Genomic DNA, 72,089 nt, shown 5'->3' on the forward strand with positions numbered 1-72,089 from the left:
TTGCTGACATTCAAAGCAAGTAGAAGCAAACAAAGCAGAATTGAAGTTTCTATATCCTACATCACTTTAACATACCCAAATAATAGATAAAATAATCAGAAAAAATGTAATTTATGACTTGGATTTCTTGATCATTTTCTTCTGTCTGGCTACTTAAACATAATTTTAAAGAATTCCATAAAAGAGTCTATTTATCATTCAACTCCCAAAGCAAAATTTTCCTGACTGTGACATTATTCCATTACTGCTGTCCTGGTCCAAAGTAATTTGCTTTTGTTTAAATAAAAACATAAATATAATAGTGTCATTAGTGCATGAGGTAAATTACCTGCCAAATGATTTAACCTTGTTTTCCATTAGGTCTGAGAGGCCTGAGAAATACAAAAGCTTTGCACTCTTAAGGGCCAACCACTACATGGGATTAGCCTTTATAGGATGTGCAGTCTGTAACTGGTGGGAGAATGCCACCAGTGTGATGTAAAATGAGTGGATTTGAATTGAAGAGCTGATCTAAGAATCAAGTTTCACTTTAAAAATCCTAGTTCTGAAAAGGTTTTAAGTGTCTACTTAGTGTTGAGCGAATTGATTTGTTCCCATTAGTTCAATGTATGGTCTTATATATAGATTATCTGAATTGATAATGATATCCTCAGAACTGACTGGTGATGTGTATCACATTTGTTAGGAAGAGAAAAGAATAAAGCAAGTCTTTTCATTGGATGAGTTGTTCTTTGCTGCTAGAGTTTGAAGAGCCTAGTTTTGGATAAGATTTGTTGGTACAGTTAGACTGGGATAAAAAGATCCTTTACAAATGGAAAAGTGGCACTTAGTGTTTTTGTGTGCACAGTTCTATTAAGAAAATATGCTGGTTACAGCTGTATTTAAGGATTTTTAATTATTAAACACATGCAATTGCTGCTAAGAACTTCATATTTATTTTATCACTGGTGTTTTCTCAGTGCTGTTCTATCCCCTTTCATCTAGCATATAACAGAGTGTCATGTAATTGTAAAAATAAAAACTAAAAAATGTACATGGAAATCCGTTTGCAATTATCTGGGTAGGAAAGACATTGGCAGCCACTATGAATTGAACTCTGGATTTTTTAACAGAAGTGAGGCAGAAATTCCAAAGACTACTTGCTAAAATCTTTGGGGTTAAAAACAACTTTTCTGAAATCTATGTAGAGGGAGTTTACTTAGTTGTAAAAATCTTTATTTTATTGCCGATACAATTTACCATTTAGTGCATTCCCAGTGAATAAAAGTGCCTTGCCTTGTTTTCAGCCACAATCTCTTTGGTTCAGATATAACACTAGGCCAGATTATCTTCTCAGGTTTGTTGGTAAAATTTATTAAGTACTCTATCTCATTAATGTCATCAATTTGCTACATATAAAGATATGTTGAAAAGTAGATGCAGGGAGCAATCCTAATTAATTAAATTAAAACTTGTAGTTTAAGAACACAGTCACTCTGGTGGGTTTCCAAACTACCCCAGTGCATCAATGGTTTTACAGCATCTCTAGAATGCACACCCTTTCTTGCAGTTGCCACACATTAGTTTATATGAAGCATGGTGGAAAATCCCCAGAGGGGCTGAGCTAGCTGTTGGTAGCTCTTTAATGCAGTCAGAGATACTGTATCAGTGGAACTGGAAGACAGCCATATCTCATATTTTACCTGTATTCTAAAGACAACAGGAAGGACAAAGAGATCACTTTTGTTTTAAATTAACGCCTTTGTTCCTGCTCTCAAATGTAGCTTTATATTACTGTTTGCTTTGTTCTACTTCAAAGAGCTGTATTTTGGATAAGTATTTGGTTCCCCATTGCTTTCAGGGTTGAAATGTTAGGATGTATTTCCTGTGAATGACAGAACTCTTGGGCTAAGTAAGAGCTGGGTGCAGTATTGAAGCTGCATCTGTGGACAGCATTTCAGGCAATATGAACAATGTCTCACATGCTGAGATACAGAGTGGAAAACATGAGCATGATAATGAATAGTTCAATAAGAATCTGAACATTTGTTAGAGTTATTGCCCGATCCGAGAAATGTTGAACAAAACATCTACCCAAAATAATTTGTGTGAGGCACTTTCAGGCTTTCTTACAAAAAACCCAATTACTTTTTTAGACCAAGGAGGAGGACATTGGTTTGAGGGCAATTAAGACCAAAATTGGACAATAGAATGAAAAAGTTTCCCATCTCAAAAGCAAGTTAAAAAATCTTCCATGTAAGGGAACCTTCATTCTGCCTGCAAATAAAAGAAAATTCAAGCAAAAATTTAAAAACAAAATCACCAAAAGAAGCACTTTTTTCTTCACTGTGAATTTTACTAGGATGACAATGACCAGAATTCCTTCCCATATGAGTACAAGAAAAAATGGCACAAGGACATGATTGTTCTGGCTTCCCCTGAAATTTCTAATAGTAGTGTGGTTGTAAAACTTTATTTATAAAATCCAGACTTCATTTTTACCTCCTCTAAACTTGGAGATTCAATCAGAAGGTTGGAATAAGTTTCATTTCAAATTACATCCTCTGCTATTATTTGTAATAATGTACTGTAGAAAGGAATAGAAACTTTGCTATAGGGCAAATCTTTTTTTCAGTGAGCAAAGTATTGTCTTTGATACCTAAAGTCTTTTTTTTTTTTTACACTATGCAAGTTATAATTTTCTATGAGAAAATATCACAGAATCATTTTAAAAAGATCTTGCCCAGGCTCTACATACTGCTACTGGTCAGTTGAAATTCAACTTGCAAGAGGGGTGTGGGGAAAACTAGAAAGACCCATACTTCTTTCATGCACTTCACTGTTTCTTTCCTTCTGTCAAACAAAAGCACTTTATTTTAAGCCATTTAATTTGTCCTCTTGTGTTATTCTAAATCAGGTCTGCATTAATTTAGTGTTAAAAAGCAGAAGGTAAATACTTGTAGAGTGAAGTACAGGTCCTGTCTGAATGATCTTTGCTGGTGAGTACCACTGTGTGCTGCTGTGTTAAAACCAGTTTCCTTCTTTGGCCTCTTCATATGCCACTTATATTGTCTTGTCATCTATAATAGGATTGCCTTGCCTTTGAAATTGTCACTGTATGAATGGAGATTCTGGTCTAGATCTGCCTGTATGCTTTGACTAATTTTGATGATCTCACATGCATAAAATGGTCACAGACAAGTCTTAACTACTTGGTTAAATTAGTAGCTTTATGGCAGGTTTGCTTTACTAAGGTGGTTCTAGTTGTGTAAAACAGAGAATTTAGTCCAGTGAGTCCTAAATAAACTCAGAACATACAGTTATATACAGCTAACGCAGTTAAAATGCAAGATACACTGCACTAAACATTACAAAGCAAACTGAAACATAATTCTCACAATACTGTGCAGTTCAGTCCTCATTTCTTGGCAGCAGCAATCCTGATGGTCTCTTTACTGGAAATAGATGTTGCGTCAAGGCAAATTGGACTCCTAGTGAGTAAGAATTAAGTCAGTGCTAGGCAGTTAAGTAAAATGAAATTTTTCCAGTCTGATACTTTTCACTGATTCAGAAAATGGTTTTCAGGCATAACCTGGATATGACATGCTCCAGGAAATATTCATTGCCAACCAAAATTACAATCATAGGGTATATTTTTCTCTTGGAGGAACAATAATGATCTTTTATAATTTACTGCTGTTCATGCAGATAGGTGGCAGAGTACTTCATAGGCAAGCTATGTTATTCACTAGCAGAAGGAGGAATTTTGTGAAATACATCTCTAGGAGTAAAATAACTAATCCTGAAGAATGAGATTTTCTTCTTTACACATACAGCGTATAAGATTCGCTCTCTTTCTGGATTCCTCCGTCATACTGTCTCAGGGAATGTGCAGTGTCTGTGTGTCACTCATGCAGAAATTGAGTGTTTTAAATCACAAATACCCGTCATTAGTTCTACATGAAAGAAACATCACAAATCGCAGAAAACTATTCACTTTTATAAATTTTGTTCGAGTTTTAGAAAAAGGACAAAGAATCAGGAAATTCTGGTATCACAATTCCTCTGTCTGTCCACAGCTTCATTTATGATGTTTCTCCATTACTGTTATGATTTGTGATTTACTACAGTAGGTCTTTTGATACTAGGCTGGAGTGCTTCCAAGCTGTCTGTCATCTGAATATGTTTAAGAAGAAATATCTCTTGGGGCTGTTGGGGTATTTGCCATTTCTACTTTGTAGAAAGTACCTTGCTCAGATTTAGTCCCTGGAAGCTGCTTTGAGTGTTATGGTCTAAGGTAGTGTTGTACACACAGAAATACTTTTAATGTGTACGTTTTAAGCCACAAACTATCACAGCCAGATGTCACAGAGCATCTACAGCTGGAAAGAAGCTGAATCCCTAAGGAAAGGGGCAAAAATGTGGAGTACATGTAGTGTCCCAGGATTGACATTAGCCCTGTGTCTATACAAGAAGATTGTTAAGCTTGATCCAGACCCAGTTTAAGCCTAGAACAGAACCTAAAGTTTCCAACTGGGAAGTGGGCCAGAAGAAGCAGAGGAGGATGTGCTGAAGGGTCGTTTATAGATCATACATATTATCATGATGTGCTGCAACAGAAAGAAATGAACAGACAACACCTCTAATTACAGAACAGTGTCAGGACAGTGTCAGCTCTTCTTGTGTGAATAGGACCATTGCTTTTCTATAGATTCATGTGTCTGGATAAGTCTAAGCTGACAGCAAAAGAGAGGAAGATGTTTTAAAGATATGTATTTCTAGCTCCTGTGCAAGTAGAATTACAATGTTTTGGACAATAAATGATGAGAGATGAAAGTGTAATTTGCTCATTACTCATAAAAGGAGATATCTATCTATCTATCTATCTATCTATCTATCTATCTATCTATCTATCTATCTATCTATCTATCTATCTATCTATCTATCTAATCTATCTATCTAATCTATCTATCTATCTATATCACCTACATATCTATAGATAAAATTATTGCAGACCCTGGCCCTTGTCATCTCATTTCCTGTTCTCTCTGAGGGGGTAAGGAGCTAAATATCTATTCTCTATGCAGTTTGGGCAGAGTTATGCAGAAATTGCAATGCCTACAGCTGGGGCTCATCTGTTAATGCCCCTCAGCAAACGTGGTGGTGAGAGCTTGTCTTTGTTCTGTTCCAGTGCAGCAGAAAACAAGCTCATTTAAACCACAGGTGGCTGGCTATTGCCTATAGCCCAACAGGCAGAGCAAGAAAAGCACTAGCAGTGGTTTTGGAGGAGAGGCTGTGGCACATACCCACATATGATTGAATTTTCCATGTTTTCTTTGGCACTGGGAAAAAAGAGTGCTTTTTTCCTGACTACACCTTGCTTTGGCCACATCTGTGGGGAGTGCAGTGGACCCTATACTACAAAATATGCTTAGATCTGTGTGGTTGAATCACAGAATCTGCAATAAACAGAAGAAACAATAAAAACAAGTAACATAGGCAAACATAACTATTTCTAAACAAAGCACCAGTCCCTTTCATTGAGTTCATTTGCTCCTGTAAAGGAGAGGAAGTATGAAATGAAGGATCAGGCTTTGGCAACTCAAATTTTGGTGGATCTGAGCCAGTTCATGCCAGCAGGTCCCTGGAGAAATAAGGTGCGAAGTTTAGATGTGACAGAAATTATATGGCTTTCACAGCCTTGGGCTTTAAAATGTTTTTATTATAGAATCATAGAATCACAGAATATGCTGAGTTGCAAGGGACCCATCAGGAACATTGAGTCCAGCTCCAGGCCCTGCACAGGACACTCCAAGAATCACACCATGTGCCTGAGAGCATTGTACAAATGTTTTCGTGAACTCACACAGGCTTGGTGCTGCAACTACTGTTTCTTAATTTTTCCTAATAGCAATGAAGAAAATTCCACTACTAATTTATTTTGCCATCATGGACTTCAATTATACAACCAAAATTTTCTGTCTTACAATGGATACTTTCTGCAACTATTTTTTGATTCTGCAACTATTTTGGGATTTCCCCCAAAACATACCATTTTGATTTCAAATGTAAGTGTCTTTGAAAGAAATAGAACAGAATTCTTTAAGGGTATAATTTTGCCACATTTTGTTTTTCCATCTTAAACAAATGTTAGAAGGTACCTATAGGAAAATTACATCTATGGTTACCAACATATGGAAGTTTAGAGCACTGGAAAGATTACAGACAGCTAAAGAAATAAAAAAACCCACCCAGATTTATAAAGCGCAGATTTGTAGAGGCAACAAGGAGTAAAAAAATGCATAACAGTAATTTTGACTCAATATTAAAATCCTGTATGTGGTTGCTATTTATGAAAAAATCTACTGAGCCAATAAAAGCAACTGTATGTCAGTGACATAGGTGAATTGCCAGAGAAATTCAGGGCTCTTCAGAAAAAAGTTGTGCTACAAAATATTTTATGAGAAACGTGAAGCCTATCCTTTTGGTTCTTTTTATAGTGCAGAAAAGTAGTACTAAATAAAAGCAGACTTCAAAAGAGATCTTTATGACTTTGCAACGTAACAATGGAGAGAAAAATCTGACCGAAAAGCTTTGAAAGGCTCCACCTTGCAAAAATTCCTGTAGATAATGAGCCATTTATGTCTTTATTCTCCTCCTTGCTTTAGGAACAATCTGGAAAAAAGTATAATACTTCATTGCATACTTCAGAGGGTTAAGAAAGTAAATTTCTTCAATTACTGGCATCCATCAGTTGAAAGAGGGAGACTATCAAAATTATCTCTTGCCATAAGTTATTCCCACTCCTTTCTAAATTCAATATACCTTTTCAATAATTTTCAGCTCTTTCCTTAAAACTAAAACATGACAAAATTTGTTCTAGATGAGACTGATAGAAAAGGCTCTGGTACTTTCACTGTCCCTCTGTCAATGTAATTTGTTAAAAAATAATTCACTTTTTTCAGTAGGCCAACCTGGAAGTCACTTTTATTTTTCCTGGCTTTACCATTCCCTACCTTTCTTCCTCCCATTGAGGATATCTATATCAATCTATCATCTATCATCTATATCATCTATATCTATATCTATATCTATATCTATATCTATATCTATATCTATATCTATATCTATATCTATATCTATATCTATATCTATATCTATATCTATATCTATATCTATATCTATATCTATCTATCATCTATATCTATATCTATATCTATATCGATATATATTTTGGATTATAGGCATCTTCTCATCATTTGTAAAGAATTACATCTTTACAAATTATCCCATGTAATTATGATCTGCCAGTGTTTCTGTTCTGTTTGTACATCTTTGTATGTTTGTACACCTCTTCAAATGCTAGTTAGAGAAAATTGCTGTCATCTGCATGCTGATTTCTTCCCTTTGGGGCTCATTAATGAAGGAGACAAACAGGAACAGATGTATCATCATTAGACACCTCTCTGATTCAGTGTGCTGCTGTTAATCGTTAGTCAATGTTTATAATCACTTAGCCAGATTTCAAAACACCTTACTGTGTTTGCAGCCAAGCCAAATTAAACGGAATGGATATTTCATGTAGGTTTGCATGAGACAAAGTACTAAATGTTAAGGAAAATGTAGCAAACTCACAAACAGCCCTTCTGAGTGGTGCAAGTCTCTGGAAGGTGTCTGGAGTGGTGCAAGTCTCTGGAAGCAGCAATTCAAGGACCCTTTGTTCTTCAGGCGCTCTTTGGACAAAAGGAAATCTCAGTATTGTGCTTATTTTTTAAATTTTTCACTATCAGACATGTAAAAGAGAAACATTTTGGAAGATAATTTCTGTTTTTTCCCAATTTTTCAAGAGAATTACAATTCTCCATACGCAAGTATGGAGACCAACAGAAAAAAAGGGATTACAGATAAAGAGTCATTTTTAAATATACAGCTCTGAGAAACAGTCTGTTCATTATTAAAAATAAGCAAAAAATTCCAACAGTGTTGATACTGGTCACAAGCAAACAGAAAAAATTACATGATAATCTGTGGCAACTGGAAATATGCCAAAGCACAGTGGCTGACTGCTGCTGCTGAGTTGCTTACTTTTCTTCGGATGAAAGTGGGAGGAAAAGAAATGTTTTCTGTAATTGGAAGTGAGAGAAGCTAAGCTAGGTCATTTGAATAAAAGGGAGGAAAAAAAGACAAAATAAAGAAAAAATGAGGCTACCAGCTGGGTGTGGGTTTTGGGGTTGAATCAGAAAACTGTTAGATACCTATTTCTTCTAGGAAGGGAAATAGCAGAAAATTTATCTCTCCTTTCACCAGACAGAAAAGAGAATGAAAAATGACTCAGGAAATGAGAAGCTGAAAATTTCCGAGTACTCCAAGATGCAGAAAAGAAAACCAGAAAATTTATTTTCAGAAGTGATTACAACAAAGTCCTACAGCAGGATACCCCCAAGTATCATAGGTCAGAGTTTTTCCACTGCTTTCCTCACTATGCTGCTTGTCTGAGACCACGTTAATGAGTTTAATTTCAATAATTCTTACAATCTTATTAGGCAATTGTGAGGCACAGTTCAGCTGAGATGTGTAGCTTATACAGGTATACAGATTTATGTAGGCATACATGCATATATATATATATATTTGGTAGAATAAAATAATTACAGATAAAAAGAATTAGTAGACAGAGGCTTTTAATATATTGATTTTAAAGAAAGAGTTTAAATTGTCCTATTGTGATTTTCCAAGTGTAAAAATAGAGGTCTTCATTCATGCCAGTGTGGATACAGGGAATAAAAGAAGTTTGATTAAAAGGACTTGACCAAAGACATTAATTCTCATAATTTTAACATTATAGACCACATAGAAAGCAGATAGAAAAAATAGCAGGAAACATTTGTAAAGCTTCATTAACAAACTGAGACCCATAGTTTTCCCCAGACAGTGATCTGATAATGAAAAGACTTCTGTGGGATTTTAAAACAAAATGAAAACTGGCAGGGATATCAATCTGAATCCGTTTTAGGCAATTTACTTCTTCTGGTAGGTTCATAAAAATTAGAGAACAACAAGAAACTTGCTTTTTGTGATAAACAAATGAGAAATGGCTAATCTGATGCTGTAGGAGTGACTTCCTTTTTCAGAGTCTACCCCTCATGTTAGGATGACTTCAGGCACAGGTTGTATAACTCCAGCTGCTGCATTTCACTCCATCCACTCCTGCTGGTCAACAAAAGTGAGACAGTAGATTTTTTTAAAATGTAGCCTTTGAAGTTATACCATAGATTGATATACTAAACAGAAGCAGTTAGAGAATCAGTTTTATCTGGCAATTTTTCTTCCCACGCCCTTGTAGTCTGAATATTTGGGAAAAGTTTTTGCTCTTTGATGAGAGGAAAATGATGCATTTGTTTTGGGATGACAGCTCAAGGCTCAGTTATTACATATAAATCTCATCTCAGCAATATTTTGGCTTCTGATATTTTAAGCAAAATTGTGTTGGCTTGAAATGGATGTTGACCTTATGAGGGATCAAGTCAGCCTTCCTGTTGTTACTTGCAATGAGCACATATTTTCTCTATCTCTTCATACTCAGGATTTATCTGACTACCACTGTAATGACAGGGGTTTGTTAGAGGTCAAGGTTGTGATTTTAATCCTACAAAAAATAAAGCTGACTTGGAGACCCTTGGCCATGTTATTATTTTTTCTTTCTGGTGTCTAGGAAAGAATAACCTTATGGGGATCGATTATTTCACAAGTAATAAACTTGCTGGCAATATTCAAACGACATTGTTTCATTGGTTACTGAGAGTTATAGATATATAAAAATACAGTTTTCCTCTGCTTACTACATGAATTAAGAGAAGTTATGTTGAAATAAGAGATGGGAAAATGTATATAGGAACGGTCTGACCTCTAATGCAAGGCCTATGGGTCATCTGGACTCTTGAGTGAGAGATGGAGGGAAGGCTGCAGCCCTGGTGGAAATTCCTCATTGCAAAATATTGTAACACACCACAGTACATGCAAAACTGCTGGGGCTAAAGTGAATCATAACTTTCTAAAGCTGAATGTTCCAGAGAGCAGTGCTAACAGTATGGTGTGTGCCAATAACAAGGGATTGGAAAAAAACCCTCATTTTTTCTTCAGGGGGGTAGAATATTTTCCACAGTCTCCTAAATGGCCCTAGTTTAGCTTAGAAGTGTGGTCAAAAGAAGTAGCATCTTTCAGTTCTAATAAAAAGCAGCTGGGTTTTTTTTCTCCTGCCATTAAATAGTGATACTAACTTGCAGAGACTGCAGAACATAGACTAGTAGACATAATTTGGACTTCTGATTAATGAGACATATTCTCTGTATCTTTGTGATGGCCATAATTATACTTTGGAGAACACAGGTTACCTTCATTTTTCCTGGAGCAGGATTCCAGAACAGGAACCTATTAAAGCATGCCATAGCCCCATGTAGTACAAAATTCCCATTTCCTCTCCATGGAAACCAAGAAAGAGTATCTTGAATTGCTGAATACCACACTTGTATGAAATTTTCCCTGATTCTTATATCTAAATGTACTTATATGAAATTGGCAGATTACTGAATTCAGCAGCACTATTCTCATTACAAGCATTTCTCACTAGAGAAGCTGTGAAAGAAATCTACATACAAGACAGAAAACACCAGGAATTTCCACAACACTGTTTTTCCCAGGGACAGGGAACTGGCTCAGGGTGCAATAATCCTCCTGAAATCCATAAATCCCAGGTCATTTGTTAAAGAATTGTGTCTTCTAGCCTTGCTAGGGAAGGGGGAGAAGTCCTGTGTGGTAATCTGAGTGAAAGTACAGGAAGCCAGCCAGCACTTACCCCTAATAAAGAAAATCAGTCAGTGATGCAAAAGAATATTTTCATTTTCTGTGGAAAGGCTTTTCATGACCTTTAAACCATTTTTGAAACAAAATTTTTACTGAACATGTCATTACCAATAATGATAAGCAATGTCAAACCTTTGCTTAAAACAAAACTTTGCTGGGAAACGTTAGAAAAAGCAATAAAATATCATGTAAAAATTATTTGAAAAACACAACATTTCAAAAGCACCTGTAATTTGATTCCAGCAGCTTTCTGTGTTTGCTTTTAGAACCAGCAGTTTCCAGTAAGCTGTCTATTTTTGAGAAGAGGAAGCCCTCTCACGAAGTTTGTGGGCAGAGGCAGCTGTTTGCCTCTTTGTCACAGCTCAGAACTGGAGTGCGTGGTGGAGCCCTGCTGTCTCTCTCAGGCTGCATGAATGAGCAAACACTAACGTGGCTTTGGCACCTGTACAGCATGTATCCCTTCTTGTTCTCTCTTTCAAAATACAGGCATCTGCAAAAATTCGTGGCCTGTTCGTTTTTGAGGTACATTGCAATTAGTGAAGAGTACACAGAATAATGTCATTAGAAGAGAGAATAAAGAACAAAACTGGACTACATGAAGAAAGTTAAAAAATTTCCCAGCTACTCTCCCCCAGTTATCTCAATGGATAGAAGAATGTGTTTTTGTTTGTTTGTTTTGTGTGTGTGTGTGTGTTTGGTTTTTTTCCTATCTTTCTGTGGATGTTTGCCAGCATACCATTTTTCTGCTGACATCTGCTTCAGTCAAGTGCCTCTTTCTAGTTTCTTCAAGATTTAAAATGTCTTTTTATCCTCTTTTCTGAGTAATCCACTCAATTATCTAGCAAGTCAGACTGGGTGTCTGATTCCAGACAATAATAACAGGCTCTGTTATTATTCCAGCTTTTGCACTTCTAACTCCTTTGAAGTTATTTACAGCAGGTGTTTTACTTTTGCCATTTTCCTTATTTTTTCTTTGTTTCTTTAAAGGGTTCTTTGCACTTCACCCTGTCTCAAGAAGTCAGTCATGATCCAACTAGACAGTGAGCTGCAGTCTGCTGCATCACGGGGTCTCTTTAAGCAGCGCCCTTTTCCCCTGCTCTTCCCTGCACTCCCCTGTGGCTGTGTCTTTGCAGGCCTCATAAGGACATTGCTACAGTGCCCATCACGCCTACATCACAATATAACATTGCTCATGGTTAGCTCTTGTGCCTAACATCTAACATGTGAAGCACTACAGGAGCTGGTGTGAAAATTTCACAGGTAAACTATGCCTACACCGCAGAGTTACTGAGCATATCATATAAACAACCACACCATCATGAATTTTCCACAGGAAAGGTTGTTTTACTCCAGTTTCTTCTGAGACCCATTTTCTTCTGCATTTGCTGTTACCTGTCACAAGATTGATTTCACTTTGGTTTTTTTCCTAACATACCTCCCCTTAAGCCTTCAGCTTTCTTGTTCCTTAACTTTGCTGCTGACAGCCATCACTCCTGCTGCTTGTCAGGGTTATGCTCATTACCTGCCTGTCAACATGGGAAAGTGCTGGGCTCTGAGCGAGTTATGAGGTTTTCCATCACATATCAGTCAAGGAACTTATGTTTGCTGGAAAATGTCAATGGAAAGGGTGATGAGCTAAAGACAGGGGTCTGTGAATGACTGAAATTTAAGAACTGCTTTTCTTAAAAATATCCTTTTTCAACCACTTCTCCCCATGGGAAAAAAGAAATCCACACTTTGCTGTTTCCTTTGCTTTAGAAAGTAGAAATAATGTGTATATATATTTTTGGTATCTTACAACACACAATTCAGAGTTTGTTTGACGGAGGACAGGGACTGGCAAGCTGTGGATTGAGACTCTTGTCTTGTATCACTGGCGTTGACAAGGGAAGAGTTCATGTTACATTATGCAAATGCACTGCAAGTGTGTGCTTCTTGCTAGTCTGACACTCCCTGGGAAGACAATCAGGGAAAAAATGCAGATTGAAAAAAAGGAAGCATAGAGCTGATGCCAAATGAATAGGGGACAAACTAGGACAGTGTTTTGAATGCAGATTGTTTCACTGATACTTGTTGGATTTGCTCCCTCCATTTTTCTAAAGCCATTAAAAGAGTGCATTCAACATGTGTATCTCCAGACAATCAGTTCAGCAAGCTTAGATCTTTGTTTATCTTGTGGAAACTGCAATATCAGTTGTTGACAAATCTGTGCTCTTTCCTCTGTTTGTAAAGATTAAGAACAGTTACAACAGGATTTTTGGACACTGATGTTAGCTCTTGTGACTAACTTCTGGCATGTGAAACACTACAAAATTGGTGTGAAATTTTCACAGCTAAACTGTGCCTATACCACAGCATGAGTTCAACTTCCAGCAGGGCCTTATGGCTTCAATTTGATTTCTCTTTAGTGGATCTTCCAGCAAAGTTGTCTCAGTCTAGATTCAAGTGAACCTGTATCTGCATCATTCACTGCCATTAATCCTAGGACTGCCTATAAAGTGATTTTAAATTGCTAACCTCTTATGCTACCATCTACTTTGACCTTTATGTTACATTATCCTCATTTTAGCTCCTGTGTTACATAGGCAATCCCTCAGGCAGAAGATTTGGGACTGGATGAGATGTGGGATTTAACCATGTGTTTTAAAATGACGAGTCTTCATTGTCTGTGTGAAGGAAAAAATAATCCTTCTTCAATAATACTTGTGTATTTCTGAAAAATAAAAGGCGAGTTTTCATCTTTGGAGTGGGCTTTCAAGAGGTGGTAAGCACAAATAGATGTGGATTACAACAATATTTTGAGTTACTCAGGACAGTCCTACAGCATCTTGTGTTTTAGGAAAGAACATAAATGTCTCACAGGAGAGAAGAATCATGTGTACCTTTCTGGAACTGCCCATATTTATATGATACATTACATGGACACAGGCACACATGCCTATATAAAGGCAAAGAAAATTAATGCAGCTGTTCTTGTTAATGATTTAAGGATCAAATACAAACTAGATGAATACTTCTCTCTTTTTTTAATAATTTGTATATTCTTTTAAAAGACACAGTGTAGAAATACTTCACAAAAAAAGCAGCTGCCCTGCAGTTTCTATTCAGTTGCAAATGTTGCGGTCGTTTCTCAGGTGTATGTTCTGTTTCTTGTTACGGCCTTTCTGTGAATTAGATTTCACATTTTGAAAAGCATCAGTTTCAGAATAATAAAACAAAGAACTAGTAGAATGAAGGCTTGGGGATTTCTAGATTATATTTTGGGGACATTCTGTTTTGTAGTTATTTTTATTTCAATACCTGCTATCAGTCACTGGTGTATGGCTTTGGCCAACTGGGACTCTGCTGAACGGGGACAAGGGACTTGTATGCAGAGGGACCATTCCTGCTGTGCCATCTCAATGCACCTGCAGGCCTCAAAGCTGCAGTGGAACTTTTACACCTGCACTGCCTGCCTAGCTGGCATCACAAATTCCAGATCTGAGCTCTATTTCACTGCCTTCAGTTCAAAGCTATTGAATGTATTGTCTGTCTCAAGAAATCTGAATGCCTCCACAGTATCAATATTTTTCATACACAGACATTAAAGTGGACTCCAAAATTTCTCTTTTTCTGGTTTTAACATCTAGCCTGCAGTTAAAACTGTGTTCCTAATCAGCTTTTAATGGGGTGAATTTGTTTTTCTCTGGTATATCACTAGTAGGTATGACCTTGCATTTATTAGCTAAGCATATTGAGTTTAGAAAATGTGCACAATATTTTCCAGGTTAAGCCTAGTAAGGGCAAAGAAATTAACTCTGAACTGGTTCTGAGTCAAAAATATATGCTTCAAACATTATTTACAGTTTTTACAATTGCAATTTCCAAATCCTTTCATGAAAAATAATGAGATCTTTTGAGAAAAACAGGAACAAATAGTTGGAGTCTTACCTCTTAAGATTTATCCTCTAACAAGCATGTCAGAATAGGTTACTTTCCTTCCAAATGCTTGCCTAAATCCTTCTGCAAATGGGTCAGAGGAACAGCTCAATTTTTTTCCTCTTAGTACAATATTTTGTTTATTAAATGTTTTCTGTTTCAAAAATTTTGCCTAATTTTCTTTGGTGCAGGCAATTTCTATAAGATATGTTTGTTGCCTTCCTTATCTAAGATAGAATTAAATAATCTTGTTAAAATTCTGGGTTTGAAGCCCATTAACAATTTTTAATTTTTAGGAGATAGTAATCATTTTCCTTTTTTAAAAAGTACCTAATTTTTAAATTATTTGGGGGAAAAAAACCAAACAACTGAACTTTTTCATTCCTTTTCTCCTGGTTAATGTGATCTGTTTTGGTTTTCTTTTTGGCTGCATGCTTTATCCCTGTCATTCTACAGGGAAAATAAAAAATTGTAGAAACTGTGATCAAAATAAACTTATAGACTTTCCCTTTTCCCTAGACCTTTTCTGTGGAATTTATAGTAGGGAAGGATGAGACAGTCTTTTCACCAGCTGCCTTTATTGGGTGTGGGGAGGGAAGGTAACATCTGGAGGAACACAGTGATTTTAAATCTCTAAATCTCATACATCATGGAAAGATTTTCACTCTATGAGGTTAAACATGCTTAAAGGGCAAAATTTAAGGCAATTTCAGCTACTGGCAGAAATCCCTGCTCTGCAGAGATGTGTGATGAAACAACTAACCATTATCTGCTTTCTGTTTTCTGCATCCAACTATTCACATTTTCTGCACATGGCTCATAATCATTTTATCATGAATTTCTTGAGTGATAGGTCAAGAAAGGCTGACCAGGTTCTGATTTTTTGGCTTTGGGGCTATTCCAGTAGCTTTCATCTTGCAGTTCATATTTTGAAACTAATTTGCAAGTAGCTTTCACAAAGAAGATGTATCACAGGCATTTTTCTTGGCTGTACTGAGATAATATCAAAATGCAAAACAATAAGTCTGGGTTTTATGCTGTCTAGATACATTATGTTTATAATTATTATGACTTATTCATGGCCAATTAGGATTTTAATATGAACACATAACATCTCCCCACACTGGATTTGGAATAGAATGCCAAGTACTGGTCTAGACTTAGAAATTTTACTGGCTCACTTCAGTCTGTTAGTTAAGTGATATGTTTTGCTGATGGAGCTATGCTGGAAGGAGGCCTGGGAGTTCTACCAGGAAAAGGTCCTTTTGCCAGTATAGCTTTTATCCCTTTTTAAAGCCAAAGCAAAACCTATGGGAAAAAAAAAGTCTTAATTTTTTTAATGGTTTTGGCTGCTGTATCTATACTAATAGAGTTTGTTTCCACCCCCTAGGGCATCACAGAGCTGTGTGCTGGTGGAGGCAGACAGTAGACTTGTCTGCAATCTTGTCTGACCTTGTTCCCAAAAATTACAGCACTCATTGTCACACCTGTTTTAAAAGCCATCTGGGGAGGGTGACTCTCCAATAACCTGGTAATTGTATATGAAATGGTTTTACTACAAGGAAAAAGAAGTTTACCGTTTTCATCCAAGCCCTCAAGAAGAGTTTTAGTTGCAGCTGAGTAGAGTATTCCTTGCTTTTTACTAAGATGTTACCCAGGAGCAGACAAGCAATTCAGTCTCACTAAACCTCACCTCTGTTTTGCTGATAAACCCTGTCAACCCCTCCCACCCACTCACTTCAATTTTAATTTGATGCAATTAGAGCTGATTTTACCATTGCTTTTAAGTGTCCAGACAATCCCATGCTCATACAAACAAACACTTCACACTACTGCCTGCATTGCCTTACCTTTGTTCAAGTTTTGGCAAAAAAATGCTACCCCAGAGCTGGGTCAGGTTTCATCATTTTGTCTGGTTAGGGCCTAAGCCAAGCAATCTGTACCCATCATAGCAGCTGTTATCCTTTTTAGGTCAAGTAAGGTATGATTTCCTATTTTCCTTAAGCTAAAAAATGTGTGTTGAATCAAGACTGGTGAGACAGGTGAGCACAGGGTCTGCACAAGGGTCTGTAAGACACTTAGAGCTGTAATCTTAGATCAGTTTATTGGCTTAATTGTCTGATAAAGGCCATGCACTTTATTACTTTTTGCATGCATTTTATGCATAAGGTACCTAGTAAATAAGTGCTCCTTTAAAAAAATAAATTGGTATTTCCTACTTTAATTCAATTTCAATTTTGAATGGAATTCATCCCTTATTTCTTATTCTTGTCAATGTTTGTTTTCTTTGCATGGAGGGAAGGGGAGATTCGGATAGTTGAATATAGTGATGGCATTTCTGCAAATAAGGATAGATGACTTTGCTTTCTGAAAGACTGCCAACAATAACTAGATCAGAGATGGTTCACCCTCTTCTTCTTGAAAATGATTTATGAGACAGTATTTAATGAGGTCAGATGACCCTGAAGAAGAGCAAACCCACAAGCAAAATAAACAGAAACAATTGGAAAATCTTAGGAAATCATTTAGGACAGAGAAACTAAAAGCCATGGTGGAAGAATGGAGTCTTCAGAATAATATTGTTGACTAATTCAGCTCTATTCTTTCTCATATACCACTTCATAACTTCAGTTTCATTTGCCCAGTATCAAACGGGTACCAAATACTGGGTACCAAAAATGCTGTACCAAATACAGCATTGGTAACTGTACCTGCAGAGCTTTAGTTTCCCATATTTGAGCCCAAAACAGTACATAAATTTGTTGTACTATTTATGATTGTAGTAAAAAAACCTATTATATTTATATTATAAAAATAGATGGTTTTTTTCTGTTTTGATTTCATGATTCTAATTTCTGAGGTTTTCATTTTTGTTTTCCCAGCTTGTATCTGGAATTTTCATGGTGAAATAATGATTTTTGTTCTCCTTTAAATATTGTTTGCTGCTTCTAACATTAAAAAAATGTAAAATCATACAAGGCAAAGGCCAAGGTTATATTTTTCCTTCAAATATTTCTAAAATGGAAAGCTTACTCTTCAGTCCACCTTTGAACTTGTACTTCTCTTTGAAGACTCTCTCTCTCAAGCGTATACTGTAATAAAAAAATAATATTCTCCGCAAAGATATCAATAATGAAAAAAACCCAAACAAAATTTCTCTATTATATCATCTGTAAGTTCTGAGTAAGCTCAAATAGCTTTCTACCAGTTTGTGAAGAGAGACAACTTTTTGCCAGTTGCCACTGACTCAGCTGCTACATTTCTGAAGCACAAAACTGAGTTGAAGCAAGAAATAGGTAGAAAAATGTTTTCTAAAACTATTGTGAGAAAAAAATTTCTTTTTTAGAAAAGATGATTCTTCATTTCTTTTTGTCTCAGATGAAATGTTTTCCTTTCTTTTATGATATTCTCTAGTGGATCTAATTGTTTTTACTTTTACACTATGGACTAATTAAGAAAAATAACCAACCTTCCCTGAGAAACCCCCAGTCCTTTCCTAGTTTTCAATATGTTTTATTATGAAAACTTCCCAGGTCTGAAACTGTCTCCTTCCTTTCATCAACATTTTTCAAGACAGGGAGGAGTTTCAAAGTTGCTAACCTAGCTGTATTTACAATTTGATTCATATTCTGCTATCTTGTTTCCTGTTACTTGACTACCTATTGGAATTTTTATTTGTCATCCTACTGATTATAGGATTTGATTTTTTATGAGTTCACTGCTAATTTACACAGACACCATTTTCTAAGGAGATCTTCTTCGAAACTCATATATATATATAATTTTTAATATGGTTTATTAAATCAAAGCAAAGAGAATTATGATCTAAAATATCTGGGACCTCATATAGTTTTTTGGTCATTCCTTTTCTAGTCATACTATGGCGTGTGTCAGATTTAGTCACACTGGTGTCCTACAGATCAGCCCACTGGGATAATCATTCTGGTTTGCTCCCAACATCTGGCTAGCAGCAGAGGCAGATAAATACCATATTCAAGAGATGTCTGTGCTGCTCAGCAAAATAGTGTATAGCTGTAATGGAACTTACTCCTTGATCAGAGGCCATATGGCCATGTCATCCTGGCAGCCTGCCTGACTTACAGAGTTGTGCTGGGAGGCAGAGACCACAGATGACACAGGCAGTGGTTGGTGCAGCCCCAGCCTCTGGGATGTGGAGGAGGAAGGCTGCACAGCATCACAATGACCTGTCCCAGACAGAAAAGGGCAGAAAAATAGACATGTACCTGATTTGTAGTGACAGAAATGTAGTGAACCTCATGTGATGGGAAAATTCTCCTCTTTATAGGGTTTGCAGAGGAAGGCACATGGTACATGGACTGACTCCACAGCCAGTATATAGGAAAGTCAGTGGTGAGAGCCTAGACTGACAGTGATCAGGAATTTGGGCTGCTGCTGTGACCACCTCAGTAGATGTTCAGCTGTCCTAGATCAGCATATCGTGCACCACACTGCTGATGGAAGGGCTGAACAGCTCTTAGTGTCCCAAAGCTGCATGAGGCAGTAAGACTTAAGCTACCTCATTGTTGGTGTGTCTGCTGTGTAGATCTGCCATCAGCATGCTCTCAGTCTTCTTGCAAACCTCCAACAATTCTTTCTTCCCACCCTGACGAAGCTTTTATAAAAGTGAATGAACACCAATATACAATCAGAAGGGAAACTGCAGAGCCTGTTAAGAGAAATGGATAAATACATGACTGAGGGTTCTGATCCTGAAAACACAGTTGCCCCCTTCTCTAATGCTGACTGCAGCAACACTGCTCAGGCACAAAGTGGTCTAGATAAGAAATGCACTGGGAGTTTTGTTTGCACACACCAATTGTGCTATATTGGGGTCATTCTTTGACCACAGTGATACTGAGATGTCCCACAACAATATTGTGGGTGTCAGATGAGCATTGTCACCCTCGTGAGGTCCCGCAAATCAGCCCACCAAAGTAATTGCCCAGAATTACTAACTACAGCTCGACAAGAGACATATATATAATGATATAATTTTACAGCATTTTTTCTTTCTGCCTTCAGTTAATATAGTTCATATATTCTAAGCCTCTTCACTGATCAATATTTTTCTCATGCTGTTGGTATTTCCCTTTTCTTAATTATTGGTGTCATCTTAACAATGCTAAATTACCTTGGCTCATAGACCTCTCCAAGAGACCAATTTCCTAGGACTTGTTTCTTCTTTGTTATTATAAGGTTTGGTAAAATCTGTCTGAGGCAAATTAAAATTTTTCAAAGGTTGACCTACTGAATCAAATGGTACTTATGTCATTATTCTTAATATTTGTGGCTAAATCACCTTTAAGTATTTTTTATGTTTATGGACACAGCATACTGAGATTATTTTTACTTTAGGAAATTATCATTCCATTGTCAGTAAGTGGATGAAACTTAATTTCAGATGGAAATTAATTTTAGCTGTAGTGATTACAGATTTACATCAGCTGACTATCTAATAAAACACATGTAAAAGACAGCATTTTTCTCATGGAAAAAGGAAATTTCTTTCAGAATTTGCTTCTAAAGACTTTTTCTCAGTAGGTAGACTGGGAAGTGGCAGGCCAATACATCTGCGTAGAAGAAATCAACCTGAGAAAGTCAAAACAAGAGCCAAAAACCCAAGATTTGCATAAAGGCTAGAGTTTAGACATACCCCTATTTATAACTGACATGCTACTACAGAGAAAATTATGGTTGTTTGGAATAGCCTGCTTCTCTTTATACTGTGCTCACCTCCATGTTGCACTACACATGAAGCAGTTGCAAATATTCTCTATATCCTTTAAAAAGGTATTCAACAGAGAATCACAACATTTTAGGAATCCAATCACAGGATTATGGGATGCACATTCTGTAAAAGCCACAGTTGTCAGTCAACACCAGAGGATGTGCTGATCAGTCTGGCCCTGCCCAATCACAACTTCTACATAATGCAGAAGGGAATAAAGTTCTTGTGGTGCACATAAAAATATGCTGAGGAAAATAGCCTGAGGTGTTCCTGTCTCAGTCAAAGGCAAAACTGTTAGAGAGATTGGTTTTGATCAAGAACCTAGGTGAATTTGGTGGGTAATGTGAGAGGATTGGGAAATCCAGTGCATGCTTCAAGGGGATTTGATTTTGGATAAAGATAGCCAATTAAGTAAGTACAGTCAGCTGAATGGACTTTTTTGGAATGGCCCACAGACTAAGGGAATCATATGTACGTACATATATTTCAAAAGGCAGGAAAAGAGATGAGTTTAACTGGCATATATTGTAAAATATAGGACCTGGGCATGACATGAATGGCACTTACCAACTGGGGGTAAACCATGACACATGATGTTGTTTGATCTTTATTTTCTTTATTTTCTTTTTTTTTTTTTTCTTTTTTTTTTCCCTTTTCTTTTCTTTTGGAGTGCACATAAAATAAATGGAGAAAGGATTGTCTCTCCAGCCCATATTTCTATTAGGCAAATCCCATGGGACAAAAGGAGAAATCAACAGGAAATCAGGCCTCATTAGTTCTGCTCTTCATGGAATTGCCTGGGTTTTAATCACATTTGTTTGGGGAGAATAAATGGAAATAATATGAGGAGGTCCTCAACCTCCATCTATTTCCAAGAAAATCATATTGGGACATAACCACAGTATTGAAGTTTCGGGTTGCATTGTAAGTATTTCAGGGAGTTCTGAGTATGTGAAAACAGGATGTTATGAACTTTCCTGATTTGCATATTCCACTGGAACAGCTATACTAGTAATAAAAACATTAATTCTTCTTAGCTAAAAAATTTGAAGCGGAGCAAAACACTAAATGTTCATTGTGAAATGCACAGCTGATTGTATTTAAAAATATTATTATATGATAGGTAAAATTATATAAAATAGGACTGAAGTTTTTATCAGGGCATTTTACTACAATTAAATAGCATTAAAATGAATAGCATTTTACTACAGAGAAAGTTTTCTAGAGCTGCCCTTGAGAGGATAATCACATCAGGATGGAAATTACATTCAAGAAGAAAAACACATGCATGTGTGTGGCTCTTTAGGTGTGTGTATGAGTGAGATTAAGAATGAAAATTAGTGTATTGAGAATTTCTTCTCACTATCTTGCATTAAGGTTAGAAACTTACTTCTTGCCTGTTGTGCAGGAATCATAGGATTTGCCTAAAAGAAACTGCTTTTCTGCTCTTACTTTTCCAAAGAGAATTGCAACACAATTAGAGTTTTTTGTTGGTTTGTTTTGGGGTTTTTTTAATAATGAAAGGAATATGGGGTTGAATCTTAAGATTAAATTAATAAAATTCCCAATAAGAAATTGAAATTAATGACTAGAAAGGAGCTGAAATATGAAAATATTAACTACTTTGAACCAGCTGAGATGAAACGGAGAGAATTCGAGTTAATATTTATGTAAAATAAACAAATATGCTTTAAGAATCTATGCATGAATGTAGTGCTTTTCAAAGTACAGTAATTATTACTAGCTGAAGTCCAGAAAATGCAGCTACACCCTATGCAAAACCTTCACACAGATGTGTCTGTATTTTGATCCATACCACCTTAGCAACCCCAGCTCAAAGTGCCAATCAAGCCCAGGTGGAGATTCACTGAGATGTGAACAGTTCAGGTCAAAATTACTATATCAATTTTCAGTTGTGATCCAAGTAAAGATCTGGTGAACAGAAACTTTTCAGTACTACTTTAACTAACAATAGGTCACAAGCAAGACCTCAAGGTTACTTGAGAGGAACCATTCAACACTAATTTTCTAGAACTGCAATTTAAAAAGAGGAAAAAATAACTGTGATATAGGTTTCAGGCCTTAAAAAAAAAAAAAAACCAAAAAACCAAAAACAACAAAACAAACCCAAAAACAAACCAAAAACAACAGTGTATCTGGTCAATAGACATTTGCTTTTGGTGGGGCCTACCCAGAGTATCTGAAAAGTCTGTTCTGGATTTTGGGGCTTTCATGTGTGAAAGGGATACTATTAGACATTTCAGAAAAGTAATGCATGTAGTGTAATGCCTCTTCAAAGAAATCCGTATTACTGAGGTTGTGTAACTTTTCTTCTGTGTAATTGCATCTCAAATCACAGATGGTTTTAGAACTGTTGAATATGCCATGTTCAGAGTGTGATGGTCATATCCCAGACTCCTACATGTCTGCTCCTCGCTATTCACTGTAATTTGAGTTTAAAGTATAAATTCAGACAGAAAATTACACACTTTTTGCCAATCATTCTCTGTACTTCATTGAAACAATAGATTTTGTATTTGACTAACTTTAAAAAAAGCGAAATCATTAACATCCTTGGTTTTCATCCAAGTCTAGGGAATTGAAAAGACCCTAGAGGTCAGAAAGGAAAGGTCAGTTCCGTCATAACTAATTTTCATAGTTTATGTCTATGTTGAAGAAGACTAAATCCGAGACAGTCACCTAGACATGAACACTTGTAGGATGATTCAGCTGCCATATTTTTTACATCATCTGTAAGATGAGATGAATTAAGCTCTTGCTCTTCAATCAGATGAATTCCATTCCAAGTTGGACACTGGCTGCCTACATACAGGATTTGGACCATATAGTACCTAGGAAAAGGGTACATGGTTTCAACTGTAGAACTGCTTAGGGAAGCAACAAGCTGATTCTGAATATCACCTGGAGTTGATGTATCTGTATTTCCTGAGTTCTCCTTACTCCTGGTACTTACAAACCAGGGTACCTGTGTCTGTATCTTAGATGACTGATCCCTTCCTGCTCATCTCTCCTCCCCAAAATGTAAACACCCACATTCTTTGGGCTTACTCCTGTTTGCTGAAAACATACCTTGTGGGCAGGATCCTACAATCATAAAAACACTCACAGTCCTTGCCAGACAAGATGAAGATTGAAGAAAAATTTTGGCATAACTCAAATCTGGGCCCTAGACTGCATCTCCCATGAGACTGGAGGTTATGTTAGGAGCCCCTTGGCAAAACTGAGCTACTGGTTCAGACAAAAAATGTAAGACTAATTAAAGTGCAGAGGGAGTCTCTAAAAGGGAGTTGTCAGAAACCACTGCAGAGGACATCTCAGCTGCAGCTGCAGTCGTGTAGGCTAAGCAGCAGCAATGAGACCAGCACTGGAAAAACCCCCAACCGCTTTACACTTTTTCTGCATAGTGTCTGTGTGGTATTTCATCTTTATTTTGTTGAGTTTACATCTATTTTTTTTTCCCTGCAACAATTGCTGGTAACAGGTGAAAACCACTTCTTTTTTTCAATATGGGAAACACCATCATATTGCTGGGTTTTGAAAATTAAGTGTCAAACCCAAAATATGTAGTGAGCTAGAATACTGGTTTGTCTCGTACCAATGGCTTTTAATGCAAAGATATGGACACCAGTTGGTAGAACAATTTACTCTTTCACAAACACTTGGAACAGAGTGTTTCATACTTAATGAAAAATGACACCCATGTACTGAAATCACTGAAAGCTTTCCAGTGGACATGCAATCAAACAGCAGGTAGCAGAGAACAAGAAATGCTGTCCTTGCAAAGTAAATTCAGTTCAGATGAAATTAATGTTTCCTCTGAAATTCAAAATATTTAAAGGTGTAAAAGTTTCTTTGCAGGTTTGAAACAAGGTACTTGCCATTACTAACATGCACAGCATTGTATTAAAATTACAGAGTTTTTAACCAGATGGATGGTTAGCCTTTTAGCTAAAAGCTGAGTATATATATATATATATATTCTTCTGAATTATGGTCCAGAAGAACTTATTCTTCAAACAAGGGATCTATTGCAACTGGAACAGGAAATCCTGCTCTATTCTCGTCAGTCTCCTGCAGATTTTTGAAATACTAGAAACCTGACCCCAACATGAACAGACCTTCCCTGGCTCTGCATGGGGAATGAAGCTGGAAGGATGTTCCCATGAGTGTTAAACTTCCTTCAGTGCCCAGCTGAACAAAGAGCAAAAGAAACACACAATTATTTTCTAACCAATGTTGCTATTGTTAGCTGTACACATACTGACAGAGGAATAGCACCTATATTACAACATATAAGCTTTGCTTTAAGTTATAGTGCATTGGAGACCGTGCTAACATGTTGTATGTCTCAGCATGGACTAGGCATACCTGCAATAGTATATATTCAGCTACTTAGATTTTACAGGAGGCTGTAAAATTAGTTTTGCTATAGCAAACAAGGTGTTATAAAATATAAACTTACATGTGCAACACTCTGTGCTTCCTATATCACACTCTGAAAATGAAACTTGGATATTGCCAACATATCTGTCAATTAGAGAAGCTCCAAATACGTGAGCTTTACTTCCCCTCTCCACTTGGAGTGACATAGTGATGTAAGCAGCCAGAGGTGTGATCTGGTTATAAGGAGAAAATTACCAAACAGAAGACACCTGCTGAATTGCCAACAGAGAAAATGCCTGCCAGCGTAGGAGCTGCGAGCCTGGGAGTTAGACCGGAACCAGAAGCATCCTTGAGTATTGTGTGTGGCATCTTGGAAGTGTGTCTGGGTATCAAGAAACTGATGAAATCCTGAGCTACTATCAATAAGTGGTATTGACAACACACAAACTGTCATTGCAACTTATCCAAAAGATGAAAAATAGTCTGGAAAAAAAGGAAAACATCCTAAGAATGCAAAATTTCATAACTGCCATGGGCAGTTCTAACTGCAAGAAAAGAGAAAAAGCCTGGAAAACTAAAAATTGTTCCAAAGAAACAGAAAGCATTATTCTTTGACTATTGTGAAAAGTAAAAATTAACAGCACCTACTGGTTAATCAAAACAGTAGTGTTCTACATTCTCTTACATTTTTATCATTTATAAATTACTTACTTTTCGTTTAAAATAGAGCATCTCTCATTGAGAACTTCCTATGCTTCATGTACTTTCCCAAACTCTCTTTGTTCCTTACCAGGGACAGTTCTGGTTGACCCTAGACTTCATGTCGTGGGTCATCTTTGAAATGAGGCTTTGTGTATTATTCTGTTGGATCCCCTGGACCCAATTCTGGGATCATTTCAGTCTGTCCTCCCATTTCTGGGATGATTAGGCCATCCCCTCTGGGATCAGCTTGATCTCCCCTCCAGGACACTTTGGCCCTTTTTGAAGTCCATCTAATGCACTTGAAACCAATTTTATTATGAACCTGCATATATATGCACACATATAATTTATCATAAATATATCTGTGGTTATATTATCAATATTTGCTTCACTCATGATAAGATGCCTCTCAGGGTATGACATAAGCTTTATTTCACAGACAGTGAAATGTTAATACATGGTATCACTATTACAACAAAAAATAGAATATTAATTATGAAATACTCAATTTTATACTACATCTAATTAGTTTAATAGGAGAACTGAAGATGAAATGGTGGTATTTTCCTACTACTTACTCAAATCCCTTTTCTGATATTTAGTCAAGACTAGTGACTATGTAAATTCAGGGACTCTTAAAGCCAGCAGAGAGAATATTATCTGCATCATGTAAGTATCGGCTAATACCTCTGAAAAAAATGCCACTATGTAATACAAAATGTTTAATTGCTTCTATCTGTGAGACCACGTACTCTAATTTTTGCTAACTCCTAGCAGACCAGATGAGGAAAAGCACGTCATCAATAGAGATTTTAAAATTTTATTCTATTGTATTTTATTCCAAATACTGAAACCATTTTTCCCAAAAGGTGAGAATTTTAAGGCTATTTATGTATCTTAACTACCAAATTAAACCAAAGGACTTAGACAGCTAAGTATTTTCTGCAGTCTTCAGTTGTAATGTTAACTTATTTTATCTGCTTTCTATGTTCTCTTTCATGCAAACATTAGTTTATTATTTTAGACAAACAGGAAGTCAGGATCAAGCAAATTACAGCTAAACCATATGATACAAGTTATTCTGGTCACTTAATAGCAATTTTAATGTAATAGAATGTTTACTCTCTCATTCAGAGCAGATTACACAACATCATGAGTAATGAATAGTTATAAATTTCATTTGAATCTAAGAAAAGTTGGAGGGTGTCATTGTTTTCCAGTTTGTAATAAAATATTCATTTTGGTTCATTTACAGTTGTTTTGGGGATGCAAAATTACTACAGTCTTAAGGCCACATTCCTCACTTTCTCCACACTTGGCACACATGTTGCTGACATTTTAGCAATAATGAGTGTTTGGCAACATATCTTCAGAAGGATCAAACAATATCTTACAACCAGAGAAGTTCTCGTGACAGATGTCTTACTGAAAGCTTTGTCCTGGCTGACAACACAAGCATTTATTGTCTGGTTAAATCTGGGCTAATCTACTTTAATCTAAATATTTAAAATGAGAATTTTTGGAGGTCAGTCAGCATTTTAAATGAATGCTTCTCTGCAGTGCTATTTTGCAAGAAATCTCTCCCCAGGTCTTCATATCATTTCTGCTGCTAGAAGGAAATATTTCTTTTGGAAATGGAGGGCAATTTCCTAAGTCTTCATGTCACTTTTGGCTCTTCAGCTGAATGACTAGATATATATTGCTGTACAACTTACTATGTCATCAATGATACAAATCATATTGCTGTAAATATTCATAGAATATGAACAACATAGGTTAAAAGTGCAATATAACTTTTCCTCAAATACTGTCCTAGTAGCATCTGTGCTGGGCAAAAATAATGCTATAATGAGGGGTTTCCTGCAGTCCTTACTCACAAAAATAATTTTAAGCCCCACAAACCTCTGCTTTCTGAATTGGAATGGTTGCTGTTAACTTCAAATATTCTAAAGAGAAGCATATAGGAAATCCTCATGGGAATTTGTTTGAAGATATCTGCTGTCCCAGGAACCAAATTCTATGTTAGGGACACTGAAAGCCCTGAGATATCATTTTCTGGCCTTTTAGTACTATGCATGAGATCCAGTGGTCCCAGCAGGTATCTAACTACATGACCTGGAAGGAATTCAGGCAGAGAACAGATGCAAATGAGGTACATAGATATTTACATAGAAACTAATCAAGTAGAAGGGAATAAAGGTGACCTTGCCCCTGATAAGTAACAACTGTGTCAATTACCCAATTCAGCCTCGCCCCTGATGAGTCACAGCTATGTCCAGTACAGGTAAGTGTGATAAAAGGGTTAGCTGGTGAGGGGGTTCTTGAAGGATGTGGAACTGGGAGTGAGAGAATGATGAAGATGAAGAAGGATCTTGAGGAGAGAGAATTGCTACTGCAAGGTCAGTCTGGGTGTGTAATTAGACCCTGTTGTTGGAACCTGCAGTCACAGTCTAGCTAGGTAAAAGCCTGCAGTCACAATCTGCAAACTAATACATGCAGTCAGAGTTTAGCAGGAAATAACCAGCAGTCAGAGGCTGCAAGGGAAACCTACAGTAGGAACCTGCTGCAGCCAGAGTCAGTGAATAGTTGGAGTCAGGATGGCTGAGCTGTAAAGAGGAATAGACCAGGGCCCTTTTCATGCTGTCATAAACAAGAGGTCTGTGTCTTGACTCATTTCTACCCTCTAAGAAGAGGGCTGCTGCAATTACCATTCTCCTTGTCCCAGTAAATATTTAAACATTTTCTGCAAAGTAGAAAGTTTATATTGGTAAACAAAGCAGGACTTATCCTAGAATACTTCCACTTTATTGAATCATATAGTCCTTATTTATTTTTAAGTGTATATAGTATTCAAATACTAACAGCCTAATTCTAGATAACACTTACTAGATTGATCCCTGTCGATAGACTGGTGGAGAGAAGGAGAAGGCAGAGAGGTACATCCTCTGCTCTTTGAGTTAGGGCCCTTTTCACAAAGCAGTTTGGCTAAATGTATTCGGAAAACTTCATTCAAATTTATGCATATTTTTGAGGTGCCTAAATCCACATTTTTAGTGAATGAAATATAATGTAGGTAAGTTCCAGTTCAGTATTTAGCCTGTCACTAGAAACATCTGACTCTTCAATAGTTCCCTAAATAAATGCAAGTAGTATCCAGCAGGGAGGAGAGAAACAAAGAAAGGAATTGGTGAGAAATCAGAAAGAAGATCAAAGCTGGTTTTAGATCTTGTTTTTTCGTACAAAAGCTGTCCCATGAATAGGAAATTGAAACCAAGTGATTCAATAGCACTCATTTCAGAGTTTGTTGTGAACACTTATCTAAAAACTTCAGCATTGTGAAGTCATTCTGGGCAACACCACTTCCACTGTTTTCCAGGATTTCATTATAACTGTAGGCATTTGTATAGTGGATTCGAGGATAACACACTAGCAGATCAAGAGATCAAGGAGAAAGATAAACTTAAAGATATACACTTTTGAGGCATTTGTAGTACACAAAGGGATTAAGTACCTTAGTGTTGGTCAAAGTCTGGATAACATTTTCTCATAACCTGTTAGAAGCTCTTGTTTTGTTGTTTTCCTGGAGTCACAGACTTACTGCATTACTCAGAATTTCTGTTTACATCAAAGAATCTTTCTGGATCGCAAACTCAGACTAGGTGGCACCCAGTGGTGAGCAGGAGCATGAATATATCTTTTGCCTTACAATAAATAAATATAGAAGTAGGTGCTGGTATTTAAAATGTGTGACATGGTCTGAGTAGAGCTCCTTGTGATGACAAATGCCATGTCTGAACCAGCATAAACAAAACTTGTTTAGCCAAGTTTTGTGTCAGGGAAGAAATTAAGAAAATCTCAAGTTTAGTTTCTCTTGATCAGGGCTCTTTAATAAGCAGAAAATGTCAAATATCAAGGAAAAATGTTTTTCATATATACACTTTGCTCTTGCATCTTTATATAGTATCCCCAGATTTTTCTGTTAAAAAATGAAAGGAGTAAGTAACATCAGAAGTGATTGACTGGCTGTTTTATTTAAACTGGGCATGTTTCTGGAATGAAATAAGGATTACAACCTAGGTAAAATGTTGGATTTTATCAACCAGGAAGGAAACATTAATAGACAAAACCCAGAAATTATAATATGAGTACCAGAAGCCAGTGCTGTGAGAACTATTGGAAGATGGCTGAGTATCATATGATAATGAGTAAGGGTAAAGATCTAAATTAATTTCAAACTTACACAGAAGGTGCTACAAATGTTAATTTACTACAGAGATATTACAAGCTCCTCTGTTCTACCAGTGAGTCAGAAGCATGGAGAGAAATACAGCAGCAGTCAAAGGAGCAGAATTTTTTTCCAATGCAAAGAGATGGGAGAAAGCTAGGCAAAAAGAGAAGGAGTAACAGGAGGCAGAAATTATTAGCAACTCTCAACTTGGACTCCCTTATACAAAGAATGACACAGGTGCTAATGTCTTGAAGAAGGGTACATTGTCATTTCACTTTCATTCATGCCATTTAATCTGTCTACAGAAAATTTTACATTCAAATCACTTCATTCATCCTGCCACAAATAGTGCTTGTTTGGGAGTTTATTTATTATAGAGCATTATCTTGAAAAAAGAAAGTTTTTAAGACTTGCTCTTTTAAAGGTAAACCTCTCTTTAAGGGAGGATTACAGGCAATTCCTGGCTGTAATGAATTACATGCTTGTGCAAAGGAGAGCTGTTTCTAGGAGTATCCAGAAGACTTTTTGAAAGCTTTGTCTCTTGTGTGTTGCAAGGGATAGAAAACACACATGCTGCTCTACCAAAATTCAAAGTTGTGGTATATGGTAGCTTATCCTGATTAAGATCATCCCTGTTTATTAGTAAGTAGAAGAGAGCAATAACAGCAGGTGAAGAATTGTTTGGCCCCATGTCTTGGGTTATGTAACCAAAAAAAAAGTGTATTCTATTTCATCTGTTGAAATCAGCTGGGGAGATATTTGGGTTTTTTTTCCTTTATCTCTTGTAACTCCAAGGAGGAGGGGGTGGATGCCTTCTGATAATAGGCCATCTGTTAAAACCAGGGGAGCAATGTTCCTTATCTCTTCCACAACCCATCCTCCCTCCAGAGGGATATCTTCTGTTAATGGGCCATTAAGGCTCACCAGTGACATGACACATTACATCATCCCATTGGGAGATGCTCCACCCAGTGGGGGTGAGCCAACTGTTCCTACCAAGATAAAAACTGAGATGTAGGAACACCAAGCAGTCTGTTTTCCACTGGATTCCTGGAGGGAGACTGGGCTCATCTCACTGCCACTACAGGATCCTCTCTACTCCAACAAAACCACATCTGTCATCATCTCTACACCAACAGAAGCACATCTGTCACTCCAGGAGGACTTATTTGGTCTGATTCCAGCACCCTGGCCAGCAGGGTGTCAGGTCGTATTCCTGACTCTGTCAGGATTTTCTAGGACTTTTTTTTGTTTGCTTGCTTTTTTTTTTTTTTTTTTTTTTTTTTTTTTTTTTTTTTTTTATTATTACTGCATTTACATTTTTATTAATATTCCTAGTAAAGAACCGTTACTCCTATTCCCATACTTTTTTGCTTGAAAGCTCCTAATTGCAAAATTGTAATAATTTGGAGGGAGGGGGCTTTACATTCTCCATTCCAAGGGAAACTCCAGTTTTCCCTGGCAGATACCTGTCTTGCCAAACCAAGACACCATGGAAGGGACAAAGCTAATTTTGAAAGCAGGCAGAACACAGGGTAAGTTTTGGAGAGGATAGACTGAGTTGTGTAATTGTTTGATATGAATATGATCTAAGTGTCTGATCTTAGCTATTGTCCATGGCAATCTAGAGTTCAGTACAGTTGCCCTTTAGTTTCAACTTCATATCAAGAATTCTCAGAAACCTGGGACACTTCAGGCTACCATCTCACCTCATGACAATATGAACTTGCCCAAGAATCAGGCTGCCTGAATGTTCTCAATGATTTCATGTACTCTACAATGGGCTTTTCAGAGTAGAGAAGACATTATTAAGGACAGAAAAATCTCAGAATTTCCTGAATACCTTTGGAGTATGGATAGATGGGTGTAGGAGTAATATGTAACTGAATTGAAGACTTATGCTCTGATTTCTCTTTCACACACAATAATGCCTTAAGTGAATAAATTATTCATTTTTGTCAAAACAGAGAAGTAAAAACTTATGGACATCGGCCAACATGAAAATAATATTTCTTTATTATGCTATTACTTTCCAAGGAAGACACTTCCACATAGCTCTAAGATGTTAAGAAATATCTGGAAGGAAGGCCAGAGGACAGTCATTTCCCCTATATGCATGTCAGCCAAACCAGAGCAATTCTTGTTACTTATTAACTCACTGTGAGCTATATTTAGTTGAAAACAAATATTAAAAAGGCAGAGGAGAGAGTTATGCCAACTCTGAGATATTATCAAGACCTAATAGTGAACTAATTTGCTATTAAAAATAAATGTGGTTATAGACTTTACCTGCATTAATAAATGGGGTTTTTTTTGTATAAAATAAGGAACATGCAGCCTGTGTGTTCAGTTAGAAACAGTGAGTTATGTCTCAGAGACACAATTCTGATACAAGAAATTTGTATTTTGCTTATATATTTTGACAGATGTTTGTAATTTCTAAGCTATATGCCTTGGATAACTGTCCAAATTATTTTATTTTTCATGGTTCTTTGCTGAGAGCCTAAAACAACAACCTGCATCTTTTTGCTCAGTACTGTGGAACTGGTAGTAAGTTTGTCTGTCATTCCCTGGTGGAGAAGAATGGAGAAAATGCAACACAGTAAGTTCTGTCAATGTCAGATGATGTCTGCACTTCCCTATATGCACACAGCCCTAGACAGAGGTGCTTGAGAACAGCACTGATGTAAATGTGTGCAGTCCTGAAAACCCCAGCTCAGCTTCTCACACACCCTTAAAGCACAGCATTCTGCAGGGACTGCTGCTCTTGGCTTTATGTTGTTCACCACCCAGAGCTGTTTTTCCTTGGCTGCCCAGCAGTTCTTCAGGCTTTGTAGCCCTAAGCTGGGATGACATCTCTCTCCAGCTTTCAAGTACGGACACTGTTCAACAGAACTGCTGTCCAAAGGGCATTCTTGTATCCGTAGCCAGGCTATTCCCACCTGGACAGAACACAAAGTGTGGCAATGGATCAATCTTTTTAAAGAGTATGTGGGAAGGAGGGCACCCTGCTTCCATCCTTCCAGGCTCTGGGTGCAGCCCATGGCCCTGCTGTCCTTCCCAGCTCCTGGGGCAGAGGCTGCCCCTGCTCCAGCCAGCGCTGCAGAGCCTGCCTGGGGACCCTGGGCTCACACCACTGGGAAAGCCCTGGGACAGAAAGAGAGGGGAGCTTCACTGGGGCAACTTCACAGCTCCCATTTTCTTGAGAACTGCCCCTGTGACCAGACCCTCAGCCTGGGTCCTTGTCTGAGCTACACCACAGTCTATGCCCAACCTTGTATCTGCTGTCCATCGCCTACTGCCCACACAGGGCTTTACAACCTGACTGTCTCATCACCACGGTCTTGCCAGGCATTTGCAGGGCTCTGGGCTGGGCATGGGCACAATCCCTGCTCTGAAGATCACTTGAGCACTTGGTGTTAAGCTGTTGCTGGATAAGGAGATAGACCTGAGTACCTCCCAAGAAGGGAGTCGTACCTGTGTGGTTTCCCAGGCCCCCCTGAGGACTGTGTAGACTGTGGCAGTGGGGAGATGTGAAAGTCTCTCAGTATCTCCTCAGGTCAAGGAAGACCTTATATCTGTTCTATTGGACTGAAGAAACTTCTAGAATTAGTTGATTATGATAAAGAAATAGAGAAAAAGACCCATGAGCCCCAGAGAAGACCAGAGCTGAAGGAATCTTTGCCTAAGGATTTCTGTCTCACCAGAGGCAGGTGGGAGGGCTGCTTTTGGGTAAATCTCCCTACAGTATTCAAATTGATTCAAAACTAAGTGAGACTAAACTCTTTCTACATGTGCTTGTCCTGTACAGAGCCTGTGTAGCTGGTAACATGATTGCCTCTTCCTATTTAGGATCTAGGTATTGCAATACTGCGACAGTCAGTATCTAACCCTCATTTTGGTTTCATACTCTCATTTCTGTGTTAATAACATGGCATTTGAATGAGAACATGGCCACAAATCCCAAATATGATATCCTCTCTTACTCACATAGATGAGGATTCTAAGATGAGAATTTGGAATTCTTATTTCAATAATGAACAGGCTGTTGCTATCTCCCTGCTCAGGGACCTGCCTGGGGCTGGGGCTCTCTGGTGTCCCAGGCTGCAGCCAGGCCCTGCCCTGCTGTCCTGGGGGACTCCCACAGTTCTCAGGGAGACCCCAGCCCCATGGGGCCCTGGTGGACATTGACTTTTGTGATATCATATATCTGTGATAGTTCCTTTCCCCACGTCCCAAAAATATATATTAAAAAAATTATACTAGAATCAAGGTTGTAATTAATTGTGTTCAAACCTGAGATAGACCCATTTGACTTCTATACAGAAACCATACCCTGTATGTAGAAACAACTGAAATTTCTTGGTTGTCTGAAATTTCCCTGCACTAGAATCCTGCTCTTTAAAGAACTACAGATGGTTATTGGATTGCACTTGAGAGCTCAAAATTAGGAGAACCAAAAGAAATGTACGCATTAGGCCATTACACCCTCTCTTTTCAGATCCCAGGCTGTGATGGTCCCAGCATAAGGAAATTAATCAAATTTTCAATACTGCAGTTCTCTGCCAATGCAAGGCATAAGAGGGGAAATGACCTGTGAGATTACTTAGTCTGCCTTACTGCCACTGCAACATCCTTGCTGTGAACATGCTTTATTCATACTGTCTCAAGACTTAGACAATATCCTATATCTTGACTTCCTAGTATTTTAAACAATGGGAATTTTGCCCCACTGGGGAATAATTGAGCTTAAGTGGCCTTCATTACAATTTTTAAAATATTAAATTAAATTTTATTTTACCCACACTACTATTAAATTGAAAAAGGCCATTTTGCATGAGAAATAATACCTTAAATGAACAATAAAGTTGTTTGGGTTTCATTTCTGCAAATTTTGGGAAAATCTCTGAAGAGAAAAAACTGAAGAATTCAACATGAATAAGAGCTCAGACTGGATTTTATAATCAATCTTGTTAATCAGAAATTCAGTATGTGACCACAGTGTACCATTTTTCAGATGTGTTTTTTGGAAACTTTTAATAAACTTTTAATTCAATGTTCAGAAACTGCAGCATGTTTTGGTGCTCTGAGAGGTAAAACTTGTACATTTGAAGAAGTATGTGTGAGATCAAGCTGAGTCTGGATAAACTTTACTCTTGAAATGCATTAGAAGAAAAGAAAAGAAAAATTGAGTTTAAATGTTTACATGGAGTTTGCTAACATATCTATTAGAAAAAAAAATGTTTTTTGCATGTAAGCTGATCAAATGTAATACGGTATCATTGAAATGCAATAAAAAACCACAATGCATTTTATAGTCACATTTTAGAGCAGAACCACATGTTAAGTATTTACGTGAGAGTCTGCAACAGTTCCTGGGCTGGGAGTGTTTATTAGGTACCACTGGCTTGATTCTGCTTTCCCTGCATCTTGTGTAGTTATTTACACCTGTGCAGTGATGCATTCCACTTCACATTATGGGCTTTTTATGAGTTTTTGACAGCACCAAGGGGTCATAAAGTCAGTCAATATAATTATTCAGACTCTGCATGGTGTGCAATCAACTTAAAGGTCTTTTATCACTCCTCTTCATAAGCCTGTAAATACAAACCATAAATCTATAATTACAGAAAAGGGCAGTTGACTACAATATTGAAATATGTGAGGCAAGTGAAAACTAGACCCACTGAGTGGAACAACAAGTCTAGTACAGATCTTTCCATTTTCCTGCTCCTTCCATGTCCTGAAAGATGCCAAGATTTTGTTTGGTTTGGAAAAGATAAAGTGGTAGGAGAGGCTGCAGATAATCTTTACTCCTAAAGACTAGCTTAGCCAGATCATTCCCAAATGGAAGAATTTAATACATAACCTTCGTATTAATCCAGTAATGTCTTATCCCTTTAAAGACTGTGGCTCAGTTTTCCTTCAAACTCATTCCAAAGTTTTTGTCTCTTTGCCTTTCTTGCCATCTTTAGAAATTCTATGTATCTTTTTTTAATGGTGTCTTAAGGTAATTTGCAATCCCAGAGGAATAAAGAAAGAAATACTTTTTATACCTTACCTTGGAAACTGTTTAATGCCATCAAAATTTCCTGAAAAAAATTTGTTTTAATTTTCATATTTATATAGAAGAAACCTTCAAAGGTACCTGGTAGCCAGTGACAGGGACAACAGAGACAAGAAGGGTGAACTTGTCTGCAAGGAACAGATGATGGGTCTGGCTTTTACGACTGAACCTTGTTTCTGAACTGCCTAATTCTTCACTAATGACTGATTTAAATTCAAGAATTTCTGTTATAGCTGGACTGAACATCTCATTTGACTTTGCTAAATGAAACTTTAACATTAAAACATATCAAGGGAGTATACTTGGATTCAAATGAGTGAGACAGCAATTTTTAGGCCCCTATTCCTTCTATAAGCTAGCTGTTGCTGGAAACGATTTTGTACAGCTGCTCCTGAATTTTTTTGCTTTTGCATATAGATCAGAAGACTCATACTTAACAGTGGAAAGAAGGACCAAACTCAAGATTTTTGCAGCAGTAAGTTCTGCAAGCAGGAGTTACTAATTTGAACTAGATGGTAAAATGTTTTCTTTTGTGGGGAAAGCTTTGAGGAGTTGAAAATATCCTCATTGTTGACATTTCAATGAGCCCAAGGATCTGTGGGGTTTTTGCTTGCAAACCCTTTGAAGTCCTTCTTAGAACAGCAAATAGCTCAGGGAAAGAGACAAGCATCTGAGATGCAGGAGGTCCACTTTGTCATTCCTGAATTCAAAGCAGAGACAGAAGCATCAGTTGTGTGCATGTCACAGGGTATCCTGACCACCACATTTTAGTTATTTGGGTTCATTGCCTCCTCACCAGAGGCCAGCATATCATTCTACCAGTAGGAAGATTGAGCATAATAAGAAATATTGAGAAGTATTATAAGAAAGAGAAATAATATGACAGTTATGTCAAATAAAAAAAAAAAATACCACATATGGGAGGTCCATACTGATCTAATTTCTGCTTTATAACCAAAGCAAAAGGAAAAGGAATATTAATAAGACAAATGAGTGAAAGCTGTTGGTATAATGTCAAATTTCTGGGAAATGTAAACAAAAGTTATCCTGTGGTCACAGAAGAATGTCAAACACCAATACATCATAGACACCCATCATGATAGCTCTCAGCCCTGTCTGTGCAGCTTTCCCATCAATGCATCGTAAAAAAACTGAGACAAATCAGGCTTCTATTTAAGGGCTTAGAGACAAGGAAAAGGAGCTCCAGCTTTAGAAGAAAACAAAGCAGCAGATCCTCACCAGTGCTGATATCTACTATGCAATCTGCTCTAGAGACTCGCGTGATGGCCAGTGCTGGTTCTGGAAAGATTTTGGCAGAACTGCCCTCAGTACAGCAACTCAAGGGTGGCCAATCTCCTCTTCTCTCACTAGATCCACCCTGTTGACAAGCAGTACATCAAGGAGAACATCTTTCTGAGTCTGCTTCTTGTATCTGTTCCATAAAGTTGTCATCAAGACTGAGGAATCTTTTGGCCTGAGTTGTGTTGGTATACCTTTCCAAAGACTAAATTCTCTCAGCTACTTTATTTTTAACCTAGTTTAAAAAGTTTTCTTGTGTTAATCACCCTCTTACTGCTTAAACGCAATTTCCTTAAATTTTCTTACTCTTTTGGAATCTGTAAGATTTTTGAATCTAAATAATTGCAACCTCTTCAGCAGTAGAACCACTCTTGAAGATGTAGAGTTCCAGGTGCTCCAGAAAACCAGTCAGACATGTGCCTTTTGCAAGGTGATACAGGCCAATTAGGGTTTGAAACAGTCCCTGATGATATCCAGGGGGTTGCTCTTTATACTGCAGCCACATGTGGTGTTTTCCCAGTCCGCATGGGTTTCCACAGTGCTTTCTGGTTTCAGTGTTTTTTCATCACTCTCTGTTGAAGTAATTTTTGTCATTTGTACATGTAGCTAATAAATAGAAACTTAAATTGTGCTTTTCCTATCATGTTAACTACTGAGGTGATTAGGGTGGTTTTTTAAATTTGGTTTCATTCTATGTGCTTTGTAACAGATAAGTAATCTAACATCAGCATGGGCCATGTTTTTTTCCTTTTTTTTAAATCTAGATGAAACAGCATGGTTTACCAATAATGAAATTTCCAAACCACACGCTTTTCTGCATCTGCCATTTCACTTCACCTTCTCACTTCAAAGCACACTGGTGATCCCCTTGGTTTTAAGTACTTGTAGTGTGGCTCACATACAATCTGCTCATTCTGTGCAGACAGAAGTTTAATCCAGAAATTTTTTTAACACCTTAAGTGTTTATTTAATGTAGCTGAATTGGACCAACTAATGCACTGACAAATTCAAAGAATAAACAGTAATAAGGAATAAAGAACTATCCATTGACACATCCAGATACTGATCATACAAGATTTACTGCCATGCAAAAAATTACTCATATCAAAAAACTTAAATTCACACTCTGATAGTTCAGATAGGTAAGTGTGCCTGGTTTTGATGTCTTTTCAGAGGAAGAAAGCCTCATTATTTTTAAAATATATTTCCAGGCTGGCTTGCCAAATACTAGGCTTTCTTAAAACAAAAGAAGATGGAACAATGTATAAAATACTATAAAATAGCCTTGCTCTGTTTTATTTTCAATTCTCTTATGGTTTCCCAGAGTCATTTTTGGGAGAGTGTGTGTCATGCTGTGGCACAATATTCTGTATGAAATATTCCTGTTCCAAGTAGAAAACAAAACTTTGCTTGACTGATCACAGGCACCTACCTGCATACTCATAGCGCTTGTGCACACTTATGCACAGTTTCTAAATGTCTTGGTATGTATTTCTTACGGAATTTGATGTAAAATTTTTGAATTTTTCTGAAAAATGGAAATCAAAATAATACATTGTGAAGAATGAGGATGAGTAATCATTAGAAAAGAACATGTATATTTTATTTTAGGAAAAAAGTTCTCAAAGTATTTGTGACTGAGGGTTGAAAATCATCAAAAAGATGAGACTTTGATATAACTTTTGTTATCCTGTAAGATTTATCCACCTGAAACTGGACCAAATCTACAGAAATAATCATTGCAATCATCATAGAGAGCTAGTAAGAAGCCTACTCACTCAGTAAAGGATGACCACAACAAATGGAACTGTTTCAGGATGCACGAAAACTTGAACTATCCTGTCTCTGTTAATTTAAGAAAAAATAAGAAACCTGCATTGTAAATTATTTTTCTGCTGTTTTCTGATGAAGCTGACTTATATCATTATCAGCTCTCTAAATTGACACTGTGCCTTGAGTATTTTCTGCTGGCTTGTGCTGTGGAAAATAAACACTAGAAATTAAAAGGGACTTTGAAGCTACTAATAGCATTTCATTTCCAGTTGCAGAACACATGGTTTTTGTTCGTTGTACATGGTCAATGGCTGCTGACAGGTTATCCACTTCTTGACCTTCTATAGCATTTTGATGACGTGAGGGGTTTTGCAGTCTTTGAAGTTTACATACATTGAAGAAATATTATCAGCCAAACTCTTAATAAGCTCAGAATAGATGGAAATCCCCTATTTTTACAGAAATGAGACAGGATGGGCACTAGCATGAGAAATCAAGATGCTGAAAAGGAAACAAAGACTTACTAAGTCTGCACGCATTGCAAGTTCTCTGAGTGGAATTATTTTCACTATTTTAAAAAAGATCCCTCTGAATACTTTCTGAAACGAATGAAATTTACTTGACAAAAGGAAAAAGTGTTTGATTTTGCCAATGAGAAGTCAGACATAAAGAAAAATATTTGCCACACTTTAAGTAAGTTCCTATAAACTGACCATGAACTTTCATCTTAGATGCAAAAGATTTCATTCTTCTGGGTGTGCAGTCTCATAGTAACAGAGTTGCTTACAAAACGTATTCAAAACTTAGTCCAACAGAGATTTGAACAGAAAGAATGTGAATAGTTTAAAATATATACCTAGAGTTGACTGAAAGACATTATGGGTAGCAATATTTTCAAGTTTTGTCTCGACAGACATGATAGGGACCAGTTTGTGAAGGCATGACAGCAGAAAACAGTGAAATGAGTAGAGTGTTTCTTCTCCTTGTGCATATAGGCATGCATGCATCATATCCTTACTGTCTCTACTCCTCCCATAATACTAAGCTTTGAAGGAAAAGTTCAAGATGCCCAGAGATGGCACAGAGAAAGGTCTTTATATGCTTTCTAATTGCTGAGACAGTCCTCCTGGTATGCAGGACTTTAAAAATCTCTCCACACAGTGACAATCTTGAGAATCAAGGAAGAAAACTTCACTTGAATCTGATATGTCTTACAACGAAAGCAAATACTTCTAAAGGAAGCAGAAAAAGAGTGGGCCGTTCTTTTTTGCATGCAGAAGAAACCTTATGGGATATATATGTTTTTACCAGATTTTTTTTGCTTCTGTGCTATTATAGCTTGCAATAAGATTGCTATTGTTCTGAAAATGAGAACTGCAAGCAGATTTTTATTGTTGTGTGATCCATGCAGATCATAGTAATGAGTGACTATAGATTTCTAATGATGCTGGTTGTGTTATACACTGTTAACCAGAGGTTAGGAACAGTACTGGACTCTGGAATTCATCTGCCAGGGCTTTGACTTAAATGTGAGCAAATAGGAGATCATATTTATGTCTGTAATTCACTGAAGTTGTAGCCTTTGAGCATAAGTCAAAAGTTCAAGAATGGTTTTCACGTGTATCTGTAAATCAGCATTAAGTAAAAGGAAAAGGAAAAATTAAATCATTTCTGAAAGAATACCTGTGAAGCAAATATTGAAAGTGAAGCTGGAGAAAATGCAGAAAATGCATTCTCTTAATATAAATCAGGTAGAGGAATAAAATCACACTTTGATGAAATCTAATCATTAAGACAAGAGATGTGTTAGGAGGCAAATTAACACAAAAAGACATGCTGGGAAAGTCATACACTTTTCCACAAATAGATAATAAGCACAAGTTGCTGTGCTTTATTTGCTGTCTCTGCTGGTAAAAGTACACACATCAGTTTAATAATGAAGTGGCAATTTGGTGCAATCCCATTTTGGAATGCCATAAAAAAGTTCAAATAATTGGACATTTAGTTATTTGCGCTGGAATTTCAAACCATCACAACAACAACAAACAACAACTTTCTGACACAAAATTGAGCTTATGAGGCTTAATGAATTATTTTGGAAAATAATGGTGAATAATTATAAAGTAATACAAGCTGAGATTTTAAAGAAGTTATTCTCTCCGTAAGCCTCGCAGTGAATACAACCTAACTGCCCGGTGACTTCGACAAAAGTAAATTGAAACTGGCACAGGAAAAATGGAGTCATCCCATGATGCTTTCAGTGTTTATGGTGGTGCATGGTTTAGTGCTAATGTCACCCAAATCACAGGTTGACTGCTGGAGTAGGAGCTCATGAAATCTCCTGGAATGCCAGCAGTGCACACAGCTGCTTGAAAGACACCTTATGTGACAATAATTCTCTGTCTGTGTGCTTAAGTCTGAGCCACAGACAAAACACTCAAAAAATCTGTTAGTTTATCTTGCTTTCTCTCAGATCTGACTAATGCCCAGCAGAATAATCAGTGTTCAGAGAATTCTGTTAGCAAAATTTTTAAAATTTAAAAAGTGACACATGTGCAACCCATCAGTGGTTGTCAATCTTGGTGCACTCATAAAGATTCATATAACCACAACAAGGCTGATCTCAAAGACATGGTTACAACTGCAGAAATAAGAGCAATGTTTCACCTGTGTTTTTATGATATGTGTGTACTGCCCCATTTTTTTTTCAACCTGATTTTACAATCATGGAAACACAACCATATTTGCAGAAATTCCATTCTAATATTTGGAATTATGTAGATTATGCATGAATTATGAAGAATGCTGCAAGTACATAAGATCAGATGAAATAAGTTTGCAACCATCTTTTATAATTTTTCTCTCCCTAAACCAGATGTTCACTATTTGAACACTTGGAGAAAAATTAATGTCTTTATGTTCCAGTGTTTTGGATTCTTTCTTTCCAAAATTCATGTCTTTATGTGTTTAGGAAAGAAGCCACCTTTTATATGATTTACCTCAATTTCTCTGCAGACAAAATAAAATTTTTAAAAGGTGCATTTTGAAATACACAAAACACATTTTGAAGAAAATGCATAGAATACAATCTTATTTTGTAAATTCAACATAGTGTTTTCAATGATTCAGTCAAAACAAAATTCTGAAGACCATAGTTTTAAAACAAGCTTTAAGGGTGTTTCTGAAAGTGTCTTAAGGAGAAACACTGGCAACTAAAAAGCATGTCATTGGGCTTTAAAACATGGTGTCCCCAGACTGAGCTCATTGTTGTTGTGTTGTTGAAAAATTTTAGTTTTGTTGAAATAACATTCTGAAGCAAAAAGTTATTTAGAGAAAAATTATCCCAAAAAGCTGAATAATGTATATATATGCTTTAGGGCAACCAATACTTAACAATGTATTTTGATTTTAGGGAGAAGTGTGAAAATTGCTGTGTGAAGATCAGAGTGCTGTGCATTTTAAAGATTAATGTAAAAGAGGCATTCAAACAAAAATGCTCCTTCATAGAGGAAAAACAAAATAAGACTGCCTCTCAGGTACACTATTTTGCTACCCCCACAGGCCTAATATTTCTGGTGTAAAATACATACAGACATACTGTACTGTAATGCTGCAGCTGAGACCTATCAAGAATCTCTGATTGTACCTAGAATATCCTGCTTTATTCTCCTATTACACATCTAGTAAACTCTCACTGATTTCTTTTGAAATCCACACTCTTTCAAATGCATTCACCATAAAAATGGACTTTCCTTATATAATTCTTGGCCTAACTTGTAATGTACTGAAAACAAAATACTTCATCTTTTCTTGGCAGAATTAGTGATTATCTAGGCACAGACCCAATACTGCACTTTGCTAGGGTTCATTTTTCCTGTTTCCATTTTTAAACAATGTAAATTCAGTAGCTAGAATTATTGGGATTACTTACAGATGAACACAAAAATAATTTTTCTAATAACAGTAATAACAGTAATAACAACAATTAATCTTATGTTAGAAAAGTTAGAGTAGCACAGTTTTCTAACACAATAAGTGTGGTAGAACAAACTATATAGGCTAAGAGAAGATTTTTTACAATGAGGAAGGTGAAACAGTGACATGGATTGCCTGCAGAGGTGGATGTCCCATTCCTGGAAGCCTTAAAGGTCAGGCTGGATTAGTGCTCTGAGCAACCTGATCTAGTTGAAGATGTCCCTGTTCATTGTAAAGGGCTTGGATTACAAGACCTTTAATGTTCCCTACCAATACAAACCATTCAAAGATTTTAAGTCTAGAAAACCAGCTAATTGCCACATCAACAGAAGTATTTTAGTTCACTCACAAACTGAATATTAAAGGTTATCTATTTCATATATTGCACATTAAAAAAGGAGAAAAATTTCAGATATTCAGAGCAATATGTAAAGAAATATGCTTTTTAACCAAATAGAATTATTATTGTTTATCACCCTGCTGTGCCAGCTTGCTTTTGACTAATACATCCAATAACATTGCAGAAGTTAGGAAGGATTATCTTTAAATTATATTTGGTGAATAATTACAAAAAACTAATAAAGAATATAAAAATGAAGGAAACTGCACACATTTCATCAACAGAAATAACTAAATACATTTATATTTTCTAATGTATCCTTTACCTTCTAGTTACCGTCAGATATGAGTGGAGGGGTAAGTAGAAATATCTACATATGGCATGCAAATGAAAATGTATAAGCTGTTAATTTCAATTTGCTCTGTCATAAAATCAATCTATTGACAGTAGTCATAAATGCAATGTTTAATATCTTAAACTAGGGGGAAATTCATGTGGTAACATTAAAAAATAATTGAATAATTAAAATATTCATTAAGAAAAAGAAAACAAACTTTAAAATTACTACAAAGGCGTAGGTTAAATCTAAATACGAAGTCTGATTCATGGTGCTGCACACTGAAAATGTACCTGATGACAGCATGGGAATCAAAAAATTCAGTAAGCTTTCAAACTGTATATGAATCTAAAAATGATAAACAAATCACTGCTGCAGTATGTGCCCCAAGGCTTCTAGTCTCTTCACACACATCTGAAAGATTGTTGATGAATGTGTTCAACACAAGTAGATAAATTAATTTTCAAATTATGTGTTTTTCCTGAAAATTGAAGTTATATTCTTTAGTATTGAAATTATTTTTTTCTGCAAAAAGAACTACAAGATATCTATGTCACAAAGTGCTTGCTGTGGGAGACATTCACGTATCAAATATGCATGTCTCATTTCAGAAAGATGTAGTATTCATGCATTATGTCTTTTTTTGAGGAGACTACCACAATTCTATTCCACAAGCTCAGTTTTTGTTTTGCTTAAAATAGCTGTCAAATGAAAAAGTCCATCTTTCCTATCCATTTTTACCCTCTTCATTTTCTCCTCTCTCAGTCAAAAGAGCAAGGAGCAGAAGGATGGAATCTGTCAATATAACCCAATTTAATACAAACCCCTTGGCCATACCAGGTTCAATATCTGCAGAACTTCCACATGGGCACAGAAAACTAAGCTAATCTGGATAGACGCACAGGAAGCTGTATTTTCCACTGAGTAAAAGCCTTAGTGGCTTTTACTGACATTTTCCATCTCAGACTGAAACCATTAAGGAGGCATATGAACACCTGAAAAACAAAGTGATTCTGAGACTTCCAGCTGTGAGTTGTATAAGGGCTTTTTACAATTATCCATTTTCTAGTTGCCAATTTCAAATGATGTGTTATTACATTTTTTTCTCAAAATAAGGATCATGTTCTTTTAAGATTTAGAAAATGTTGTGGTAATGGAGAGACCACCCTGTTGGGTCTGTTGCACTGTGCTTTCTGCACTGAAATTTTAATCCATTTTCATCTACACTGGAAATTTCTGTGTTGAGTCTTTGCTGAATAACTACTCAGTCTGCATGAGAAGTCTGTGAGCCTTCATGGGGGCACATGGGAAGAGGTAAGCTGAGCTGGGGAGGCTGGGACTGTTGAGGGGAAAAAATTAGAACAAAGGGACAGGAGGGTAAAAGAATTCTAGGATCACTTTGCTTGAGCAGAATGAACCTGGAATGAGGAGTCAAAAATGGAAGGGTGTAAAGAATATGGTTAACAGAAAGGGAATTAAGGTTTCAAAACAACAGATGTTTTTCTATGTGATCATCAGTTATGATTACAAACTCAAATTAATTATCCTAAACCAAGCATAAATAATTTTAAATGTAAAACTAGTGGGACACTTTCATTCTGCAATTTCATTTAGAATGTTTATAGGAGAAAATTATTTTCTTTTAATCCTGTAAAAGAAAGGAAGCTTAAAAACAGAGACTAAAATAACACTCCTCATGTCTTCCTACCTGACATGAACATAAAATATATGTTAAGAACAGGCGAAAGCACTGTCCAGTGTCTGTAAGTTTTCTGCATTATTATTTTAATCTGTTACTGACTCACTGAAAGTAACCAATAGCAGAATATTGAAAACTGGTGTGAGAATTCTACTGATAACACTGAAGACAAACTTTACCTGAAGCTATATTTGCTACTTATGTCAAGAGCAAGTCTTCCAGATGAATATAAGCAAAGTATTTGTTGACTCATCCCCCAGGGAGGTCTGCTGCCTCCCTGGTGCCCGGGTACAGGCTGTTCCTGAGAGAGTTCCTGGGCTGATTCAGCCCTCTGATTACTACCCACTGCTGATACTCCCAGCTGGAAGTGATGAGGTTGAAAAGAGGAGCTTCAGAGCAATCTAAAGGGACTGTAGGGCACTGGGTCAAGTGGTTGATAGAACAGGGGCACAGGTAGTGTTCTGCTCAGTCCCTTTGGTAGCTGAGAAAAATGAAAGGAGAAAGGACTAGGAGCGCCCACATTATCAACAAGTGGCTCAAAGATTGGTGTCATCAGCAGAATTTTGGGTTCTTTAATCATGGGGCAACATTTACAGCACCTGGTCTGCTGGAACTGGATGGGCTCCACCTCTCTGTTAAGGGTAGAAGGATTTAAGCTCATGAACTGGTGGAACTCATTGAGAGGGCTTTAAATTAGGTTGAAGGGGGAAGAGGATGCAGCCGGGCTTTTTGGAAGCAGGCCCATGGGTGATACACCTGAGTTAGGGGTGAAATCAGTAGCCCAGCTGAGGTATACTAATGCAGGCAGCATGGGTAACAAACAAGAAGAGCTGGAAGCCATGGTGCAACAATGGATGACATGGTCACCATCACAGAAACGCGGTGGGATGACTCACAGAGCTGGAAAACTGCACTGATGGCTACAAACTCTTCAGGGGAGACAGGAAAGGGGGAAGAGGTGGAGGGGTAGCTCTTTATATTAGGGAGGGTTTGGATGCCATGGGTATTGAAACTAATGCTGATGAGGTTGAATGCCCATGGGTAAGAATTAAGGGAAAGGCCAACAAGGCTGGCATCCTACTGGGAATCTGTTATTGTCCATTCAGCCAGGAAGAAGAGCTGGACAACTTATTCTATAAGCAGCTGGAGAATGTTTCAGGATCACCAGCCCTTGTTTTTGTAGGTGACTTTAACCTACCAGACATCTGCTGGGAACTTAACACAGCAGAAAAGAGGCAGCCCAGGAAGTTCTTAGAGTGTGTGGAGGAGAACTTTTTGTCACAGCTGGTGAGTGAGCCCAGCAGGGGAGGGACTGTGTTAGATCTGTTGTTTGCAAATAGAGGTGGGCTGGTGGGAAGTGGTGGTTGGAGGCTGCTTGGGGCACAATGATCATGAAATTATAGAATTCTCAATATTTGGTGAAATGAGGAGGAACATCAATATGAGTTTTACACTGGACTTCTGGAGGGCAGACTTTGGCCTATTTAGGAGACTTATTCAGAGAGTTCCTTGGGAAGCAGCCCTCAAAAACAAAGGAGTTCAGGAAAGGTGGGCATGCTTCAAAACAGAAATCTTGAGGGCACAGGAACAGACTGTGTCCTGTAAATTGAGTTGATGAGGCAAACATCCAGCTTGGATGGGCAAAGAGGTTTTGAAGGAACTTAGGAATAAAAAGAGGAGGTATCCTCTTTGGAAGGTGGGTCAGGTCTCTCAGGAAGTATTTCAGGGGGTTGCTAGGGCATGTAGGAAAAAAATTAGGGAGGCCAAAGGTCAGTTCAAACTTAACCTTTGCAAAAGATAGTAATGAATGTTTTTACAAATATATTAACAGCAAAAAGAAGGGTAAGACCAACCTTTGTTCTCTACTGGATGAGTGAGGGAACTCAGTAACTGCAGACAAGGAGAAGGTGGAAGTGCTTAGTGCCTTCTTTGCCTCGGTCCTTAATGGGAAGCAGGCTTGTCCTCAGGTTGGCTTCAGGGAGCAGAATGTTCCCCCTGTTATCCAGGAGGAGCAGTCAGAGAGCTGCTGAGCCACTTGAATGTCCTTAAATCTATGGGACCAGGTGGGATCCATCCCAGGGTGATGAAGGAGCTGGCAGATGAGCTTGCCAAGCCTCTCTCCATCATTTACCAGCAGTCCTGGCTCACTGGTGAGGTTCCAGATGACTGGAAGCTGGCCAATGTGACAGCCATTCACAAAAAGGGTAGGAAGGAGGATCCTGGTAATTATAGGCCAGTTAGCCTGACCTCAGTCCCTGGTAAGGTCATGGAGCAGTTTATATTGAGTGTTACCATGCAGCACTTAGAGGATGGCCAGGGTGTCAGACCCAGCCAGCACGGCTTTAGGAGGACTAGGTCATGTTTGACCAGCCTGGTCTCCTTCTGTGACCAGGTAACCCACCTGGTGGATGCAGGAAAGGCTGTGGATGTTGTCTCTTTGGACTCCAGCAGGGCCTTTGACACTGTCTCCCACTGCACACTCCTGGAAAAGCTGGCAGCCCATGGCTTGGACAGGAGCACTCTGTGCTGGGTCAGGAACTGCTGCATGGCAGGACCAGAGAGTGGTGGTGATGGTGCTGCATCCAGCTGGGGGCCAGGCACCAGTGGTGTCCCTCAGGGGTCTGTGCTGGGGCCAGCTCTGTTCAATATTTTCATTGACTACATGGATGAGGGGATTGAGTCTTTCACTGGTAAATCAGCAGATGACACAAGCTGGGAGTGTGTGTAGATCTGTTGGAAGGTGGGAGGGCTCTGCAGAGAGACCTGGAACAGTTGGATGGATGGGCAGAGTCCAATGGGATGAAGTTTAACAAGTCCAAGTGCTGAGTCCTGCATTTTAGCCACAATAACCCCCTGCAATGTCATAGGCTGGGGACAATGTGGCTGGACACTGTCCAGGCAGGAAGGGACCTGGGGCTACTGGTGACAGCAGCTGAACATGAGCCAGCAGTGTGCCCTGGTGGCCAAGAAGGCCAAGGGCATCCTGGCCTGGATCAGGAATGGTGTGGCCAGCAGGAGCAGGGAGGTCATTGTTCTCCTGTCCTGGGCACTGGTGAGGCCACACCTCGAGTGCTGTGTCCAGCTCTGGCCCCTCAGTTTAGGAAGGGCATTGAGACGCTTGAGCACATCCAGAGGAGGCAACGGGGCTGGAGAGGGGCTGGGAGCACAAACCCTGTGAGGAACAACTGAGGGAGCTGGGGTTGTTTAGCCTGGAGAAAAGGAGACTCAGAGGTGACCTTATCACCCTCTACAACTCTCTGAAAGGTGGCTGTAGTCAAGTGGGGTTGGTCTCTTTCTCCAGGCAGCAAGTGACAGAACGAGAGGATGCAGTCTCAGGCTGCACCAAGGGAAATATAGGTTGGATATTGGGAAAAAGATTTTCCTAAGAGTGGAAAGAATGATTGGGTGCTGAAATTGTCTTCCTGGGGAGGTGGTGGAGGTCACCATCCCTGGATGTGTGTTAAAAAAGACTGATGTGGCACTCGGTTTAGTTGAGGTGTTAGGGCATGTGTTGGAATTGATGATCTTGAAGGTCCCCTCCAACCTCATGATTCTGTAATTTTGTGAAAGTATTTCTAAAAAGTGAAATTATACAGTATATGGTATCTTTATAATTAATTTTTGATAACATCCATAATTAGCTTTCCTTCCTGGTTTCCTCCCTTCCTTCTTCCTTTGTTTTCTTATATAGGTATCTCTTACATATGTATCTACCTCACTCTCTCTGTCTACCTATTTACCTTCTTATATTCAAGAAGTATAATTCAGTTTCTCCTTTTTCTCTACAGATAATGAAAGCATTTATTTGCCTCACTATGATACAAGGAGAGCACAAGTCAAAGAAACATGGTAACAGCAAAAAACAAGTTTGAAAAACAGACTGTAAATTAAACTGAAAATGTAAAGGAGTTTCTTTCAGCTTATTAATTTGTGAGCTACTGATAAAGGCAAATCTAAGAAAAGATATGCTGGACCTGAGCATGTTCTGTGGGGAAAGATGGGAATATATACTTCAAAAGTGTGTTCTGGGAAAGTCGTCACATCAGCTCAGTTTTCCTAAATTTAGACTGATGAAACTGGTGGAAAACAGTTTTGAAAGTTCTGTCTTGGCACAAGGTGCTTACCTTGATGAGTGACAGTTGTTACCATGTGCTCATGCCAAAGGGATAAGGAAGTTACACAGTCCCACAATCTATTGTGTGGCATCTTTCTTTGTCTTTGCAAGGTCATTCTTTATGTAAAAGATTGTCTCTATCTCAGTCCAACACATTTGATTTAGTAACCTCCTTGCCACTGCTGCTCTCCAGAGGCTTGGATAGGATTTTTACGCTAAAGAGGAGCATAGGGAAGAGTCTGTGTCAGAGATGAAGTAATTTCGATGGGTAAATTAACTCAGTTGCTGCTTGCTGCTCTCTCAGCATGTTTTAAGGTGCTTGTGTCAATAAGATCAAAGATAATGGGAGAAAATGTGTCTAACATCTTGTGAAAGAAGAGAAAATAGCAAGATCTGAGGAAGCTTTTTTTTTTACCACCCAAACACAGATGCATACAAAGACAGGAGGAAACATTGAAGCATTCATAAAAGCATCTCTTCAGTCCTACAATCCAAACATCTGGAACAGCTGCCTTTGGCAATTCTCGATACTGACATAATTTCTGTGTTAAAAGTTACTCAAGATTCTCAAGTTTGTCTTGCAACACTTGAAATCATTAGACACTGTAAATTTTAGAAGTTTTGAAAGTATGACTATATGGCTAGGCAAGAATTTATAAGTTACTTGATTAATAGATTTTGATTGTTTCTTATTTTTATGTTTAATTATTGTAACATTCATTTGATGTTTAATCATCACCATTCCAAACTCTGTCAGAATGGAAGAAATTTGACCCTTGCTAAGATCTTGTCCTAACAGATTGATTTTGTTAAGAATGCTAGGGCCTAAAACGACTTCAGGTAATTTAGTTAGAGCTTTTCTTCTGATCAATGTACAAATGGCTCTAAGCATTTTAGCACATATATTCAACTTAAAACTTGACAGAATCCAGAAAATTAGTTGCTACAGTGTGGTAGAACTTGAGGCCTGGGTCTTTACCTATGTTTTGTCTAGGGGGATTTTTTTTCTGGGAGATGGAAAGCTGAGTTTGAACGGATGAAGCAAAACAAGGAAATGATAACAAAATTTCTTGCAGACTTATTTGGCACATCCATTTTCTACAGCAACAGTTGCATGTGATAAGACTATCAGCCTTATTTAATATTTCAAGCATAATAGATCAAAGTGTCCACTCTCAGTAGGGTTTTCCAGCCTGCACCACATCAGAAGAGTTGCCTGCAATAAGAGAAGTTCAGGATTATTCAGCATTCAACATCCTCTCCCAACCAGCCTGGAATGAAGCTCTTCAGCTTGCCTTAAGCACATCTCAACTTTAATTCATGAAATGTAAATACTTCAATAATTTTCAGGTACGATTTCAGGTCCAAACATTAGACATGAAACTGCACAACTCTTAGGAATCTAAAGCTGTTTTTATTTGGTGTTAGTCTTTCTCTGCTGCAAGACAGGAAGACTGGGTTTTCTGCATGAGATTAAACTTTGAGAAGATGCCTACTGTGCTGAAAAGGCACAGTTGGAAGTGAGAGCATCTGCAATGATGTGATAGTGTACACATGGTGGATGAGAGATGTAGCTTCTGCTGATTATAAACATCAATTCCTCAGTGGGAAGTCCCACTGACAATATTAGTGTTCTTTACCTAGGAAAAGGTACATCCTCCAAGTTCTGTCTAGTGTGAAAAGATTGATTTAAGAGAAGATGAAAAGCTAGCTTTATTATTGCTTTTATATGGGTCTTACCTATATCACAGATGTGTATGCAAAAATATAACAGGAACTCTGGAGCATCAACATGAAATTTTTATTTAAAAACGGATCAAGATCACATAGATGCTTGTGTCAGAAGTAGTTTGTACCCCATTTAAATAACACTTATATTTTTATACACCAAGGACACTTATTTAGGTTTGATCATGATGGAAATGCTGGGTTTTTAAGTGACATTAATAGAAAGACTATGCATGAATGAACTTCAAAATAAAGGCAAATAAAAAGTAGAAATAAGCAAACAGCAGCTAAATAAAATAAAAAGCAAGCCAGCATTGTAGCTGATGAACTAAGTAGTTTTAGCACATGACCAAACCGGAAAACGCTGATGAAATAAATATATCATAATTCTGTCATTTGCTAGATATAAACCCAATGTAGATTATACATTGTAATTACATTCTGATGAGGACTAGACTCCTTCAGTATAAACATATGACTTCATTTTCACTTTAAATCAGTGTCTTTTTGTTCTCCTTTCTGTTTATTCCTTTGGAGTTCTGAAGCATCAAATCATCTATCTGAGCAGTTTCCAACATGAATCCCAGAGCTGGGGAATGATTTATACCAGAACCTCATGTATCAGCAGTGCTGTACTTTTTCTCCAGAATTTTTTCATATCCTGTTTTGCATATCTTGAGTATAAATGTATTTTCCACAGGGGCAGGATACGGTTTGTTTTGATCCCCATCTGAAAGACAGTCAAAAGCCAAATGAAGAAAAACAGACTCAAACTTCTTTCTCCACTGAATTTGATAAATTATTCTACTATGCAGAAATCAGAAGGAGAAGGTAGGATGATTCTGAACTAGAGCACTACCACCTTCCTCTGTGTGGAAAAACACAGAGCTTATAGAGTGCTTCTATTTCTGCTTAAAAGAATGATTTGAAAATGCCTATATGCATGTGATAGATGGAATTTCTTACTGCTTTGGAAGGAATCACTCATAACATGTCTGTCCCTCATGAAAAAAAGAGAAATTCAGTATCTTCCCTCACCTATAGGATAGACTATATCTCCAGTTTTAAATTCAACTTGCTTATCTCAGTAGTTCAGACACATGTGGCAAATTGAAGACTGTGCAGAGCAAAGCTGCCCATTCCCAGAGGGTTTGACTGCACGGACCCATCCTCTACATCCATGGGCACCTAGAGCAGGGCTCTCAGGAACACAGTTTCTTTCTGCAGAATTAGGTTGTGTATCAATGAACCAGGAGAGCACAGAGGCAGTGCACACCACGATCACCTCCTGACACATGGGTGCCAGCACATCATCATGCTCTGGACAGAGGAGTTGGGGACACAGCTCCTCACTGCACCAGCACAGGTTAGGTCTCTGCCTCCTGTTAAACACTCTTCCAGAACCTAGGAGAAGGGGGACAGTGTAATTAATACCACTGCTCTGGATCCGAGCTTGGTCCACCAGAACTAAGCTGAGTTCTTTTTGTACCACAACCACATCACAGTGCAGTCTGGTTCTACAGGGGCTGACAGAGGCTCCACAAAGCTCAGCAGATTTGTTTCAGTGCTGCTCTGCTTCTGGTATCTGGAGGCAATGAAGGCACATGAAAAAGACATTAGGCCAGATATGATCAGTCTAGCTGGACTGTGGTTAGGCAGCATGGTCATAAAGCAGAGATTATCTGGAGCCAAAATACATTGCCCACAGACAGTGGAGGTATTCAGGCTCCGTGATCCTTCATTCACTTCAGATGACTGCATAAATCCCAACTGGATTTCACGTCACTTCTGTGAATAAAGCCACATGTACTTTCCTCTCTTTCTCATTCTATTCTGGCCGTTTACTTGTCCATGAGTGCCAGTGTCCCAGGGTGCAGAGCAGGGAAGGCAGTTCTGCATCCTGGAACACTGGACACTTCAGGTACAGACTTGGAAGAGCAGGATTCAGTTAGGAGCAATCATACATATAAAGATCTCAAAAACCCTCTTTAATCCTGATCTGTATAAAAATTAAGGCAAACATTTTGCACAAGTTTGTTTTTAAAATTTTATCTGCATATTGGTACGCAACCTTTAAAGAAACCTGGAAAGGGAGAAAAATGAGATCTGAGTCATTTGTTAAATAGTAATTTACTTTTTCCTCACCTATCTTCAACTCAACTGTTACTGACACAACCTTTTGTGACTATTTCTTCTGCAGGCTTTTATAACACACTATGCAAGTTGCATGTCAGTTCCCATTGTCCTACTTTAAATTTGAGATACTCCTCTTAGACAGTTCAGCTGCCAGGATTAAATAAATTCTGTCAGTCCTGGCCTGGAATTGAAGTTTTTTTCTCTCCTAATTACAGTTGGCTTACAGGATCTCTGGATTATCACTGGAATGGGTTGTCCAGAAAAGCTGTGGTTGCTCCATCCCTGGAAGAGTTCAAGGCCAGGTTGGATGGGGCTCTGAGCAACCTGGTCTGGTGGAAGGTAAGCCTGCCTGTGGCAGGGGAGGTGGAATTCAATGATCTTTAAAGTCCCTTCCAACCCAAACTATTTTATGATTATATGACGTTATGGTTTTATGACCCAATGTACTTCTAACAAAGATAATTTTGTTCTTTCTTTCATATTGTTTATCACCACTAGTGGAAGATGAGGGAATTGTGAAGGAAGATGAGGGAAAAAGGAGGGAAGAATGAAGAAAGAATGTTATTTTTTTCATTACTTCATGTCCTTAGCAAAGTATGGCAAGACTTAATGTTTAAAGGTTCACGGGAAGGATTATTTGGCCATATAAGGTTTTGAGGAATTGAGATATGAGTCAATCCATAGTAACCAAGTCAACATTAGAACACAGTGCCTGCAAATTGCCAAACAGTGGTGGGATTGCTTTGACACAAATCTATGTCACAATATACATGTACCAAGCTGTGTCTCAGCTGGCTATGCAGATTTCAAGGTGATGAGTTTCAGGAAAAAGCCTTAAAGATGATGTCTAAGAAGATAAAAACCTAGATTAACTAACAACTTGTTGTAAAGCCTGAAGAAGTGAATGGCAAAATTATTACACTGAATATCAGTTGCCTATGAATAAGTAAAATCAGACAAATCATGAATGTGTATAGATGATAACCATATTTTTTGCTTTTCTTGTTTTATCCTCCAAAAACAATTTAAACAAAACTATATGCTTTAAGACCTGATTTTTCTGTGAAATTAAATATAAATAATTTCATCATTAAACATAATTCTATCTGTGACATTCATTGATTCCAAAGGATGCTATTAATTTTATTTTCAATAATGCAGGCATCATATTTACTGAACACAAACAGTTCTTTTTAGCTCTGAACCAATGGCAACCATAGAACCCTGAATTCCTTCCCCAGAAGCTGCCACGGGTTTTTGCTCTTTATGTACTGAACATTTCACAAGATAAAAAGCTTTGCCGTAGAATTTAATTCAAAATGTCTAGCCATTGATGGAAATATATTCCTGGAAAGTATTTTCCCCTTTTGTAGCATTTCTTGTTACATTGTGAAGGTGAAAGAATAAAAATAGAAAACAAGTAAAAATGACTGTTTTAAGTCAAAATTATCTTTGATCATATTACAATTTATGATCTTATCTTAGAATTTTTGAATTTCACTTTCCCTATTCTTAGCTGGGGTAATGATGTATTTGATATTCAAATTCAAATACGTGATGTAAAAAATTTAATTTTGCAGAACGCTAAATATATTTTACTTGATTTGTGTAAAAAATAAATCATATTTCAATATTCCTTATGAAATGAATGGGGTAATTTCTTAATTACTTAGCAGTTATTTAAAAATTAGTAGAAAATTATAATTTTTTAATCTTCTTTCTTCTGTTAGAGCCAGGATTAAATACTCAAGAGATGGTATTCATGTTCAGATTTAGATGTTTATTAATTCTTATCTATAGTAGTCTCACAAGCTGTGAGTTCTAGCTAACAAAGTAGAAAATGGCTGTTTCTATCTCTACAAGGTCTTTTAAGCACAAACTGTCCAATTATGAAATGATACCCAAATTATTTTTACTTTTAACCCAACAACCAACCACCCGTCTGCAATGCGGATTTTTCTTTCCAATTACAAGATACCACCTAAATCTATGAAGAAGGTGAAAAAGAACTTATGTTTTAAATCTTCCATATTGCTTTATATATATTACTACATTCTAAAACCTTAAACTCTAAGTTTTCTACCATGTCCTATTACACACTTCTATTCAAACTACTTATAATCCAAGAGTGATCAGTCAATTTTGGGAGCCTATTCCATGGCCTCAGGTCAAATGTAGTGTTTTCTTGGGGATCAGTGCCTGTCAGCACAGAAAGTTTAAAATTCTCAGTGTCCAGGGTTCCAACAGAAGATAGCAAGGAAAAAAAGAAGAAACACAACACAGGCCTTTGGCTATGCTTCTCAGCAAATGCTAATTAAGATAAGCCATGAGCAATGCTATGTCATATCTGTGATGCCCCTTTTACTGTGGAAAGTAAAATATCTGAGTGGCTACTTGGGGAAGGATTAAGAAGCCAACTTGTTGTTGGGCAGAGAGATGCTAGAAAAGCATTAACTGGCCATGAAGAGTAAATAAAACCAAATTCATGGTATTCATTTCATGAAAAACATTAGCAAACACAGGTAAATTCAATGTCTTTTGACAGCTGTTGGAAGCTTGTTTTTGTGCAGTGTGCTTAACAGTCTGCCTTTTTCCTTTACTTTTATTTGAAAAAATATGTATCAAAGCATCTTATTTTTTCCTTTGCCCCTATTTACACATTCTTATGTGTTTTCTTATGCAGCTTATATATTTATTTTATAAATTTAATATATATATTACACAGTTGTTTATATCTTTTTCTCACACAGATTATATACATACAGTTTATATGTACTTCATGCCTATGACTGATTTTATTTGATATATGGTCAAATTCACAGGAAGAAAAAGCCCCAGGCACTCAGTGTGCACTCATTTGGGCTCAGCTTCAGGTAAGCTGGTTTTTAACAAGATTTGTTGCAAGCTCAGCTCAGGGAACATTATGAGAAAAACCAGCACTAGTGATTTTCAGTCTGAAGCTGATGAACATCATAATAATATTCCAGTATTGATTTGATCTGGTACATGGGCAGACAGGGTCTGGTCAAATCCAAAAAAAAAAAAAAAAAAAAAAAAAAAAAAAAAAAAAAAAAAAAAAAAAAATCCAGTCACCAAACTCAAAAAATGTAACGTAGTATTAGACATAAAAAAATTATTATCTCTTCAGAACATACATAATTGTTGACCTGTAGCCTTCTTGAGAAGCTGGGTAATTTCTGAGCCTCCACACATAGATAGGAGAAGAAGCTCATATGGCCTTAACATCAATGAGCTTATACACCTGTGAAAGATTCCTGGCCTGGGAAAATGGCAGATATGTCAATTATTTAGAAATCTTCAAAACTAATGTCAGATTCTGACTGAGAGACTTTATTTCTTTTCTGCAGGAGTCTGGTTAACAAGATGGTCTCAGAAAATAAATGGTGCAGCTGTTATTAAAAGCTGTGTGGAGAAAACATAAAAGTCTGACTGCCAATCACTTCTCAGCTTCCTTTGGGCACATGACAAATCTACTTTCTCAAGAGCAAAGCTTTGGTTTCTGTGTAGCTTTCACTGTTTTAATAAAACCCAAGTGTACAAGTTTAGCCTGAGACGTGTGAGGCCTGCCCCATATGATTTCTGATGCTTCTGAGACAGCTGGGAGCTGTGGAGCCAGAACAGTTTGGGAGAATCCTGGAGAACCCTCTTCCTCTTCATTTTAAGGCTGGTGTGCCTATCCCATTTCCAGTGTATCATCTGGTAAGCCCATAACTGATATTGGCACTCAATTTCAAGCCACAGATGAGTTGATTAAACTCTTCAGACTCCTATTTCCTTGGGTCAAGGCTGCCAAAAAGAAAAAATAAATTCATATACACAAACACTTACAGGATGATGATGAACCACAGTGAATTGGAATGATTTGCTAGTTTTATGATAGGCTTTGGACTACATTGCTGCTTTGAGGAAAAGCAATAATATGCATAAAATAGCATCTGGAAGGGAGAGGTGAGTGGGAATTACCTCCAAGTCTGCTTTGAAGAAACTGTGGACAAAGTCTTCTCTCATTTCTATGAAGGCAGGCAAGCAAAATGCATATGGTCTTTAGATGAGCTCCTTCTCCCCCACGTTAAAGCTTTTACACTGGTATTGTAGACTGGAGCATTATGAAACTGAGTATTGCTTCACAGACATTTTTCCTTGAGGAAGTGACTACTTCTCAGCAGATTGCAAGACACTCCTATGCCACTCTGTGGCTGAGTGGCCTGAAAAGCTTCAATAATAAATGTTTTTAATGGTTCAGAAGGATGCATTCTGAGTCCCCAGACAAAACACATGGCATAACTTGAGTATATAGCTATGCCAGAGTTAATTCAACTATCCTGATGCACTGATGATTTCTTTAATCATGAGGATCACAAATACTAAGTATTGAAGATAAATACTAGGAAGAAAATCACTCATAACTCATATAGTTAGTATTGTTGCTACCACCTTAAACAGTGATAATTTGATGAAGTACTTGAATTGGATTCAAATACCACTAATCACATTTAACAAGAAAGACCATATGTTTTCTGAGAGAAATTACTGCAGATTTCTATTTATAAGGCAATTTTTTACCAGCAAGTTCTACAAAGTTTCAGTTGGTTTATTCCAGTTTGTAAGGAAGCAAGGTCTCCTGTCTTCAGTTGATTTTGTAGACTTTTTTTTCCTCATCAGTGTTTCCCTTATTCAACCAAAATAGAGATTGACATTTTAAAGTGAGTGGCATTTTCTGACAAAAGAGCTATTGCCATTAATTGTAACAAACTTTTGTAATGCCACACCTCATCCACAAGAACTTGCATTCCTTGAATTTCTCTATATCCAACACAGTATTTATTTTATTTTTCTTATTTCCAGACACTTTTTCTGACTTGGTTACTCTTCTATTTTCTGAAAAGAACTGTCTTTTCTGTCTATGTATTTCCCTGGAAAAGAAATACAGCAGTTACAAAACAGTGTAATTACTTAATCATTATTTTCTATCCCAGTCCTATGATCATACTGTACAAAAAGTTGCCCAAGTGGATGAATATTTTCCATTTCAGGCTCTAGTGTAATACCACAAATGCACAACACATTTTGGAAGCCCTGTCCCAACAAGGAAAAAATCCCCATTTTTTTTTTCTATCACAGCTGAGTGGAAGCTGTAATAATCAAGATGAGCAAATTGTATGATACCTATTAATATTTAGCACATCATTGCTGCTTGAATTTGTTGGTAAACGTTGGATATCCAGTGAAATTAGGTGTTATTGCTGTCATAGAACAGAAAATTAAACACTGGTTGTGTTGACCACTGTTGTGATCCTGATCTGCAATGGTAGCCAAGACTGATAAAATAGCAACATAGTGCCAAACTAAAGTCAGTAAACAGCACATTTTACTTCTTTATAAGATTTTTGATTTCTCTTGTGATTGTTTTCCAGAATATTAAACTAATCTGGATATGTAATAACAATAAAAACTGAGAGTGCTCCATATAGTCCCATTGGATAATGTTTTTTAAAGTAAAAATTAAATAGGTTTTTTTCTATGCAGCCTGTGTCATTTCACAAAACTTGATCATGCCACTGATTCTCCCATATGTTTATACAAGGATTTGTAGCAGAGAGCTGTGACACCCTTGAGCAAATGGAATTTTTTCATAATCACAGCACATTTTAGGGCATAATTAATTTGAATCCACTTTGCACTCCTCATTCACTGCTAAGTTTTATACAATTTAACTTTCTAACATCTTTTCTGTCACTCTGTCCAGCAGACTCCACAGCATGTCTTAGTGAAAAAGTATTTTAAAAATAAAAAAAATTAACTGCCTTTCATTTTCCAATAGGAGAGTGTCTTGACTGTGTTTTGGTTGTTAAAACTCCAAATACAGAACAGTAACCTTTTTAGACAGAACAACATTAATAATTGCACTGATCACCTGGTGTTGGCTCAACACCTCAGTATTAAAAGACCATTTATATACATAAAACCCATATGTATGAACTGCAACTGCTACAAAATCTTACATGTTTCCATGTATGATTCAAAAAGTATTTGTGCCCTCATCTCTGTGAAGACACTCTGAGAACTCCATTGGCTCTATCCACGGAGCAATGGAAAGATTTCTGAGTTTTCTCTGCTTCAGCCTGCCTACACTTCCTCCAGTAAGACATGGCAAGTAACAGACTGCCAACTCCTTCCAAGTGAATTGCATTTTATTAGCCTAGTAGAATATCCCACTGATTTTCTTGTATTTATTTTGACTCATTTGGTGTTTTAGAAAGGAAATTGCCAGAATAATACATTGGAACTGAACAAATATTTCTTTCTTTTAAAAATAAGAAGCCTAACTTCCCCTACACAGAGGCAAATCCCTCTATGTATGATAAAAAGCTGAGGTACGTTGGTATTAAGTGGAAAGGTAGCTCAAGCAACAAAATTTGATAATTTCTGTAATATCAGTAACAGTCTTGGTGGAGCTAGAACTTTACTGGCCTTTTAGAGTTGGCACTCTAGACTGATTTTGTACTAGCACAGACATCACCCTTAACTCAGACATAAGGACCTGACAGAGTAGTACTACTGGTCTGAGTAATTGTACCTAGACTGAGGTGTTTGTCAATTGAACATTTACAGATACGCCGAAATAGAGAGTTCATGTACACAGCCAATATCTCACTTGTGATACTAAAAGAAGGCAATTTTAAGCAAGGCTTCAAGTAGTTCAAGTAGGAACAGCATTTTTCAGCCTTCTCCTCTTGGACCGATATCACCTCTGTTTATCCACCCCCTGCCTGTGGGAGCATTAAGGGTTACATATATCCTATAACTTTATTCATAACTGAAAAATATATAATTAAAAATTGCAACTGGAATAAGCTCCTGGGAACCTGCCCACTCCCACTGATATCCCAAAACACTTGTAAAGTTTATTTTCTTTACTACTCTTCTCTATAGTTTCCAGACAGCAGCACAACCTCAGTGGATTTAAACAAGGCTCCATCTTATACTGTAGGACATTTACTACTGGGATAACTCGTGAATATTTCAAGCATGAACAAGTTTGCTGTGATATTTACTGTGTAAATCTTGTCCTTCTGGCTAGCAGTTATCTCTTTCTTTGGGCTGTAGGCACGATTAGACAGCTTTGACCATCATTTGCACCTTCCCTCTTGAAAATGTATGGCATATTTATGACTTCTTTTTTCAACTTCTTCTGCTCATGAGTTTAAATGTTGAAAACAGTAATATTTCTCATCTCTCTGTACTGGTTTCCAAATTCTGACATTGACCACTAGCAAGAATTGTTCTTTATTAACCTTCTGTAATATATATATGATTTTACTGGGGTTCCACAGAGCCCTGTCGTACACTTATCCATACCCCACTCTGCAGGGTTATATTATACTCATTTTTATGTGGACATATTTCTTACCACTGATTGCAGAGAGATTCTAGATATCTAGATTATAAAATACATTTTTTTGACTTCTGGAAAAAGATGTTATTAAAGCCATCTAGGGTTTCAATGAGGTTTTAATTGGTTATGTTCTGCACTCACATATTCCACTCACCTCTTTACTCTGTTTTGCTTCTTCTGCTCCCCTTGCTCTGTCTTATGAATTTTTCTAGAGTTTTTAGATATCTCACTGTTCTTGCAGCGTTTCTAAATCTCAGACATAATTTTGTTGCCTTTTTATTTTCCAACCTGGAAATGAAACTTGAGATAGTTTTGGTAAGAAGGTAATATAAAAGGGGATTTTTATTTGAAGGCCTTCAGAAGCAGTTATGGAAAGATGTCCACAGAAGCCCACCCCACCAGGAGTGAGTACATTTTTATGGATTTTAGGAAATTAACATAATTGATAGAAAACACTAATTAGGAGGACAAGTGGTGATGCAATTCCCCCCTAGGTCAAACCCCTTCTCTGGAGCCCCCCCTCACCACCAGTTGTACTTTGTCCATGAGAATGTGGCTTGAGGAGTTGTTGTCAGCCTTGGTTCCCAGGAATAACCAAGATAACACCGGGGCCTTGTCCTTCCCTGCACTTGGAGCTCCAGAATTTGTTTTGTCTTTCTGCTCTGGGAAAGGCTATGGAGTATTGGGGAAACAAGCTACTAATGCAGTAGGTGACAGAGTTACAAATGTAAGTGTGTAAAATACAAAGAACATATAAAAGAAAAAAGGCAAAACCCCAATGTCATCAGTTTGACCTTGCATGTTCCCATCTCCTGTGCACATTAGTTTTTTTCCTTGTTACTTTTTGCTGCTCGATCTGAGCATTTCTACTTTATAGAATCTGTTTTCCAGCTGCTTGTCCCCCTTGATCTGCTGAGTGCACACATTTCTCTTTCCTTGTACTTCCAGCCTCTCTTAGGTGATTTCTGCATATTAATGCAGACTGACAAAAGCTTTGCATATGTCTGCATCTTCCAGAAGTCCTGTCTGTAATTTTGGATCTTAAATTCTACCCACTATCTGATCTGTGATAATTAAATCTGGCAAAATGCCACAGTTAATGTGGTTCCCATGAATTTAAGGTTAGACAGGAATTCCTCACTGAATACTCCCTTGTTTCTGCAATTTTAAATGAAGTCTGATCTTTCAGAGATTTGTTTTTTTCTTGGACGTGCAATATACCTTAAGGCACCTCACTTTTGGAGTTAAAGCTATCATTCTAGTTTATAGTTTTATTATTACAAACATCAGTAAATTAAATTCCAGTAAAATAGATAATATCAAATATACTGTTTTGCTTCCGGATCTAGTCCTCCCTAATATTTTTTCTGATATCTAGATAATAGAAGTGAAAGACTTGTAAAATTTACAGACTTATTCTCAAAGACAGTATTGAATGACAGAAAACAACAACAACAACCACCAAAAAAAAAAACCCAACCCCCCCAAAAACCAAAAAAGAAAAAAACACATAAAAACCCTAAAACAATAAAACAAAAAAACCCAAAACAAATAAAAACCAAAAAAACCACACATACACACACACACAAAAAAAAAAAAAAACAAAAAAGAAAACCAAAACAAACAAAAACCAAACCAAAACAAAAAGCCCAAAACAAAACAAACAAACAAAAACAAAAAAGCAGCAAAACCAAAAAAACCCCAGAAGCCAGGATTAGGAATTGATTTTGACAGACTGGAAAACGAGTCTGAAAAAATGGGGCATAATAAGAACAAAGACAAGACTTTACACTCATGAAGGAATAATCAACAGTAGAGACACTAAAACAAACTTAGCCTTTCTTTGTGAAAGAATCTTGATACAAATACAAAGCTTACAAAAGTCAACAGCAACTGTTGGAGGAGAGGCATAGAACATATTGAAATATATTAACAAAAAAGGAATTATAAGTAGTTCTTCAGTCAGTTCATCATTGCTACAACCTTAGCTAGAATATTGTGTCCAGTTTTAGATAGAGCACATGAGGAAAAAAAATAGATGAATATGAAAGTTAAAAAATCTGGTTTAGGACAATTCTTGTTTTGACTAAAGAGAAAATTGAGGAAGGATGTCATACAAGTCCCCAGGAAAGTAAAAAACTGTTTCACATTACTCTGTCAAGAAGCAAGGGGAAAAAAAAACAATCTGTATTCTGGGTTCATGGAGAAAAACAGGACATGAATTTCAGCTGCAAAGACATTCAGGTTAGCTGCTAGGAAAAAAATAGTAGAATAAAAAACAGATAAAAATAATAAAGTGTGCAAGGAAGTTCAATTAACTTATATCTTTATAATCAGATTAGACAGATTATTTACATATTCTTCTGAGGGGTAAGGGGGAAATATTAGAATTGTCACCCAGCCTCTGCATATAGGTGTAGACACCTATAAAACATCATTTGAAAAAGTCAGTGATCTCTTTTCTAAGATACTGATGTTAAAGCAATAGGAAATGATGCCCTTTACTTGGAAAACCTTTGGTGAGAGCACTTTTTTAGGAAGTGCCAAGCCAGAATTCAATGCCCTCTTTATCTAAATTAGTCAAAAATGCACATTTTGTTCTTCCAGAAAAGAAGACCTAACTTCTGGGATCTAAGTCCAAACATCAGAAAATGGAAAAAATTATTTGTTTTATTCCAATATCTATTCAATTAAAAATGTGTGAATGGTTCTGGGAACAGGGACAGAATACAGACATGAGCTGGAAACAGAAGAAAAGAAAATGAAATAGTACTGGAGCCAGGGATGGAGTCCCAAGGCTTCCTCTTCTCTCTGTGTGCTTGAACTGCCAGGCACTGATCCCAGTATGGAATGGAGGGAAAGTAGGAACCTGTGTGCTCACACTGGGACAGCTCTGAGTAGCTACAGCAGCAGAAGTACAGCTATAAGTGAATTTTTAGGCCAAGAAGAAAGATGCTTAACGATTTCAGATGACTTCTGAGCTAGGTGGCTTTGGATCATGTTTTGTCCTGAATTACTGTATCAGGCTTTAGTGCCCAAAATTTAATTCGCTGGGGCCAAAAAAAGGTCCTGTTAAGAATTTGAATCATCAGATAGGGACACAATCACATTACACATTGATTGGAATCTTCATTTCACCTTGTCAAATCAATGGGATTGCACAACTGCAATGAAAACAATGTTCTGCTTACTTATGCAACTGATTTGGCATTCAGACTTCTTTCTGTTTGTCCATTCATATGTAAAACTGGAATGATTATTCTTTTCGTAAATTGAAGGTATGAGGACTCTGCATTATTGTTATGTGAATAATTACAGAAACCAAAATGTAAATTAGTAAGAAGTTGCATTGATATGGAGGATTTTATCCATAAAGACATTTGTACATCAAATGAAGAGAGGTAGCAGATGCATCCAGTGTAGCCTGAAAACAGGAGCTCATACAGCATTCCTTTGTTTTTCATATCACCTTATGTTCCCAAATGTCTTTTTGAGCAGTGATTTCTGCTGTCCCAGAACTTTTGAAAGTCAGCAAAGTTATAGCAGCAACTGAAAAAAACAATAACCCTTGAAATGTTAAATGTGAACCAAGGCTCATGATATCTATTGAAGTGCTCCTTCTGTTGCAGTAAGCATTGCTGTGCATACCAAGGGATCTTGTCCTGTATGTGCCACAAATCTGTTACATGTAAAAAAGGAATTCTGGACATGCAATATTCTGTGAAATACTTTTTGCCACCCCAGGCACAATTAATCCCAGCTTTCCATCTTATTAGTGGAAATTTTAACAGTTATAGGTTTGGGCTTTTTTTCCTCTCCCTGTTTATCCCATAGCCAAAATTAGATGTTTTCCAGTTGTGAAAAGTCCTCAAATGTCCTGGAAAAAGATCAGATTCTGGCAAACAAAAAGCAATCCCTAGAGACTGAATTTTCATGCTCAATGGGCATAGTCCAATAAATTTGTTCATTGTCTGTGCAACTCTCTGTGCAAAGGAGTTTGACAATGGCAGAATTGTTTTATGAAGGCCATAGCACTTATAAAGTTCATAAACATGGAGTTGTCAGAACCAGGACAAGTCTAAGATTACTGCAGTCCTTGCCAGTCATACTCATGTATGATATTTTTTATTCATGGACTGACTGAAGTGTCTCAAGGTCTAGTTCTTTCCCCAGGCACTACCTGCATTTTCTTGCTGCCTGCTTGTTTAAGAGGGGCCATGGTCCTATTTGAGTAGTTTGCATTCATATCTGCAGTCCTTAAATCACACAACTGCCCACAGCCTGCGTAATGCTAATAACTGGTGCTGTTCAATACACTAATAGAAAACGTACCATAACCCAGGGAAAATAGACACTGATTAGGTACAACATATAGCATGTGAAATTTATTAGGGAAAAATATCTCCAGATCAAAATAACATTGGGAACACCTTCTTATTTAATCTCTAACTAGGTTAGCTCAACAACCAAACTTAATTAACTGAGGAGGAAAGTTTCATGTCATGGTGTAGTATTCAAACTAACCTGGTTTAAACAGTCTGATATAAATATATGCAATCTTTCAGCACTGATAAATGTACATAGTTTAACATAATTAATCCTGTCTGCCAGCTTAAATACACAGGAAATACAGTTCACTCCTCAGGTGATAACAAGATTGTGCCATCTTAACACCTTGTTATGGTGTTCAACAGCAGAATTTCATTACTGTAGCACCCTTCAAAACTCAAACTTGGCTTTCAATTTATGCTTTGCAGCTGGCTTTTTCTAGAAAAGAGCCTAAAAGTCAGGAAAACACTTGTAGATGAGCAGGGAAAAGGGAAGGGAAGGGAAGGGAAGGGAAGGGAAGGGAAGGGAAGGGAAGGGAAGGGAAGGGAAGGGAAGGGAAGGGAAGGGAAGGGAAGGGAAGGGAAGGGAAGGGAAGGGAAGGGAAGGGAAGGGAAGGGAAGGGAAGGGAAGGGAAGGGAAGGGAAGGGAAGGGAAGGGAAGGGAAGGGAAGGGAAGGGAAGGGAAGGGAAGGGAAGGGAAGGGAAGAGAAGAGAAAAGAAAAGAAAAGAAAAGAAAAGAAAAGAAAAGAAAAGAAAAGAAAAGAAAAGAAAAGAAAAGAAAAGAAAAGAAAAGAAAAGAAAAGAAAAGAAAAGAAAAGAAAAGAAAAGAAAAGAAAAGAAAAGAAAAGAAAAGGTTTACTTTCTTTCACTCTCTTACCTTCATGCTTTTTGCATTAGGATATTTAATCTTTTTTCTTTGTCTATCTAGCTTCTTACCAAGAGACCTGCAGGCATTTGACAGAATACCACAAATGATTTTATTTTTTTAATGCGGAAAGAGCCAAAGCAATGTTGGCCCCCCGAATCAAGTAACACCCGGTGCCTTTTCCCCCGGGAGAGGTCCTGTTTCTGCTGCTCAGGCAGGCAGTGGTACCTGATGGGTCCCAGCTGCCTGCAGGGGTGTGCTCTGCTCACCGTGGGGGAGGCTGCTCTGACAGCCACTGAATAAACCTGGCCCCAAGGCTGGCTGCAATGGTACCTAACTGATAAATCAAACTCTGATCTGTGCAGGGATGAATGGAAAAAGGAGAAAAATGTTGAACTTTTTACCTCACCAGAGGGGAGGAAGGAGCTGATCTACATCTCAGATTCATCTGCTCTATAAATGTTACTGTTATTTTGCAGGGCCTCATGCCTATCTAAAATTGAGAAGTGATGCTAAGAGAATATGTGAACACAGCCGAGATAAAACTGCATCTAACAGCAGGATATCTTGTTAACTGTATCACACACAGCCTTGCTCCACGGCTTTCTCCTGCTGTGAGCACTGTCAGTGGCCACTCACATGGGCTAGAAACAACCTTAGCAGCTGAGTTTTGGTCCCCTGGGCTCATCTATGGAAAAATACAGAGACCCCGCAGACATGTCTGAGATGTGGGCACAAGTGAAGCAGGTGACTGAACTTCAGAAAGGTCAGTATGAGTTGTTTCCAGTCCAAAGTAGAAACTTAAATCCTTGAAAGAATGTGGGTTTTGATAACCGGCTTCTGAGTCCAGAGGACTAATGAAACAGATTGTCTCCCATACCTGTAAATACGGAAATAAAAAATTATCTTGTTTACCCTCCTCCTGTTTTGACATCTCAGAATAGCACAGCATCCTTTCCTAATAATACAGTAACCCCTCTCCTTCCAACCAAAATATCCAGAGGTGGAAACAACTGGCAGCTTCTCCCTTCCCTTCATTATTATAACTCACTTACTTCCTCTGGGAAACACAAAAGAGGAATGTTTTGCTAGGATTGTGTAAAAGGGAGTTCCAGTTTGCTGCATGTGGGTCAGAGGGTCACCTCACCCTTCAGGGACAGCAGAGAGAGGACGGGGGAAGATGGTGTGCAGTGAAACACTGAACTGAGGAGTTACTTAAGGAGGGCAAAGATGCAAAATTATTCACTGATCCTTACATCAAACCTGTGCAAGCTGTTGGAATCAGAAAGAGAAAAACTAGTAGAAACACATAATGGTGTACACAGAAAGGTAAGCTAAAGGTTCAGTCTGGGAAAAGAAATATAACAGGAAAGTAAATGAGCTGAGCAGTTTCTGGTAAACAGGGGGTAGAAAAATAATTAAAAAGTTCTGTTAAATAGTAGAGGTTATACATTCATGTAAAGGAAAAACAAAAATTCACTGAAAAGTGATATCTGGAGGAAAGGTCTCAAAGACAACGGTTGCAGGAAGACAAGAGAAAACAAAAGATAGAGGGTGGCTTTGGAAAAATTAGTGAGTAAAATTTCTGTTATTTGCTTTTCCCACAGTTATTCCCTCACATATATACTCTTTCCAATATGCAAGGCACATTTGGTTCTTAGGGGAGTACAGTCTTCAAATCCTGCTGAGCACTTTCAAGAACTTGATGCTTAATATCCAGAAAATCCTTTGAAAATCCAGGACACCATTTCTGATAAGTGTACTATCCCATTGAAAACAGCATTTACTCTATAATAAATCATAAATAGTTTTGCTACTCCCTCCCCCCTCCGCTTATGATTTATGTCTTGAACAGTATCTTATGCCAGAATTCACCAGTTATGTGTCTTTTTTTTTAGTCCTGGGGAAATACACTTGGCAACAGTTTAATACTTCTTACTCTTAGACTATGAATTTACACTGAAGTTCTGACTTTTGAGACAATAAGGAACATGCAGAAGCAATATTGGATCTCTTTCTCTCTCATGAATCACCCACTCCTCTTAGAGGCAGTCTGTTTTCACTATATTTGATCTTTGAATTTTACCTGTGAGGGCACAGATCATGAATGTGAGGATGCTGCATTGTAGAGATCATCAGTGACTTAACAAAGCCTTAGGGACTAAAAGCTTCTGTACAAGTTTAGAACTGTCATTGATTTAATGCATTAATTTTTTCTTAAATCAGGAGAAACACAGTAAATATTAAAGAAAATTCAATACCCTCTTTGACCCTCTTACACTGTCAAAGGAGTGGCAATAAGAATAAAAATTGTTATTTTTAAAACTTCCACTGTGGCCAAGATCTTGACCTATGTGTAAGAATTCTGAGAATGGAAAATCTGCACAGGATATTCTAAAAGGAAAAGGAAACAGAAAAAAGATTTGATGTGGTGTCTGAATTCTTATATTAAAAATTTGCTATAATTTCTGACATGAAACATATAAAAAAATGTGAAGGTAGTCAGAAATCTTAATCCATAAAGATAGTTTTTCTGTGTCCAATGGAATCATAGTGCCAATATACATAAGGACTGAATATCTGCCCAAGTATGCAAGTGTGCTTATACCTACATATATGTAGATATAGTAATGCTAAATGATCTACTGGTTAAAACAAACTCTTTCCACTCAGGATTTCAGGGATCTGTTGTTTCTAACACTACCAGATGACTCAATCTTACAGGATGCTCTGTATTGTCAATTACTATTCTACTGGGATTATTGTGTGGGTAAAGAGAAGGGGTGGAGGTGGAAATCATATATATGCAGCCTCTGCCAAAGAAATAAGATAACTTTTTAAATGTTATTTTTGCTGTGATTCCTGCAGAATTTGTATCTGTTATAAGTAGGTAGCAGAGTGACAGAGCCAGAAGTTTTACTAGCAAATAAGTATTTACTTAATAACAACCTCAAGTGAAGACCCAGGTCCAATTGAAGCATTTGCAGTGACCTTCAGCATAAATGATTCCTTGCTGAAATCACATAGCCTTCTCTCAAAATACACCAATTTAAAACACAAAGCAGACTACTTTTCTATTTTCATAACTTTAAAAAGGAATGCTGAACACAGTTCATTTTATCCAGAAGTAATTCAGAGAATTATCCAGAGAAAGCACCTTTCATGGAGTTAGTTCATCACTTAGTGCTTCCCTGCCTTCTGTCTTTTGTCCTGCACATGGAAATGAATTAAACAGAAAAAAATCTAATTACCTAATTACCTTTTAAAAACCCATTTCTTGGCAAATTTTTCAACTTTTCCAATACATTTAATGAGAAATGTAAAGTCAGTTATGTACAAGTGGAATGTATGTTAAGATTTTCCCCTGGGGAAGAAACCAAATTTTTCTGAGGTGTATGGTGGCCCCTAGTGGCCCCTGTCCTCCGACCAAAATGTGACAGGTGTCATGTTTTAAAACATAATAGTTGGTATGATTTATTTCAAACATTGTATGTTAGTACAAATAACATATATATTAGTTTTGTTTATCTGCAACTACATGTAAGTGCCTGGTGTTGTTTACCTTCTGGAAGGCAGCACGCCATTAAAAAAATATAGATATATGTATATAATATATGGGTATATATTAATCAAAGATTAGCTTGAATCCAAATCCTTAATTTAAACATCCTTGTAAAAAGATAAGAATATTATGTTCAATTTCAAAAGATTTTAGCTCTAAACATCTTCCCTGCAAATAGGTTTTTGATATTTCTTCATCTGAGCCTATTGCAATGTAGAGAATAGCATAGAAAAAACTGTAGAGAATTGTATAGAAAAAAATTGCTGGTATTTCCAAGTCCAAAATATAAATCCTCAAAACTTTTGGTTTTTTGTCTCATCTCATTCTAGAGGTGCATAAATCTTGGGAGAGCCTTACATCCTTTAATATTATGCATTTTAAGGATTTTCACAATTCTGGTTTGGGGCATCCCCAGAGTCACCTGTGTCCTGTGGGGCTGAGAAGAGTGTCACACACTAACCATGAGGATTTAAGCTGTGCTTTGGTCTAGAGTTAACGTTGCTCTGCGAAAAGCCACCTTCATTTCCTCTCATTCTCTAGTGCTGAATCCTCCATGTGTCACAGATCCTCATAAGAAGGACAGAGTACAGATCTGCAACAACAGATCTTGCAGATTTCATTACAGGATCTCTTCTGCTTTGGTTGTTTGTTCATTTTATGATGACTGACAAGTATTTTTTAGTTTAAAAATCTTGAGAGGTCCCCAAAAAGATAATGAACAACATAACTGTAAGATCAGTATAATACTGGGCACCAAAACAGTGAAACAAATTGAGTTGGCTGAGCTGTGGGAACATTTGTGTTCACAATGGATCCTTTTGTGAACAGCATTATTTTCAAATAACAATGTGAAAATTCTTCCTATTTAGAATTCCTAGGCTTTAAAAGACATTATTTATTAATTCCTTGCAGCCTGATGAAGACCAATTAATGCTTTGAAAATAATGTGATATGTCCTGAACTGACTGTTACAGTGTTTTATAAGTAGGCATTTAATATATTCAGAAAGTTCATAATTTTTCTAAATTACTTGTGGCTTTTCAGTTAGTTGTATCTAAAATGGATTTATATGTGCTGTGGTATCTCGCAAAAAGCTTTCTTATGACTATTTAGCAGGTAAAATCATCTTTGCTTATCTTGTTAGTTCCAATAACCATTACCTCAATTTCAGAGTTGCAGCATGGAAATAACTAAAAATTTAATTTCACAGTAGAATCGTCTCCATGGCACTTAAAATACAATGAATAATTGTGAAATAATAAACTGGGAAATGAGACTTGTCTATGGGGAAACTCTCATCTGCAGAGACACTGATGGAATGTCACTCTTGGTGCATGCTACATGGAAAATCATTTACTACCTTATAACTGAGCTCTGATCTACTGGGAATTTACCATTCCTTATATTTCTGAAAGCTGTTTTTATCAGGAGACAGCTGCTAATGACACTGGCATATAAATCCTAGAACACAAACAGCATAATCCCAGCATGCCGACCCTCAGGAATTTCCCCTTCCAGCTTTTGTGCTCTTGTGGTCTGCAGACATCCCAGATCTGCATTCATACTCTAAACCTTTTGGATCCTTCATACTGAGACAGGCAGAGCTTTCTATCTTCCTTCTTTTCTTTGCTCTCAATCTTAATGATTTGGTCTTCTCCGTATGGAGTCCTGTCCCATTCATTTTGTGCCAAGTTTTTCTTTTTAAAAAGGGCCCTTCTATTATGTACTGCTATCTTCCTTTTCCACATATCTCTCCTAAAGTATTTTTGACCTTGCTATATGTCTTTATACAGAAGAACAGGAAATTTAAAAATTTGACAAAGAAGGTCAACAATTCACATATTTTCCCACTATAAATAAACCAGATGATCTGACTTTTTAATATAGAAAAACTTTTCTATGTGACCTCTATAGCAAGAATTTAACTCATCAGGGTCCTTGTAGATTTGGATCCTCTCAAGGGATTGCAGAGCTTGATTAACTGGGATTGCTCAGCTGGGATCTGCAGTGATGAGAAACTGAAGTTTTGCCTTTAGAAACATGAGATAAAACAAGTGGCAACTTGTTGGTGGCACCTTGGAACTTTATCAGCCCCTGCCAAGGTGACAAACAGGTATGTGTGAGCTGCATCTTCCACAGTGGATTCATGTCTGTTGGAGCTTTTAAATTTGAGGCATGAGCACCCTGACTTTGTCTCTGGAAGCCCAGGGGTGGCCGTGGCCATGTCCTGCCTGGCAGCTGATGTTTGCTGCTCTTTGGGGGGTTTGATCACCTGCAGAGCTACATGCAGATGATACCACATGCTGCCATATCTCCTGTAATCCCCCCCTCTCCTTTCCCACCTCCCACTTGCAGAAATGGGTGAACATTTCTTGAATTATATTTTTTCAAAGAACTTGAGAAGGCTGTTTATAGCTGCTCAGTTACGTCACTGATGTAGCCCTCTTCCTACCTGAGATTTGGTTTGTGTGTGTTGCAGCACACCCCCACACCTGAGTAGGTGTTTCTACACTAGGAAAAGAGTTTAAAAGCTCACCTCTGAACTTTTAATGAAGAAGAACCAGAAACTTCTATGCTTCGCTCACCCTAATTGGCCCAGTGCCAGGACA

Source organism: Prinia subflava, chromosome 3 (assembly GCF_021018805.1).
Source record: "Prinia subflava isolate CZ2003 ecotype Zambia chromosome 3, Cam_Psub_1.2, whole genome shotgun sequence".
In the NCBI taxonomy this organism is placed as follows: Eukaryota; Metazoa; Chordata; class Aves; order Passeriformes; family Cisticolidae; genus Prinia; species Prinia subflava.